The sequence below is a fragment of the Lontra canadensis genome, unplaced genomic scaffold, assembly GCF_010015895.1.
Source record: "Lontra canadensis isolate GAN:19392208 unplaced genomic scaffold, GSC_riverotter_1.0 scaffold136, whole genome shotgun sequence".
Taxonomy (NCBI): Eukaryota; Metazoa; Chordata; class Mammalia; order Carnivora; family Mustelidae; genus Lontra; species Lontra canadensis.
In genome coordinates, this window is record NW_022631130.1 from 92,726 (window position 1) to 153,673 (window position 60,948).

The following is a 60,948-nucleotide window of genomic DNA, read 5'->3' on the forward strand; positions in this document are numbered from 1 at the left end:
GTTTCCTCACCTGCAAAATGAGATAAATGACATATATTGCACATGGTATTTATCATTATTAAATGGGATAAGGTACATAAAAGGTATCGCTCTTGTTCACTGTAGGTGTTAAATTAACAGCTGTTGTGTGATTGTGATGATTAGATTTGTCACTTTATCTCCTAAGAGTCCTGCCTGGTGTAAATGGGAACCCGAGGTCCACTTCAAGCATTCTCCCGAAGGAATTAGTTTATTTGAGCCTTATGCCCAAGGGATATTAGAAATTAAGCCAGATCAAAGCTAAGGAGAATCCGCTGTCACTAGCTTTCCTCTGCCACCATCCCCTGGCCTGTCTCAACACCAAGGAGCAGCTGGACTGGTGGACTTCAGAGAGTGGGCAGTCTGGGCACTGCAAGGAAGTAGGCATTCAGACCCCTCCATTACAGAATGAGTAAGGTATGCCAGGGACCAGGATCTTACAAGAGTTAGTTCAAGCCTTAAGCATACTCTCCAGAGAATTCTACACAGAACACACAGGAAGTCCTGTAGGCCCTCAAAGAGTCCATATCCAAGATCAGGGTGGATAGGAGCCCACTCAATCAGGAGACATCCTTACCCTACAAGAAAAGTTCCTTTTCCTTTGTGTCTTTCATTAGTTTCACCTTCTGTTCCTCTTTGGTGGGAAAAGCAGGATGGTGGGAGAGAATGTAAAGAGGGAGATGAGGAGGTAAAGAGAAGCCAAGGGAGTGTAAGGAGTCTGCCCACCTGGGGGCTAAGGTGGGGGGCGGGAGGCTCCTGAGACAGCCCTGAGCTCAGAATATACCCACGGGCGCCCTCTCTCATTCCTACTGTGAACTACATGTTGGAAACATGGTTCTAAATGACTAGCCACTAATACCAATTGCTAATATTTATGGAGTGTTAATCAAATGCCAGGATGCTGTCAAACTCATTTAATTTTATGAGATAAATATCATAATTATTCCTGTTTTGCTGGTGCTTTAACTGAACCTGTGCGAGAGAATCTGAAATAGTGTTGACCTCTAAGTTGTTAGGACATAAATACTTAAGTTGTTTGGACATAATTACTTAATAAATGGAACTATTACGTGCTTCCTTGGCCTAGGAGATGTGAAAAAATTTCTGAGAATCTGAAGGCACCAAGAATGAGAAAGTTTGGGAAGCTGTGCTCTAGTATAAATTCCTACAATTCATTTGCTGCCTCAAGTGGTATGCAGGATTGTTTTCTTCAATACATAACACCAAATTGCCTTCCAGAAAGTTCTTATTTATAATTTAACCAACAGACTATGAAAGTTAAAGACAGTTTAAAAGTAACATTGATGTAGAGATTCTCAATATCTTATTTCTTCCCTCTAGGAGACTGTCTTGGATAAAGAATCCAAAGACTTTCTTGGGCTTACCATTTATGCAACTTATGCCTTTTTATTTTTTAAGTGTGTGGAATTTGAGGATTTGTTAAAAAACGTTAGGAAGACTTGCACCAACATGACAGCAATTATTTATCTCTGGATGACAAATTTCCAATGATTATTACTTTCTTCTTTAGAACTTTCTGTATTATCTGATTTTTTACAATGATTATATACAACTATTTTAATTGAAAAAATAACTTTAAAAAAAGCTCTGAATATTTTGGATTAAATTTGTACCTTAATTCCATTAATAAGAACTAAGGACATGGTACTAAAATATCTACCGCCTGTCATCCTCCTTTTGAGAAATGAAACCCCTGGACATAAAAATAGCCTTTGCTTGCAATTGGAAGGGAAAGAATTTTAAAAGAAAAGAAGAGAAAAAGCAGAAGGAAAACTGTCTGTTAGCAAGTTTAAATTCAGACAAATGTCTGAGGGGCTGAAAAATGGAGATGGTCCAGTCCCAGCTCCCCCAGGTTCCCAAATCCTCCATGGGCAAGGAGGGAGCTGGTGATTTTGTGTGAGGTGCTGATTTTAGATGTAGCTGCAGATTAATTTTAGAAGGTCCTGACATTCAAACTGAGTCATCCTGGCCTGATTGGAACTAACACGGCAAGCCCATTTCAAGCTTGGCTGTCTCCTCAAGTGTCCCAGACCTCTGGGGTTCTGCCAGCTCCTGGAATTGGGAGGCCTTGTTCCCATCAGCAAGTGGCATGTCACCAAAAAGGAGGACCTAGATCATTAGCTGAAAGTAGCAGGACCACCTCAAAACACATCAGGGGAGTCCTGGCAGCTCTATTCCCACGGGCAATTCAAAGACAGGTAGTATGATCACATCTGGAAAACTGACCCCAAGCTTTTCCAGTATACCAGCAGCCATAAATTACCTACTGTATACAAACATGGTGGAGCAATGATACCCAAACCCAAACATCCCTATTCACTAGGAAGCTTATTAAAAATACAGATGCCCAGGAAAAAAAAAAAAAAGACGATGATGATAGATAGATAGATAGATGATAGATGCATGCCAAGGACCAACCCCACATTATAGATTCTTTACATTTGGGAAGGAGTCCCTAAGTGTTTGTGAGGTCATCCAGGTCTGGGAACCACTGCTGTGGAAGACCCAGCACTGAGTGACACACAGTTCCAGCCCCGAAGACTCTCATAAGAACCATCAAGGGTAGCTGGCCATAGGGCTTGTTCTATGCTAACTGACCAGTCCAGGTTATGGATCGCACTCCTCACTGGGCTGGAGTCCCATATCAACACATTGGCTGGAAATAGGAGTAGAGTAGTTGCTCAGAGGAAACTGCAGTGGTTGTTATGGAAAGGTGAATGAGTACGTGTAGACAAAAAATAATAAGTATCATTCTTGGCCTGCTATACCAGGAGTTTATCAACCTGACCAGTTTCAACATCAAAGAATCCAGTCAGCATCATGTAACAGAGGTCTATTGTCTTTCTGCCTCTCATGCTCCCGTTCCTCTAAAAACAGGAGGATTTTTTCCTTGAAGGATTTTTCCCTCCCCATATCAGTGTAGTCTGACCCACCTTCCAGCCATAGTTAATAGGCTCACAGGTGAGCACCTGACTCAGACTGAGCTAATCCGAGCCCTTCCCAGGGATTTTCTGAACTAGGAGTCAGCAGGACTCCTAGAGTCAGAAGGACTGTCCACTCCTCTCAAGTGGCAAATACATGAGGAGGCAATCCTGGAAGTTTCTAGGGCCATGCTCTAGAAGAAAGACAGTGTGCCATAGAAGAGAGCGAAGGCAATGCTAAAAGAGAGCAGAAGCCACAAAAGAAAAGATGTCATTGTAGCACCGCATCCCTGGATCCATCTGCCCAGCTACTACTCAAGTTTGGGTTGGGTTTTTGTCACTTGCAACCAGAGAGTTATAACTAATATTCATGTCATATATTATTTTATCCAAAAAAGGGATAACTAGGTTAAAGAAATGTTGGGGCCAGCGTCCTCCCTCATATAGCCTAGCAGACCTAGTTTACAAGCAGCACTGGCTTATTCATCAGCCAAATTCAGGTTTCTTCATTCCAGAAATTCAATTAGAAGGCTGTGGTGAAATCAAGATATGATTCCTGGAGGACAGGAATTTAAGGTTGTGTTCTGAAGAGAGAGACCACTCAGAGCAGTACTGCAGGCTGAGGATCTTTTTATCCCAGGAAAGCTTGTAAATATTCATGACTCCATGGGAAGATCTTCAGAGGCATATATACTGTACTTTCACTATTCTTAGCAGCATGCTATGGTTCAGGAAGGGATCAGGATCCCCGTGGCTGCACGTCCTGGGGGAAAGATGAGCTGGTCCTTCAGCTGTGCTACCCTGCTTAGCTCATGAGCTTAGCAGAATGAACTTGACTCACATTGCAGCTGGGGATTAAAGCTTAGGGGCTCCAGGAGGCCTTTCTTGAGCATGCCTGAGTTGGATGTGTGTCCTATTGGCATACCTCTTAAAACCTGAAAGATGGAGCTGATGCATCCTGACAACTTGGAAAGAACACTGCTCCCATAGTCTATACAACATTAGCAAGTGAATCTTCATCACAGTAACTTTGCCTCAGATCCTGGACTCACCTCCCCTTATCAGTGTAGTCTGGGTTACAACATGGGTTACAAGATTACTTGCCCACTTTTAATTGGGTTATTAGTCTTTTTATTATTGAGTTGTATTCTTTTTATATTGTAGATACAAGTTTCTTGTTACATATATGACTTACAAATATTTCTTCTCATTGTGTGGGTTGGCTTTTACTTTTTTTTTTTTTTTAAGTTGTCTCTACACTCAACATGGGGCTCAAACTCCCACAACCCTGAGATCAAGAGTCACATGCTCTACCAACTGAGCCAGCCAGGGGCCCCAGCTTTTACTTTCTCCATGGTGCTCTTTGAAGCACAGGAATGTTTAATTTTGATGAAGTTTAATTTATTTACTTTTTATTTTGTTTTCTGTGCTTTTGATGTCATATTTAAGAAACCATTACCAAATCCAAAGTTATAAAAGTTACGCTTTCACCTAAAATTTTTATAGCTTTCACATTTACGTTAGGTCTTTACTCCACTTTGAGTTAACTTGTACATGTGGTATGAGGTAGAGGTCCAATTTCTTTCATTTGCATGTAAATATCCAGTTGTCTTAGCACATTTGTGGAAAGGACTGGTTTTTGCTCATTGAATTAGTTTGATCCTTTTGTATCAATAATTATTGTTTTTGTTTGTTTTGTTTTGTTTAGTTTGTTTTGTTTATATCAACTAATTAGTAATCAACTAATGTAAATGTGAGAGTTTATTTCCAGACTTTCATCTATTCCACTGATCTATATGTCTTTCCTTATGCCCACACCACACTGTCTTGATTTTTTTTTTAAAGATTTTATTTATTTATTTGACAGACAGAGATCACAAGTAGGCAGAGAGGCAGGCAGGGGGTGGGGGGAAGCAGGCTCCCCACTGAGCAGAGAGCCCAATGCCAGTCTTGATCCCAGGACCCTGGGATCATGACCTGAGCCGAAGGCAGAGGCTTTAACCCACTGAGCCACCCAGGCACCCCCCACACTGTCTTGATTAATGCAGCTTTGTAGTAAGTTTTGAAATTGGGAAATATGAGTTGTCTGATACTGTTTTTCCTTTAAAGATTATTTTGGCTATTCTGGGTCCCTTGGGCTTCCACATGAGTTTTAAGATCAACTTGTTAATTTCCATGAAAAATCCAGCTCAAACTCTGGGAAGGACGGTGTTGAATTTGTAAATCTATTTGAGGAGTATTGTCTTCTGATCCATGAATATGGAATGTGTTTCCATTTAAGTTTTATGTAATTCCTTTCAATGATATTTTGTGGTTTTCCATGTGCAAGGCTTATACTCTTTTTGTTAAATTTATTCCAGAGTATTTTATTCCTCTTAATACTGTTTTCTTAATTTTGTTTTTGTATTTTTCACTCCAATGTATGGAAATACCCTTGGTTTGGTTTGGTTTTGATTTTTGTATATTGTGCTGGTATCCTGCAACCTTGATGAACTCATACATCAGTTCTAACAATTTTTTTGTGGATTCCTTAGAATTTGCTTTTTATAAGATTATGTCAGCTATAAACTGAGAAACTTTTATTTATTCCTTTCCAATCTGGATTCCATTTATTTCTTTTTCTTGCCTAATTTCCCTGGCTAGAATCTGCATTACAATATTGAATAGAAATAGTGAAAGCAGACATCCATGTCTTGTTCCTGATCCTAGGGAAAATGTATCCAATCTTTCACTATTAAGTATGATGTTAGCTGTAGATTTAGGTTTGTTTGTTTTGTAACTGCCTTTACTAAGTTGAGGAAGTTCCCTTCTACTCCTAGTTTGTTAAATGCCTTATAATGAAAGGGGGTTGGATTTTATTAAATGGTTTTCCTGCTGTCTAATCTATTAACAGTTGATAAATAAACATGTGGTTGTTGTTTTCAGTGTATTGATATGATGTATTACATTAATTATTTTTTGGATGTTAAAACAATCTTGCATTCTGGGGACAAATCTCACTTGGTCTAAGTATATAAATATTTTCATGTGTTGCTCAATTTGGTTTGCTAGTATTTTGTTGAGGAATTTTGCATTTATAATCATAAGAAATATTGTCTGTAGTTTTCTTTTTTTGTGATGTCCATGTCTTATTTTAATATCCGAATAATACTAACTTTATTGGAGCACCTGGGTGGCTCAGTCAGTTAAGCATCTGACTCTTGATTTCAGCTCAGGTCATGATCTCAAGGTTAGGAGACCAAGCCCTGCATGGGGCTCCACATTGGCATGGAGTCTCCTTATGATTCTCTCTCTCCTTCTCCCTCTGTCCTCTCCCTGACCCGCTTCCCCTCTCTAAAAATATATATATATATATTGACTTTACAAAGGTTTTGTTCCTTTCCATTCCATTTTTTGGAAGGGTTTGTAAAGAATTGATATTAATTCTTCTTTAAATGTTTGGTGGGATTAAACCATTAAAACCATCTGGGCCTGAGTTTTCTGGGTGTATGGTTTGGGGTTTTTATTATGAATTCAGTCTCTTTTCTTGTTTTAAATCTATTTAGATTTTCTATTTCTTTTTTAGTCAGTTTTGGTGGTTGGTATCTTTGCAAAAATTTATCCATTTCATCTGTTATCTAATTTATTAACATACAATTGTTTATAATATTCCTTTAACATCTTTTTTTTATTTCTGTCAGTAATAATATCCCCTATTTCTTTTATGATTTTAGTTATTTGAATTTTTTCTCTTTTTTCTTGACCAAAGTAGGAAGATTTGTCCATTTTGATGATCTTTCTAAAGGACTAACTTTTGGTTGTATTGATTTTTCTCTATTATTTTTCTGTTCCCTGCATCATTTATAGTCACTCTGTTCTTTGTTAATCACCGTCCTTTGCTCGGTTTAGGTTTGGCTTGTTCTTTTTCTATTGTCTTAAAGTGGAAGATTAGGTTATTTGGTTTTAGGTCTTGTTTTTTTAACATCGGTCTTTACAGCTATAAATTTCCCCCTAAGCTCTGTTTTAGCTGCATCTTATAAATTCGGTATGTTATATCTTCATTTATCTCAAAGTATTTTCTAATTTTACTTGTGATTTCTTCTTAGATCCATTGGGTATTTAGAAGTGTATTGTTAATTTCTACATATTTGTGAGTTTCTCAAATTTCTTTCAGTTATTGATTTGCAATTGCATACCATTGTGGTGAGAAGATATATTTTGTAGTATTTCAATCTTTAAAAATTTATTTCAGTTTGTTTTATGGCCTAGCATATGATCTATTCTTCAGAATGTTGCATGTGCAGCTGAAAAGATTGTACATTTTACTGTTGTTGGGTGGGAAGTTCTATAGATGTCTGTTAGTTCTACTTGGTTTATAATAATATTCAGGTGTTTTATTTATTGATTTATGGCATCGTCCTATCTATTACTGAGTATGACATATGAAGTCTCCCAATTATTACTGTTGAATTGCCTATTCCTTCCTTCAATTATGTCTTGCTTCATGTATTTTGTGGCTTTGCTGTCAGCTGCTTATATGTTTACAATTGTTACACCTTACTGATGATTTGACTCTTTATCATTATAAAATCACCCTCCTTATCTCTAGTAAAATTTTTAAAGTATGTTTTGTCCAGTGACTAACCACTTCATCGTTCTTATCTTTGCAGATGTTTTCATCACATATCTTTTTTCCTATTCTTTTTTTTTTTTTTGAGCAGTTTTACAACCTTTTTTTTTTAAATTTTATTTTTTATAAACATATAATGTATTATTAGCCCCAGGGGTACAGGTCTGTGAATCACCAGGTTTATACACTTCACAGCACTCACCATAGCACATACCCTCCCCAATGTCTATAACCCCACCACCCTCTCCCTACCCCCCTCCCACCAGCAACCCTCAGTTTGTTTTGTGAGATTAAGAATCTCTTATGGTTTGTCTCCCTCCCGATCCCATCTTGTTTCATTTATTCTTTTCCTACCCCCCAACCCCCCCCCACGTTGCATCTCCACTTCCTCACATCAGGGAGATCATATGATGGTTGTCTTTCTCTGATTGACTTATTTCGCTAAGCATAATACCCTCTAGTTCCATCCACGTCGTCACAAATGGCAAGATTTCATTTCTTTTGATGGCTGCATAGTATTCCATTGTGTATATATACCACATCTTCTTTATCCATTCATCTGTTGATGGAAATCTAGGTTCTTTCCATAGTTTGGCTATTGTGGACATTACTGCTATAAACATTCAGGTGCACGTGCCCCTTTGAATCACTACGTTTGTATCTTTAGGTCTTTTACTCTTTTCTTTAAAGATTTATTTATACATTTGAGAGAGAGAGAGAGCATGAATGAGGCAAACAGAGAGTGAGAGAAAGAGAATCTCAAGCAGACTCCACCCTGAGCACAGAGCCCTACACAGGGTTTAATCTCACAACCCTGAAGTCATGACCTGAGCCAGTATCAAGAGTCAGATGCTTGAACAGTCACCCCATCCATTCTTTTACTTTTAATCAATTTATATCTTTGGATCTAAAGTATGTCTCCTGTAGTAAGCATATAGTTGAATTTTTTTTTAAGATATTATTTATTTCAATCTCAAGTAGGTGGAGAGGCAGGCAGAGAGAGAGAGAGAGAGAGAGAGGAGGAAGCAGGCTCCCTACTGAGCAGAGAGCCCGATGCGGGGCTCGATCCCAGGACCCTGAGATCATGACCTGAGCCAAAGGCAGAGGTTTAACCCACTGAGCCATCCAGGTGCCCCAAAAGCATATAGTTGAATCTTGTGTTTTGTTTTGTTTTGTTTTGTTGATCCAGTGTGAAAATCTATTCTTTTTGATTGGATTGCTTAATTCATTTACATTTAATGTGATCACTGATATGGTTGGAATTATGTCTGCCCTTTTCTTTTTTGCTTTCTATATTTTTTATATGTTTTTGTTCCTCTATTCCTCTGATACTACCTTCTTTTGTATTAAATAGATATTTCCTAATGTATCATTTCTATTTTCTTAGTGTTTCTTTTACTATATACTTTTCAAGTTCTTTCTTAGTGGTTACTCAGGGGATTACAATTAGCATATTAATTTATATCAATCTAATTTGGATTAATACCAAGTTAGTTTCAATAGTATATAAAACTTTGTTCCTGTAAAGCCCCATTCTCTTCCCTCTGCTTTGTGGCTTTATTGTCATTTATTGTCACAAAATGTATAAAGATATAATTTGTATTTGTATTGTATATGACAATAATTTGTATTGTCATACAAATTATATCTTTATACATTTTGTGACCATTGACACAGATTTCTAATTAGTGCTTTATGCAGTTGTCTTTTAGGTCAGATTAAATAAAGACATTTATAATCTTTTTTATATGTACCTATTAGTTACCTTACCAGTGATTTTTATTTCTTCATACAGATTCAAGTTGCTGTCTGATTTTTTTTTTTCTATTTCAGCCTAAAGGACCCTCATTAGCATATCTTGTAAGGCAGATCTCCTAGTGATGAATTCTTTCAGTGTTTGTTTATATGAAAATATCTAAATTTCATCTTCAAAGGACAGCTTTGCTGGATATGAAATCTTTGACATTTTTTTTTCTTTCACAACTTTGAATATATCATCCCAGTTTCCTGGCCTCCATTATCTCTAATGAGAAATCAGTTTGAATCTTATTGGGGATCACTTGTACATGATGAGTCACTTCTCTCTTACTGCTTTCAAGATTTTCTTTTTTGCCTTTGTCTTTTGACAGTTTAATTATGATGTTTATAGGTATGGGTCTCTCTCTCTTTGAATTCACCATACTTGAAGTTTGTTGACCACTTGGAAGTTCGTTGAGCACTCATAAACCTAGATTTATATTATATATATATATATTTCGTGTAAAATATGAAATGATTTTTTTCACCAAATTTTGGATTGTTCATCCAATATATCTTCAAGTATTTTTTTCTGCCCCTTTTTCTCTCTCCTCTCCTGCTGAGATTCCCATTATGCATATGCTGGTTTGTTTGATGGTGCCCACAGGACTCTGAGAATCTGTTAATGTTTCTTCATTCTTTTTTCTTTCTGTTTCTCAGACTGAATAACCTCAGTTGAGTTATCTTCAAATTCATTGGCTTTTACTTCTGTCTGCTCAAATGTGTTGAGCACTTCTGGTGAAGTTTTCATTTTAGTTATTGCACTTTTCAACTGCAGAATTTATAATACATATACATGGCTGTGTCATATTAAAAGAAAATAAGAGAATGCTGATGGCACAACGAGTATAGAACACCAATAAAGTGGTGGAAATGAAGTATATGTTTTCTTTTAGTATAACATGTTTTCTAATTCTTTGAGCATATTTAAAATAACTAATTCAAAGTCTTTGACTAGTAAGTCCAACCTCTGGACTTCCTCAGGGACAGTTTTATTGATTACTTTTCTTTTTCCTGTGACTAGGTCGTGCTTTCTTATTTCTTTCCATGTCTCACAATTTTTTTTTTTGTCAAAAACTGAATATATCAAATAATATGCTATGGCAATTCTGAAAATCAGATTCTCCCTCTCCCCAGAGTTTGTTGTTTTTGCTGTTTGTTGTAGTTGGTTTTTTGTTTTGTTTTAATGCCTTTTTTTTTTTTTTAACTAATCCTTCATACAAGGTATTCTTTGTCATATATGGACACTGAAGTTTCTGTTCAGTTAGTCTGGCGGTCTGGAGAGAAAGTTCCTTAAAGACTTGGAACCAATAAGTTCCCCAGACTTTGTTGAGGGGCTCTGTATTTGTTCAGCATGCCTTCAATACTCAGCCAGACAATTTACAACTAAGCCAGGAAATTGTACAACTCAGTTCTTAAAGCTTTTACTTCCTGCTTGCAGAGCCTCAAGATCAGCCAGAGGTGAGAGCTTAAAGCCTTTTCAAGTCTTTCTTGAGTATGCATACAGCCTTTAATATGCTCACAGCCCTATACATAAGCATGGCCTTCTAGATTCCCAAGAATATTTTAGAGCTTTTCAGTATCCCATGGACATTGGACTCTCCATAATTTCCTCTTAAACCTCTACTATTTGACCCAAATGTAATCAACTGCCTGTAATTGTTTTCTTTTAAGATTTATTTATTTATTTGAGACAGAGCAGGTGTAAGTGGGGGGAGGGGCAAGAGGAAATAGAAAGAAAGCATCCCAAGCAGACTTCCCACTGATGCAGGGGTCAATCCCACAACCCATGAGATCATGACCTAAGCCAAAATAATGAGTCTGGTGCTTAACCCACTGAGCCACCCAGATGCTCTGCCGGTAATTGTATTTTAAAAATGCTCCCTAGGAAAAGGCTTTTCACACTGTGTGTGCTTAGAGGTCAAATACAGACAGCCTAGTAAATGAGGTCTTCCAAGGAACCATCAGCATATCAAATTATGACAGTTTTCTGGTGATGGGGCTTTGGAAGTGTTCCAGGTCAGTTCCGCTCTGTTAGATGGCTGCCAGCCTGCTGATTTTCACTGCAAATGTGGGCTGTTATTTTTCAAGGCTATCCAGAGGGTGGGATTAGGGCATAATAAAATGCCACAAAGCTTACCATTCTTACCAAGATTCAGGCATTTGTCTTAAACAGATGCTCCCCAAATTTCTGCAAGCTTGTAGTTAATTCCCAGAGTTCTAAAAAAGCTGATTCTGATCATTTTTACTGTATTTCTCATTGCTTTTATAGAAAGAAATGTCAGAGGTCTTTATTTCACCATTTTTGCCAACATCCACTTCATATTTTACATTCAACTCCACAGTATAGCTGAGTGGTTTTTTCCAAGTGTCTTAATATAACATTATCGGATTTTAAATTATTTAAAATGGAATGAAATCAGCTTTCTAGAAAGATACACTGAGTAGTCTATTCTGGGACTTCACACCCACCAGCATACTGTTAAGAAGTATAATGCATTATAACGTTCTAATTATGCGTTGTCTGCTGTACCCAACTGTAACCTTCCTGTGTGCAGAACCAAGTAGCCTTCATTTCTATCAACGATACTTGGCACAATAACTTGAAATAAGGTGATTAGACAAGGAGCACCTGGGTGGCTCAGTTGGTTAAGCATCCAACTCTTGATTTTGGCTGAGGTCATGATCTCAGTGTTGTGAAATCAATCCCCACATAAGGCTTCATGCTTAGCATGAAGTCTGCTTAGGATTCTCTCTCTCCCTCTCCCTTTGCCCCTCCTCTTACTTGCTCATGTGCTCTCTCTCTCTCTCTCATTCTCTCTCTCAAATAAATAAAATCTTTAAAAAAAAAGAATATAAATAAAAATGAAAATAAATGTGGAGCCAAAACTAATAGTCCATGTTCTTATTTATCTGGCGATACCAACATTGGGCAAGATAGCCCAATAACCTCTGGGGGAAATGCCCTGTTAACCCCAAAAGACTGAGTTCAATACTTACTTCAAGCTCTGACATAAAAGTGGTCATTCCCAAACTGTATGTCCTCTGCCACAGGTTCCAAAATGTTTCCTGGTGGAAATTACCATCTTGAAGTTTTAGGTTAGAAGCCTCTGATGCCATTAAAAGAGAGACATTTCTTTCAAAATAAATAAAATCAAGTAGTATATATGATGTTATATTTGATATATGTAATTATAATATATAGTATATATAATATTATATATACATATAATATTCAACAACATATACATGTATATATACGCAATTCTTTTACTAGTCATTTCAACTGCGTAACTAAATAACCACAATCTCTTGGCCATTGTGCTGGACATTTGATATTTAGGGATACTCAGCCAGAAGAGCGATCTTCTTATCTGTCTGGTGGAAGCCAGGTTTGCCACCCACTGTGTGGCTGGAAGAGGCCAAGCCCTCCCCTCCACACTCTCTGGTAGCCAGGAAAGGTTACACAACTCAGGCTCAGCTGACTGGATGCTTCTGCCAGGGTCACGGAGCCAGCGAGGTCATGTATTCTAGCAGAGGAGCTGGGGGTCCAGGGAGGGTGGCACCATCTCCAGATGGCTTCTGGGATGAAGCTTGGGTAGTGATCAGGCCATCCATTGTTCCTGCCCACGCTGCCACTGCCTCCCCTGTCTGCCTCCACAATCCTCAGTACTCTCCAAACACTCAGTGCTCTCCCTGCTCTACTTCAGCAGCCAGTGCACTACATTCCCCTCTTGGACCTTTGGCCAGTCCCCATTTTTATTATTAACAGTCTTGTACATTTCCTTAACAATCAAGAATCAAGAATCCACTGCATAGGATTTGTGATCCTGAGTCTAGGCAGTAGCATTTCGAATCTTAGAAAAGGTGGGCTCGTGACTAGTTTCTGTTTATGAACTCCAGAGCACACACGTATCCTCTGGATCCCAAAAGCTTTTTGAGGACCCCCGATGCTGGAATAACCAGTCCCTGCATATGGGGATTCTTCCCAATCCTCCATCAGAACTCAGGTCTTAAAGTCAGCCTCATGGAGGCCTTACAGACACAACTATACTCATGCACACCTGACATTCTTTGTGCTGCTAAGATACTAGGACCTTGGGGGACCCTCAGGGGAACCACACTGCTTTCTTGCATACATGAAGAAGCGCCTCCCTCTGGGCTGGCCAGGGGATTCCCCAGAGGGGAAAAGGAGCTGATGATGGAAAAAATGAGCTCCTTCATGGTCCTGCCCCCACTGCCCACTGGGGTCTAGGTCGAGGGCAGGTCAGCCCATCAAGGACTAGGAAGGGTGGTCCAGGAGTGGAGCCCCTCGAGGCCTTGCTAGGAACTTGGAGGAGTTCTCAGGAGCTTCTCCTGTGGGTGGAAGTCCGAAGGGCTTGGTCCCTGGAGAGGGAGGGAAGGAGCAGAGGCCAGGAGAGCCTCGGTGACCAAGATCCCAGGTAAAGGGTACTGCTTCTGCATGGCTAGCTACTGGGTTTCCATATAGTGGCTCTTCTATTTCGTTCTCAGCTTTTGCCTTAATGCAAAGTCCAAGCCACAGTCCCTCCCACCCACCGTGCCACCATGCCTGATTATGCAGATCACTAATGAAAACACTCACCACCAAGAAATTGTGTAACAGCTTCTCCAGCCCCTACTGTGACTGATTCCAAACACACAAGGAGCTCTGCCAAGAAGACCTAGCACTGCAACACAAGCCTCCAGCCCTCGTGAGAGCTGGATTAACACAAGCATGTTGAGGCTGCAGGGCTGGTGTGAGGAGCCCTCGGGAAGACGGGGAACACGGTTACACTGACACATTCTAGAAATCGTAGGCAAAACCCCAAAATAGAAGAGCAGGAAAGAACCACAAGGCCCTCAAACATATTTCATGAGTTAGGAAAAGTTTTCAATTAGCAATAATGGCACCTCAGGTAAACGTCTTTGGCTACAAATGTCTTTGGCTCTGGGGCCCTCGGTGGGAGGCCTGGAATAGGGCTGTCAGGGAACCCAGCTCGGCAAGGCCCAGACTCCTGACCACAGGCATTGGGGGATAATCAAGGTGTGTTGTTCTCCTATTAAGTTGGACTTAATTTGTAATGCAGCAATGGATAACTAAGACGGAGATCCTCTCTACTTATGCAAAAAAAAGAAAAAAATTCTTTTTAATTCTTTCCATTGTCAAATTGAATATACTCTTTAAGAACATATTAAGAGGAAAGACAAATTAAAATCACCACATTTGTCACCATGCAACTGTCATCATATTAATCATTTGATTCTATATCTTTTTTTTTTTCTACTTAGAAGGTATTTTGCCTAGTTATCAACATTCAGTATATATTACTTACCACTTTGGGGTTATTAACATTCATCTTTATTAATTTTATTTTAAATGAATATATGAGGTGTTCTGAATCTGAGACAGATTTCTCACTAATGATCTTACAGTAAATAACAAGCCGGTGGCCTCTCCCTGCTCCAGCCAGGTGACACGAGGAGAGCCATATGGAAGATCTCCAGGGAGCAGATGACATCCTTTGGCTGATGGGTGGAGAGTGATGCATCATCTATAGGCCCTCTTCTCCTACGAGGAGGGAAAACACCCTTGCCCCTTAGAGATTATATGGCAGGTAACCTGGAGTGTAAATATAGCTGACCTTTGCACAACACCAGTGTTAGGGGCACTAACTCAGACAAACAGTTAACAATCACCATATAATTTTTGACTCCCCCAGAATTTAACTACTAACAGACTACTGTTGGTTGGAAGTATATTTTATGTACTATATTCTTAAAGGATATAGTAAATACACAGTAAATAATCCATGTACAGTATATTATAAACAAAGTAAGTTAGAGAAGAGAAAATGTTACTAAGAAAATCATAAGGAAGAGAAAATACATTTATAGAACTGTACTGCATTTCTCAGAAGAAAACGCACACATTAATGGACCCATGCAGTTCACACCTATTTTGTTCAAGGGCCAGCTGTTTACCCCTCCAGTTATCTAACCTGGAGTCAGTTGTCTCCAAGCCCAGGCTTCATTCCTGGCTGAAATGTAAACACATACCCTCCAGCTTAGTGAGGTAAGCCTCTCTAAAGTCTTCTCACTACCTTCACAATTGTAAATTAACTTCTAAGGCTTGTCTTATAGAGAGACTGCTTGCCTACCCTCCAAATTCCTGTGTTAAAGTTCTAACTCACAATGCAATATTTGGAGATTGGGAAGCTGCTTAGGGCCAGATCAGCTTGCTCCGATATGGCCCCAAGATAGCATTAGCACCTGTATAAGGAGACACCAGCAGGCTTCCTCATTCGCTCTGCCCTGGGAGGACACAACAAGATGGCAAGCCGTCTGCAAGGAGGAAGGGAACCCTGGCCAGAGACCAAATCAGCCACCACCTGGATCTCTGATTCCCAGACTCCAGAACTGTAAGAAATACATTCCTGTTGTTTAAAACCACCCAGCCTGTGGTAGTCTGTTACAACAGCCTGAGCCCACTAAGACAACCAATTCCAGGTTTCAGCAAAATTTGTTCAGAAAGCCTACAGAAACACAAAAATGTTTTCTCTACACGCCACAACATTATAAAATAATGCTAGTTATCTTACAAGCCCATTCTGCTATCGAGAAACTTGGTCCTCAAGATTTCATATACTTCTTTGGCATTGATCACAGAAAGACAAACATAATCAATGAAATTGTTAACCAAATTTTAACTACAGTTCTGGCTTACTGATCTATATAGGTAAACTGCATAGAAACACACTTGTTTGTTTTGTTTTACTGCATAACTACATGTGGGGTACATATCTCTGGTTTCCACCTGGATCTCAAAATAGCTTCCCTAGTCTTCCTACTGAATAATCAACATTGAAGAATGAACAAACAAACACACAAAACCGGGGTCTCCCCCTGGCTACGCATTAGAACCTGGGAAGGTTTTTAGACATACAGCCCAGAGTTGCTCTCTGAAGGGCACAAGACACTTGCAAAAAAAGAAATTATAAGCATCACCACGAACAAAAATAGCCTCTTCACAGCCACAGAAATGCGCTCAGGAGGGAGGCTCAGAGATGTATTGTGGAGCCTGTAGGGCTCCAGGCCTGTGCTTGGACAAAGAGTGCCCAGGGCTAGAGAGAAGCGATGCTGCCCTGACATGGGACTAGGACACAGAATTAGAATCACTCCCACTTGGGTGACTTGCTAAGAGTCCCTTGGGAAGAAGTAAGGCCAAAGAGATGGTTCTTGGACTTTTGGGGAGAACTTTCTCAGAATGAGAAGAGCAGACAGACCCTCAGCGGCGGACTAGGGGCAGAGCTGCATAAACAACACCTTGCCCGGTGTGGTTCCAAAATCTGTGGCAGAGCCAAGACATCTGCCCTGGGGCCCCATCTGCTCCTGGTACAAGATTCCATCCGCCTATGATTCCAATAGCACCCGGAGGAGCCAGCACCCCAGTACTTCCAGGGCCTCTGAGAGCCCAGCTCCCTCCCTCTTACCTCTCTCCACCCATTCTGCAGGAAGGCCCTGAAGTCACCTGACAATGTCCAAGACTGCATGGTCCAAGGTCAAGATGCTCCGTCTTGATTGTGTTAAGCAGAAGCAAAGGAAGGGAAGAGATGCCTATGGGTTTCCATCCCTTCCTTATAGTTAGGTTGCCTTTCTGCTCTTGGCCTGACAGTCCTGGAGTTAGTTCTCTTGTTGCAGGATTTTTCAGTGTTTTAAATATTTTAAAAATACCAGTGCCTGGGGTGCCTGGGTGGCTCAGTGGATTAAACCTCTGCCTTCAGCTCAGGTCATGATCTCAGGGTCCTGGGATCGAGCCCTGCATCGCATCGCGGGCTCTCTGCTCAGAGGGGTGCCTGCTTCCTCCTCTCTCTCTGTGCCTGCCTCTCTGCCTGTGGAGGCTGAGAAAATTAAGGCCATCCCACCTCAAGTTTAGCTGATGTGGGAAACAGAGGCAGAAGAAAATCATTAAAATTCCTCACCTATCAACAAGCCCTTGAAACAGACAGAGTGGCTCTCCCCTGGAGACTTAACTGCCCTCACCTTGAGATTTTGCTAAGGACAATCCTAGCCTGAACGACCCCCTACCCCGACCGGTCCGACCAGAATCCTGTAAGTCTACTTTAACAATTCCTTTAGGAAACTTTATCTCTAAACCTCCAAGATAGTGTCAAGAATCATTCCCAAGTATATGACCCACCGATATACATCTAAAGGGTCTCACAAGAAGATTTTTATTATTGGTAGTGAATAACCTTTTCCTCAGACAACAGCTAGCCCCTCAAGGTCCTAGAGACCTCGCTTCCAGAATTCCTTAGAGACTTAAATCATCCATAACCCCCTTTGTCCTCACCCACCGCCAAGTCCACCCCTGCTCTGCCTTTAAAAACTCTGACTGTAATCTGGCTCGGGGTCCAAGTCCCTACTCCGCTGTGTCGGGTATACTTGGGCCCAAGCTTAAGCTTGTCAAATAAACCCTCGTGCGATTGCATCGGTGCTTGGCTCCTAGGTGGTCTCTCGGACACGAAAACTCGGGCATAACACTGCCTACTTGTGATCTCTGTCAAATAAGTAAATAAAATCTTTAAAAATATATATATATCAATGCCTAGGCACTGTCCCAAACCAACCAGTCTCCAGAGAGACTATCTCAGGCTCTGGGCATGAATGACATGTACCCCCATAACAAGTACCTTTATCCAGACTCTATTCCCTAACCTTGCATCACAGAAATGCCAGACATTCAGCCAGCAAGCATTAGTGGAACTTCTGCTGGGTGCCCAGGCCACGGGGACTTGGAACCAGGGTTAAGAGAGATGGAGAGAACATACCCATCACTGGCATGAAGATGATTCCATCTACAGGTGTTCAAAGTATAGTCCAGGCAGGCTGGAAAGCCCATGAGACCTTTATGAGAGTGCAAGAGGTCAAGATTATTTTATCAGCATTTGCGTTGATGATCACAAACACTGGTGGCTAAAGCTGCAGGGCCTTAGCATGACTCAACCAGTGGTTCCAAACTATAGTCATTTCCTTCTCCACCACTCACACTCACAAATTTTTAGAAGTGCCCATTCTCCTTAAGATTGTCCTTCATAAAGCAGTAAAATATATCAGTTGTATTAGATTCAGTTTGGCACAGAACACTTGTGGCACACACACAAGGGTGATGGTTGTCCTGAGGAAAGCACCTGTGGGTTTGTGTGCCTTGCAAGTCTATTCAGCCTCTTTTTTTCCATAGAATACCATTTTTACTTGAGAGAATGAAATCTCATTTTACTTGAAAGAATGACAAACAAACAATGGTTATTCAGAGTTGAGCATTTGACAGACATTTCTTGGAAAATGAACAAAGTAAGCCTGTCATTTCCAGGGAAACAATGACAGTATTTGTTGCCAATGATAAAATTTGAGCATTCAAGCAAAAATTAGAATTTTGCAAAACTGTAACTGTCATCCTAAGCTTGTCAGCCTCCAAATATAGGAAGACTTTTCTGATGTGATCAGTGGCCGTGTTATCCATTTTGATTTTTTGATATTGCATGACGGTAAAAAAGGTCAACAGTGGGGAAGCACTGTGTAGCTCCATGAATGTTGCCAAGGACTCATGCTTGACGGTGCACGCCTGGGTAAGAGATCCTTTCACAGATCCAGTTAGACCAGTGGGTTAAAAGCAAACAGAGGATAAATGGTTTCAGATTCCACGTAGAAATTAACCTTTAAGAAACCACTACATGGGCACCTGGGTGGCTCAGTGGGTTAAAGCCTCTGCCTTCGGCTCAGGTCATGATCCCAGGCTCTCTGCTCAGCAGGGAGACTGCTTCCTCCTCTCTCCGCCTGCCTCTCTGCCTACTTGTGATCTCTGTCTGTCAAATAAATAAATGAAATCTTTAAAAAAGAAAAAGAAAAAAAGAAACCACTATGTGTCACGTTTTGGCGCAGTAGCAAGGAAGCAGATCTATAACTACCTGGAAAGTTTATGAAAGAAAATCCACCCCCGACTCCAGTGGCACATTTTTCTTGACACCTTCAACCAGAACAACCTACCACACCGTATTGTCTGCAGAGGCTGCTGGGAGAACCCAGCTGTTTCCCATTAAGCCAGATATTAAAGAGACTTGGCAAAACTATTTTTAAAAATGCCACTAAATGTATTTTTGAGACGTGTAGTTATTTTTCACAAAAATGTGTTTTTTATGTTTATATGCAATGGCTTTATTTTTTTATGGATTAATAAGTAAATATTTGAAACTTGTTCAGGTTCAAATGGGAAAAATACAGATATTGCCCACACTTAAAAGCTCATTGGAGTCTTGAATCATTTTGAAGATTAAAAAGGAACCTAGGACCAAAAAGTGTGAGCCCTGCAGCTTTAATGCAAACTGAAACCCATGAGGCAAGAGGTGAAGCCCAGCTGTGCCCTCCTGGGTGTCCTGACTTTCGACAGGCACTTGGTTTGTCAGCTCCCTGGCTTAGGTGTTGGTATGGTGCCGACGGCAGCACGTCCATTCATGACTAGACACACTGGGGGCTCCAGGCCCCACTGGGGAAAATCGTTTTAAAAGGGCTTCAAGTGGAAAAGTAGAAGCAGCAGAAAGGGTCTAGGAAAGTGGAGTCTGAAGACGCCCACAGAGTTGGGTAGAATGTTCATTCCATTGTCCTGTTGCTGGAAGAGCCAAAGAAGGAGAGAATTATTTGTATTAACCTGACCCATTTTCTGATCAGGTTCTTCCTAGAAGGTCTGGGGGCCGGCGGTCACGTACACCTTCATAAGACTTACTGAGGAAAACCGTAGCTTTCCGACCTTGAGACCAGCCGCACTGGCCAAGGGAGCCTTTTGCGGCAGGCGGAGAAGGGGCGGATCGTCCCACAGCCTTCAGCCTTGGACCAGGGAGTCAAAGTACCGAGCGCCAGAGAATAATAGCACTCGATGGAGGGATTCATATTTCTAAACGTTCTCTTTTAATTTCTAATATGCTAAATACTATAAATACGATCAACAGGAGCTGACGCTCTTCGGGCCTTTTATAACTTTTAAGAGTTGAATGAGCTCCTGAGGCCAAACAGCTGGAGCACCGCTCACTTACGGGGAGGCCAGGCACCCCTAGGTCTCACTTTGGTGCCATGACCAGCTCGCTCATCAGTTTCCAGGTGAGCATCTGAGGGGGAAGACTACCCTTCCCAGCAGTCAGTCCTCCACCAGCCTCGAATCCATCACGGCCAGGCTCACCAACACACGGATGCAGGAAAGCTTGTTCGTGAGCTCCCTGCTGGTCGGCCCATCCCACGTGGAGGGCAAGAGGGAACTGCGGTGTGTTTCCAAAGAAGTTAGGGCAAGTCTGCAAAGAAAAGGGGAGACACCAGCTGCTCTATGTTCCCGGGGCTATTTCTTAGATAAAGGACCCTGGAAACAACCCTGCGTCCAGAGCACAGGGGGACTCTGCTCAAATGGCACATACCAAGAGACTCAGGCCTGTGTCCTTACAGGGCGTCCCCCAGGAGAATACCAGGGTGGAGAGGAGACCAGCGAAGGCAGGCTGGGGCACTGAGGCAGGAGGACCAGGTACCCCAGGGAACTGAGAGTCTAGTAAGGCCCATGAGCTGGGCACACAGGCCCCTTGGTGCTGCGCACTCTGGAGCTGAGACACCTCCTAGGCCCCTCCCCACCTCTGAGGTGTGGGATCTTTGCCAAATATCTATGCTCTATTAGTCTGGAATAATTCTTGACAGTTTTATAATACCTGGGTGCTGGGCTGAGAGTATCTATATGTTCTTTTCTTTATTTTGAGAACAGTTTGAGTGTGTGTGTCTTCCTTCTCGGTGTGGCAGGGCCAGAAGGAGCATGGTATGCGTTCAGATGTCAAGACAGCTGAAAACCAAGCTTGGCCTCATGGTGTGCAGTCAAGCACTGCCCAAGATAGCTTGAGGGGTATGGACAGAAACTCAGAGATCCTTCCAAAGGCCACTGAACATGCAAGCAGCAACCTAGAGAGGGTTCCTGACCTCCCCAAGTTCTGCCTGTCCTCCAACAAGGACCAGCTTTTTGTAATAGTCTTCTTGGCAGGGCTTAGGGCAGTGACCCCTAAAAGCTTCCACACAAGCTGGGGTCTACGTGTTCTAAATGGAAGTTTTCCTTCCGAACAATCAAACAGCAGCTCTTCCCTGCCCCTCATGTGCAGGCCAACAAGAGCTGGGTCTGGAACAATGGGCCCTCAGCCCAGCTCTGCACCCTGCCTTCTCCCCCATCCTCTCTACAGAGAAATGTGGTGACAAGCTGCCTCTCCAGGGCTCCCACTCCCTTTAAGGAGAAGTAGTGCTTGGCATGCCATGACCCCAGTTCTCTGCTTTGGAAAAAGACGTTTCCTCAGTGCTCTGCCCCAGCCACCACTTCTCTGAGAATCACCCTTCCAGGTGCTTTTTCTGGAATCCTGGGACAGCTGAGCTGCTTCCTGCTCCTGGAACTCTCAGTGGTCTGTGCCTCTGCATTCAGACCTCCTGAGCCCTGGCCATGTGGTAAGCCAAGGTTGGGCGGCTGCCATATCCACCATGCACAGAGCTCCCACTTGCAAGGCCCCAGTAGCTCTGTCTTTTGTAAATCCACCTTTTGGTTTGGGTGGGGGGTGGCCAGGCACAAGTCTGTCCTCGGGAACACCCAGTCTAATCCATAGCCAAGCCTAAAAATTTCTCTCAAAGCACATGAGGGAAGGCTGAATCTTTAAACTGGCTTCCTAATGTACTCATTCTTGGCAACCAGATCTCACTGGGGATTATTCAAGTTCTTAAGCCAAGTACATTTTCCCTTCTTAAAAAGTAATACCACCAAGAACAGCATCAGGGTCATGTCAGAGAATGTCCTTGTCTTTGCGGTAGGCAGGTTGAAATGTTCAGAGTAGAAGTCCCATTTTGGCAACTGACTGTTGCGTGGTACACATACACACACACACACACACACAGTATGAGAAAGAGACCAGCCAGGCGTGGCCACATGTTACCAAGTAGTGAATCTTGATGAGACAGAAATGGGTGTTCACTGTACTACTCTTTCAACTTTTTCTATGGCTTGAAATTTTTCAAAATTAAGTTTGCAGGGAAAAAAAAAAAAAAACTAAAAAAGTAATCCCACGGTTCCAGGGTCATCTCTGTTGACCTCCTGTCAGTAGAAGTGTAGCTCAGGGTCTATCCTCCAGCATCTTCTTGGGCTCACCCACCTTCTGGAGTCTTCTGGAAACTTCTAGAGCTGCAATTTATGAGAAATCAAAATGCATGTCCTGAGACAGGGGACTCCAAGTCCCCTCAGCCTCCAGCTTTCCAGATGCAGTAACTCTCTTGGTGACTTCCTGGCCGCTTGAAAGTGCTCTCCTGGCATGACTGGAGTGTCCCTGCTTCCAAGAACAAGGAGGGCCTAGGGAGGGGTTGAGCATGGATCGCAGTTTATCCATCCTTAGCCTCGGCCGGTTGGGCCAGCAGCTCCACCTAGTGGTGAGACCGGGCCAGCGCCTCCTTGAGGGCGGGGTTCCCACCCCAGGCCTCCTTTCCCCAAGGGTCCATCAGCAGCACACTGCAGACAAAGAACGTGGACTTTGGAAGCAGCCTGCATAGGTGCTCAATAAATATCTGTTGACTAGACCCTTGACTTACCGTCCGTATAATTTTTGAGCAAGCTATTTAATTACCCTGAGCTTCTGTTTTCTTATCTGAAGAGTGGGGATAATAAACACATTCCAGGTGACAGTGGTGAAGACTAAGAGAAAGATGGAAGCCCTGGAAAAGGCAGTCATTTTTCAGCCATGATTGTCCATACGAATAACAGCCAGAGAAGCCCCCAGACAGTGAAGGAGAAAGCTTTGTGCAGCGTTCCTGGGAACAGAGGCAGGGGAGACATGACCCCGGTGTCTGTGCACCATCTGCAAAGGCTCAGGGTGAGGGGCCAAGACAGGCTCTGAGTGGGGGAGAGGAGCCTTCTCCCCAAGTCCACACTAATCCTGGTAGAGCTCTGCACAAAGGGACAGCTAGAATGCAGGGTGGGGGCTCAAAGCTCAGGCAGCCAAGGGAGAGGACATTTGAGGCAGATGGGGCTCGCTGTGCAGGCCAGCAGCCCCCTGCACCTGGAAGCATCCAGAGGTCAGGGAACCTAAACCGAGGTTGGAGAGAGCAGTAACCCCAAAGAACTGGAGACAGAGGAGAGGTGCAGACGCTCACGGGGTCTCCAAGCGGTGAAGTGTGGAGAGTCATGCACTAGAGCCAATTCCCACCCAGAGGCTGAGGATGTCTACAACAAGCAGTTCCATGTGTTTTTGTCAGTGACTTGCACAAACACAGGGTTTGTGGTTGCCAAGATTGTGACCCACACAATGCCAGCCGAGCCATTAAACATTTCAGTTAACAAAACCGGGATATAGGGACGCCTGGGTGGCTCAGTTGGTTAAGCAGCTGCCTTCGGCTCAGGTCGTGATCCCAGCATCCTGGGATCGAGTCCCACATCGGGCTCCTTGCTCGGCGGGGAGCCTGCTTCTCCCTCTGCCTCTGCCTGCCATTCTGTCTGCCTGTGCTCGCTCTCTCTCCCTCTCTCTCTGACAAATAAATAAAAAAAATTCTAAAAAAAAAAAAAAAAAACCGGGATATAAAAGTGATCCAATGAGCTAAACAGATTAAAACCAACAAAGATCAAATCTGGCAGGGACAGAATAGTAAGGGGCCAGGGGAGGACCCCTGGTGAAGGGTGGTTCCTGTAGGAGGACAAACTGAGCTACATCTTTCTCAGGCTCCCAGAGGGTTGACAGGGACAGGGTATGGAGGAGGCTAACCACATTCTGGCTGGATCAGTGGGTGTACCGTACTCCAAACAAGGTAGGTATTGGCCATCCTGATCTTGGAGTTGGCCACATCCCAGGCTTCCCCTGGGTCCCGGACCCAGCTCTGAAAACCACGCTTTATGAAGGACAGGCACACATCAGATGGAACATATATGAAGGAAGAAGGAAGGGGCCATGGTGGCAAAGGGGCTGAAAGCCACAGCATGTGTCATGGACAAGAAAATACCTGGAGAGGAAAAGACTTCTCAGAGACAGAAGTGACAGCATCCACACATGTTGAAAAATAGGTAGAAGACATGAACAGACATTTCTCTGAAGAAAACATACAGATGGCTAACAGATACATGAAAAGATGTTCAACATCTCTCATTATCAGGGAAATGCAAATCAAAACTTCAATAAGATATCACCTTACATCTGTCAAAATGGCTAAAATCAGAATTTCAAGAAATAAGCTATGTTGGCAAGGACGTGGAGAAAAAGGAATCTTCTTGCACTCTTGGTGGGAATGCAAGCTAGTGCAGCCACTGTGGAAAACAGTATGGAGATTCCTCAAAAAATTAAAAATAGAACTACCTATGATCCAATAATTGCAACTACTGGGTATTTACCCCCAAAATATAAGAACACTAATTCAAAGGGATACATGTGCCCCTGTGTTTATTGCAGCATTATCTATAATAACAAAACTATTGAAGCAGCCCAAGTGTCTGTCAACTGATAAGTATATAAATATATAAAATGTATAAAGAAGATGTGGGATATATATATTACTCAGCCATAAAGAAGAATGAAATCTTGCCATTTGCAATAATGTGGATGGAGCTAGAGAGTATAATGTTAAGCAAAATAAGTCAGTCAGAGAAAGACAAATATCATATGATTTCACTCATATGTGGATTAAAAAAAAAAAAAACAAATGGACAGAGGAAAAAAGAAAGAGAGAGACAAACGAAGAAACGGACTTTTTTTTCCCCCAGGGGGTGTAGGGCAGAAGGGGAGGGAGAGAGAAAATCTTAAGCAGGCTTCACACTCAGCATGGAGCCCAACTCTGGGCTCGATCTCATGACCCTGAGATCATGACCTGAGATGGAATCAAAAGTCAGATGCTTACCAGACTGAGTCATCCAGGTGCCCCAAAGCAGATTCTTAACTATAGAGAACACACTGATGGTTACCAGAGGAAAGGTAGAGCGGGGGTATGTAGAGTAGGTAATGGGGATTAAGGAGTGCACTTGTCATGATTCAAAAAAAAAAAAAAAAAAAAACCCAAGTTCCCAGGAATGCTGGTGCTGCTGGTCTGTGGAACCCTACCTTGAGTAAACATGGCTCCATTGTGGAGTGCTAAATAAATATTTAATGAATAACGTAAGAAATAAAGTAAAAAAAAAAAATGTGGAGAAACAGAAACTCTCAGACATTACTGATGAGAGTACAAAATGGTTCAGCCACTCTGGAAACAGTTTGGTAGTTTCTTATAAAGTTAAAATTACAATTACCATATGACCTTGGAATCCCACTTTTAAGCAGTCACCTAAGAGGAATTAAACTTCTGTTAACATACTCACACTATACATATAGACATTATATATACGTGGGTGTGGCAGGAAGCCTAGAAAGGTGTTTCCCATCTCTCCTTTAGATGTTCTGTAAAAAAGATTACATGGTCAAGTACATTTGGACATATCCAACTTTTAGAGATTCATTAAGCCTAATATGCTTACATATTAAGGTCCTGAGAAGTCCTGCAGTAAAGAAACCTGATTGTTCCCCAAATATATTTGATCACCGATAATTCTGATACATTAACAAGCTTATACAGACAGTCCATGAAGTGAGCTAACTTCATGAGAGCTAACACACTAGGAAGCCTTAGCCCATACAACAGACACTGTCTTTGTCGGCTGGATACAAACTTATGATTTCCTCACTAGAATTCTGGTCAAGCCGGGTCAGGAGCCAACTTACCATCTTCATCTGTATCACTGCTTCAGGTCTCTGAGAACAGAGAATAAGCTATTTATTAATCACCTGCTCCATGCCATGTAGAATCTCATTTACCCCTCCCAACCACTCTGTGTAGGAATTTTATCTATGTGCCACTAAGGAAGAAACAGTAGTTCTGGAAGACTGGTAACTTGCCAGGAACAGTGGGGCATATACACACATGTACAATTTATGAAATATAAACACATTAAATATATTAGGACATGTAATATATTATATATTTATAATATATATAATACTTATTATATATAATATATATTTTATATATATATATATATATATAAAATAAACATGTAGTTGTGTTTCTAGTATGGCAGCCACCGACCACAGGAGGTTGAGCATTTGAATTGGGGCTAGTCCACACTGATAGAAACATTATTAATGTGGTATTTCACAATTTTTTTCAACAAAAAATTTTTTTCAGTAAAAATTGTAAAATATGGGTGCCTCGGGTGGCTCAGTCAGGTAAGTGTCAGCTCAGATCATGATCTCAGGGTCCTGGGATCGAGCCCCATGTCAGGATCCCTGCTCAGTGGGAAGACTGCTTCTCTCTCTGCCCTCGCCACCCCCCACCCACTGCTCTCCTTCAAAAAAATCGATCAATCAATAAAATCTTTAAAAAATTATAAAATACCAGATTAGTAATGTTTATATCAATGACATGTTAAAAAGACAATATTTGGGAATTAGTATGTTCATATCAATGTTCTTATCAATGACATGTTGAAAAGATAATATTTTGGGTATAGTGGGTTAAATAAAACACATTATTAAAATTAATTTTGCCTATATCTTTGTAATTTTTTAGCATAGTTGTAGAAAATTTTAAATTGCTCGTAAGTTTTACCAAAACATCTACTTAACTTCTTTCATTTGTACCATTCCTTCAAATGTAAATGGTGCCAAACAAAAAAATCCAAAATTGCACACATGGTTCACACGTTCTTTCTCTCAAACAGCACCATTCTGGAGTTTTATACACCTCTTCCTCCGTATGACCTGCTGCATAGCAGGTAGTTCATAATATTTGCCATTTTTGAGACCAATGTTGATTGATGTCTTGATTTCTGAAAATACACTTGGTCCAGTCTCCTTGGCCTGGGCCTCAGAAGTAGGAAGTAGGCCTCAAGTAGGAAGTAGGAAGGAGGCAAGTAGGAAGGAGGCCTCACAGACTGGGCTGTGTGCAGTGTGCCACAGACTGGGAACACTCATGAAGAAATTTTTAAAAGGACATGTGTACACACTCACACACACACACATGCAGGATCAGCCTCCCCTGGGAGAAGAGTGTGATGTCAGAGCCCTTTAAGAAGCCAAAATGAAAACCACCCCCACCTGATCCCTTATCTGACATTTCTTCCCTAAAGCAGCAAATACAGCAATCAGGGAGCCCTAGTGATGGGGAACAAGCCATTCCGTAGCTGGAGCTGAAGACAAGGGCCAGGTGGTCACGGTTTATACCCTATGACAGTCTTCCCCTCTCCCCCACCTCGCCCCCCTGATTAAACCAGTGACACCTGATCGGAGGCTTGCTGCCAACTTGAGACATTGCCTGGTGGGAAAAGAAGAGTCTGGTCCATCCAGTGCTTGCTCTTAGAAACACAGGTGAAGAACCACAGAAAGGGGCAGTGGTTGGAGGGACAGGGGGCACTAACTGGGAGTGTATTATATGTAATAAAGAAATGGGCTGGCCTTTGCCTCCAGTCCCCAAGAGGCAGCCCCTAAACACTTGGAATTTCCCAAGCATTATTCATGGCGGATCCCTTGGACTACACCTGATGGTTTATGCTAAACAAGGTGGCTCAGGAAGGAGGCTGGTCACCTCGGAAAGACCAAGCACATGGTTATAGGATTGGGACTTTGAGCAATGTGATATCAACCTCGCCTTGGGGCTAAAGGAGTAGGAGACAGAGTCACATGGGCCCCAGTTCAATCAGTCATGACTACATAATAAAATCCCAATAAAAACTCTGACACCAGAGCTCAGGCGAGCTTCCTCAGTTGGCAGAGCTCTGCATATGGTCACACTTCTGATTAGCATCCCTGTGTCCTAATAAAACTGTAACAGGAATACAGCACTTTCCTGGGTTCTGTGAGTCTTCTAGTAAATTACTAACATGCCGGGGTTGGTGAGCGACCCCAAATCTGTAGCCAGCTAATCAGAAGTGAGGGTGGCCTGGGGACCTTTGAACTTGGGGCTGGTGTCTGAAGGAAGGGCAGTCTTGTGAAGGACAGTGCCCTTAACCTGTGAAGTCTGGCCCATCTCCGGGTGGCCGGATGAGACTCAAGGACAGAAGCCATGAAGAGCATCAGGGTCATGCGGGAAAGCCAAGGTGCTGTGTCGTCAGGAGCTGCAGGTCAGCCGAGGCTCTGGTAGGGACAGGACGTGCAAGGAGGGGAAGGGAGGAGAGAAGCAGACTCTGAGAGAGTCTTGATAATACAAACCTTCTTCCTATGGCCAGGCAGCCGCAGAGGAAGCTCCTAGGGGTCAACACTGTCACCAGAGGGGAGCCGACAGGGAGCCGGGGCACAGGGCAGTGGGGGGAGATGAGGTCACTTCACAAGCTCTGCGGCGTCAGCAGGGAGCCCCGGACTCAAGCCCAGGCAGCCCACTCTCCATGCTGTGCACTTCAATGCTACCGGGCCTTCACCTCAGCCATTGTGCCCTTTTCCATCTGGGCCATGACTTTGTAATGGCTCAGTCCCCAAGGACCAACCGTAATGGGACACATGGTTCCTGTCCTCAGAGCCAGCTTGCTAACCTGCGGCTCAGAACTCAGACTGAATCCCACTCCCCACAGCAGGCAGTGCTGAGTGGTTGCCCCAGGAGGCCTGCTTCCCGAAACTCCATGGAAGAAACCACGCCGTCACCCTTTCCTGAGTCCCAGCTATGTGCCAGGGGCTTCATGTACATGACCTAACGAATCCTCACCCAGCAAAATAGCCATGACATTCCTCATGTCTCTGTGAAGGCCTCAAGATCCCTGAGTGCTTGCCAAGGTCAAGTGCCAGACAGACCTGAGGTCTAGACAGACCCTACCTGCCGTGTGTCTACATCAAAGCTCAGAGGTGTTTCCAGCGTCCAGCTACTCATCTCAGAAGCTTCAGGGAGGGGTGAGGATGGCAAGCATTTGGGGAAGCCTCCCCTGGCAGTGGTGTTCACGACAAGAGCAAGGAGACAGAACTCTGGGACCGAGCAGAGGTCTACCTGCCAAGATGGATCAAATTCACGGCACTCTGTCCCCTGGCCTCCTTTGAAGCAGAGCTCACCAAAAGTCATTTGTTCAGGGAGCCCCATGCTGCTTTTCCAGAAGAATCTATTTATGGAAACTGTTTCCACACCCTGGAGGAGGGTGTTACTTATCTCTTTCTGTCTCTACCAAAAGCCAAAATGCTTTGTTTTCATTTTAAAAACTTAGTTTTAAGAGAAATATGTTCTGGACCTATTTTCTGTCATACAGAAGGCACTTTCACACATTCCTGGGGGTCCCTGAGAGCTGTCTTAACATTCTGTTCCAGGAGCAGCCCACTCGTTCTGGCCCCTCTGATCCCACTCGGGCTCTGCGGGATCCAGGAGGGCCTCTGCAAAGAATGCAGTAATCCTGTTTTCACTGAGACTGTAATTTAAAACCCATATGGGTGGTAATATTAACACAACCACCTACCACATGTCTGACATTTAAAAGCCCACGCTGGGCATCCAGGGAGCACTCATGGTTTTACCACGCCCACAAACGCAGACCTACTGTGGCAGCCAGCACTCACTCAAAACAACAGGCTCGCTCTCTGGGGGGGCCTTCCACTCCTGCTGCCCAGCCCATCCAATGGCCAAAGCAGGACCAGCTCCTCGGCAAACAGCCAAAGGATGAAACAAGCCAACAAAGTTCTAGAGAAGGTTTTTTATTATCCAAAAGCTAAATTTGAGCCTTTAGAGAAAACAAAGCATTTGTCAGTGGCTAAAATCTGCCTCTTCTATAGAAGAGAGATGTGCATGATGGAACCCATCAAGACCATTCTTATTCAAGGCCTCACTTCCTATATTTGGCGTTTGTTCCAAAATGTGCCCTGTATGGAGAACTGAGCCATCCTTCTTGCTCTTATGGTCCAGGAGCATAAACAAGACACACCAGATTGAGAAGGAGGAGTACAAGGAAGGGAGTCCTCCTGCGGTGAAGGCAGAACTATGTCCTGAGCACAGAGTTAGAACTGAGCCCCCAACCCCCAAAGCCAGGGGCCCTGAAGGGCTATGCTTTCAGAAATAAATAAAAATCCTCCCAGTGGCAAAATGACACAGAAGATTGTCCAGACTGTCTCATAATGTTCCCATGAGAATAACACAGCCATGGGGCTGCACTCATGCATTGTTCAGGAACCACACAGCTAAGAAATAATAGCTGTGCCAAGCTGTTAATACCCTGGATGTGTCTGGCGAACACAAATATAAAGCTCCTTTGGAGGAACACGCCCTCATCTGGGCCGCATGTGCTCTACAGATGAGACACAATCAACGGGAAAGCATGATCCAAAGCCAAGAAGCAAGTGAGGAAACTAGCCATGGTGAGCAACGGTCAAAGGAAACAGGGAGCCACTGAACTGGACTCCTAAGAACTCCAGATAATAGAACAAGCTGATCTGATTATAAAATAATTATCTTGGTATTTATTTAAGAATTATAGAAGGAATCAAAGCATAACAACGAGCAACATATTATTAAAATATGTTATGAGGGGGCACCTGGGTGGCTTGGTCAGTACATCTGCCTTCAGCTCAGGTCATGATCTCACGGCCCTGGGATCAAGCCTTCGGGCTCCCTGCTCAGCAGGGAGTCTGCCTCTTCCTCTCCTGCTGCCCCCTCCTCCTGTTTGTGCGCGCTCTCTCTCTCTCTCTCTCTCTCTCTCGTGCAAATAAATCAATAAAATCTTAAAAAAATAATGTTACCAGGCATGCAAGAAAATGAACTAAACAGTGTTTACAGAATGGTTTTTGAACTGGAATACTCCATGGGTGTGTTCAGTAGCAGGTAAAACAGCTAAAGGAACAATGGTAAGCTGAAAAAATAAGTCTGAAGAGATCCCCAAGAATGCTGCTCAGGAGAGACAGAGACGTAAATCCTGAAAGAAAAGATAAGAGATGTGGAAGGCAGCATGAGAAAAGCCAACTTACATTTAATAGAAACTCCTGAAAGAGAGTACAGAGAGAATGGGAAAAAGAAAATTTTCTAAAAAAAATAATCGCTGAGAATTTTCCAGATTTGATGAGTGACACAAACCTTCTAGTTCAGGGACTATAATGAGCTGTAAGATCAATAAAAATAATGAAATTGGAGGACTCAAAGGCCAAGGCCAGCTGGACAGAAGAGATAAACTGCCTACAAAGTAGGAAGAGACTGACCGCAGACTCCTCAACAGCAATAACCAAAGCCTGAGGACACCACGATAATGTCTTCCAGAGTGTCAAGAAAGAACAATCCCCAGTGCAGAGTTTCATATGCAGCTGAGTTCTCCAAGGAGGAGGGTGGCTCTAGATCTAACCACAAATACATAGGAATAGGAGAGGACAGAAGAACATGCTAAATGATACCAAAAGGATGAGATCAGCCACAGTCACATCGGGGTCAGGGGGGACAGCGAATTTCACAGGACAAACCACTTGGTTACTTCAACACACAAATCATAAGGAAATTTAAGGAAGAAAGAAAAAGAGGAAGAAGAGAACCCTAAAAAGATGGAAGAGACAAATCACCCAATCTCAATGAATGGATCTTATTCGAACTGATTCAACATCATCATTAATAATGTTAAACATTATATTCATGAGACAATTGGAAGCTTGAACACTGAGTGGATATGTCATAATAATAACAAATCATTGTGAACATTTTAGGTGTTATTATGGTATTATGGCTATTTTTTTTAAAGATTTTATTCATTTATTTGACAGAGAGAGATCACAAGCAGGCAGAGAGGCAGGCAGAGAGAGAGGAGGAAGCAGGCTCCCTGCCGAGCAGAGAGCCCGATGCGGGGCTCGATCCCAGGACCCTGAGATCATGACCTGAGCCGAAGGCAGCGGCTTAACCCACTGAGCCACCCAGGCGCCCCAATGGCTATCTATTTTAAATAATCTTTATGTTTGAGAGATGTACATTCAATTATTAACACATGTAATGATATTAAATGTAGTGTTTGCTCCAAAATAACTTAGTAAGTGGAGATACACATAAAACCAGACTGGCTGTGAGTTGATGATTGTTGAGGCTGATACAAGGGGACTCATTACTCTATATGTGTGGCTGCTTGAAATTTTTCATAATAAAAGTATAATAGTAATAGTGGTAACAAATCGTTAGTTGAAAAAGCATCTTTCAAGTATATGGATAAACACATTACACTATATTAATATAATGAAATATTATGGAGAGTTAAAATTAAAGAAACAGAGACATGTAACAATATGAGTACATAACATAATGTTGAGAGTCTAAAACAGACTGTGGAGTATGATACTATTTACATAAAATTTGAAAACATAAAACAAGTGAGCATGAAACCAAGACCTCTCCAGACAAAACTGAGTTTACTACCAATAGATTTGTTTTGTTTTGTTTTATGTGGGGTTTTCTTGGATTTTTTTCCAGTTTTTATTGAGATATAATTGAAAGACAACATTGTATGAGTTTAGATGTACAGAATAACAATTTGACTTACATATATAGTGAAATGATTTCCACAATAAGTTAACTTAACATCCTCATCTCTTATACATACAAAAAAAAAGGAAAAGGAAAAGAAAAAAAAGATGTTTTCTCCTTGTGATGAGGACTCTTGGGATCTACTCTCTAACAATTTTTGAATATACCAGATGGCAGTGTTAACGGCAGTCATCATCCTGACTGACATCCCTACGTTATCACTAACGGATTTTTCTGGCTACAACTTCTAAATGATGTACTTCAGGAAGAAAGGAATTAAAACCAGAGGAAGATCTGAGATGCAAGGAATAAACACATGGCAGAGAGGTAAATATGTGGGTAAATCTAAATGATTGTTTATGCTATAAAACTATAATTACAATAGTAGTAATATGGAGGGTAGAAAAGGTGAACCTCAAAGACAGGGCAGGAGAGATACGTAAGACAGAGCAGGGGGGCAGGGGCGTCTGGATGACTTAGTCTGTTAAGCCTCTGTCTTTGGCCCAGATTGTGATCCGAGGGTCCTGAGACCTAGCCCCAGTCAGGCTCCCTGCTCAGTGGGGAGCCTGCTTCACATTTCCCTCTGCCTGCCACTCCCCCTGCTTGTGTACACATTCTATAAATAAAGAAACAAATAAATAAATAAAATCTTTAAAAATTTAAATTAAATTTTTAAAAATGACAGAGTAGGAAAAGAATGCATCATTGCCAAGCCAGTGGGCTGGGGAAGGGGAAACTCAATTGAATCAGAGAGAAGTCAGGAAAGGAGAATCGAAGAAGACAGAGGGAGAGAAGTTAAAAACAAAATGCGTAATAAAATGTAAGACAAATTCAAATGTATCAGCAGTCACAATAAAGTAAATGACAGAGATCACCAGATGAGATTTTTTTTCAATCCAGCTATGTTCTGTTTACAAGAGATACATCTGGGACATAAGAACACAGCAAGATTGAAAATAAACTGGGGCAGGGGGGGATAAAATGTGAATAGAAATGCCAGGGAAATAAAATAAAGCTGCAGGAGCTAAAGAAATGGCAGATGAAAACGGACTTTGAGGCATAGGCACCTGCAGGGGATCAATGATAATGACAATGGTAATGACAAATGGGATAGCTCCCCAGGACGATAAAGCAACACTTTACTTGGATGCACCTAATAACACAAACTAAGAATATAGTAAGCAAAAACTGATAAATCCGTAATTACAGGGGGAATTTTTAACATGGCACTTTCAATAATTGGCAGGCAAACATTAGTAAGCAGACAGATGTTCCCGACAACACAACACCAAGCCTGGCCTAATAAGACATATGTTGAGCCCTGCACTCAACAGCACACATGCAACATTTTTAAAAAATTAACCCTGTGTGAGACCACAAAGCAAGTCTCAACAAAGCCATGCAGATCACAATACAATCAAATTAGCAATTTAAATCAAAAGAAGGTCGTAGGGGGCAGCAGGCTAGCTCAGTCAGGGGAACGTGTGACTCTTGATCTCGGGGTTATGAGTTCAAGCCCCATGTTGGATGTAGAGATGACTTAAAAACAAAATCTTTAAGAAGAAAAAGAAGGTTGTAGAATTAGCAGACATGACAACAGGTGGGGCTCTAATGGCCCCCTTTCCACCCTGAGCAGAATCATATGGCCCATTCCAGGCAACAGCTCTGACCCTTGTCTAAAAAAGTAAGAAAGCCCTAGTGCAGACTTCCATGCCTACATTTTGTCCAGTGTGGGCCTGTCCTGTCCCTGGGGTCAACTAGGACCAGGCCTTCTGGCTTCCTGGAGGCCAGAAGGAGGAGCCTCCCAAGGTGTCCCCGCACAGCAGCCAAGGCGGAGGCAATGGGACTCTGTTTCTCCCAGCTGAGGCAGCATGTGGTGCGTACCCCTCATTCACACTCAGGCAACCCAGCCTGGGGTTACTTCCTCAGCCCAGGCTGAGTGAGCCACTCAGAGGGAGCCTGACCCTCTTTGCCTGCAGGCTGTGGGGCACAGACACTGGTGCCCAGCTCACACCTGAAAGAGGCCCCGCACAAGCCTGGGCCCACAGGGAGGCAACTAGAATCACTAAGAGTGGGGACAACGTAGTCAGGCAGGGGTTTAGAGTCTGCCCAAGGGGAGAGCTTGGATGGGCCATGGGACCCAGACAGAAGTGGACCCTGGGTGCCCCATGGCTGGGCGACAGTCATAAGAAACCACTTGGAGGAAAGGCACTGCCTGTTTCTTGGAGGTACGGCTGGAGGTTTCTCATTTAGAAAAACTCCAAAGGAGGGAGAGTCAGCTTTGCATGTCTGCTCTGGCCAAAGAGCCTGAAGCCAGATCTCCTGAGGCCATCAGAAGCCACCCTTCCCCTTCCTGCCACGGCCTCTTTCTCTGCCAGCTCCAAACCCAGGGAGGGCGGGGGAGGGCAGAAAAGGGATACCAACCTGTCCCTCCCTCCATGGGCTTCCCTGAACTGCCCAGAGCTGAGGGGGCTGAGGAGCTTGTCTGGGAGTGAGGCTCAGGGAGGTTTTATTTATAGAACACTGGATATCTTCACCATTAAATGAGAGGGTTACGATGGCTAAGGGTAACTGGAGACTTTTCCAGCAGTGACCGTGGATCAGGATGCCTGTTACAAGCCAAGCCTGTCAAACACCTGATGGAAGAGGAACCCAGGGCTAGGAGGGAGTCCCCTACAGATCCTGCAGCCCAGGGCCCTGGCCTTTCTGGTGTCTGGCAGTCCAGCTGTTGCTCACCATAGAGGACGGCCAGAGTCCCCCCCAGTTGTCTGCACCGTTGGCCCTGCTACCTTGGCGGAGGAGCCTCGAGTTGATTCTCACCACACTTCCGGCACCTCTGTCCACTCTCAGACCTGCCAGATGTGGACCCCTTTCTCTGGACTGGCACATTTTTAGAAATGGAGTTTGGGGGCACCTGGGTGGCTCAGTTGGTTAAGCATCTGCCTTCAGTTCAGGGTACTGGGATCGAGACCCATGTCAGGCTCCCTGATCAGTGGGGAGCCTGCTTTTCCCGCTCCCTCTGCTACTCCCCCTTTTTGTGTTCTCTATCTCTCTCTCTCTGTGTGTGTGTCAAATAAATAAATAAAATCGAAGGAAAGAAAGAATTAGGAAGGAAGGAAGGAAGGAAGGAAGGAAGGGAGGAAGGAAGGAGAAAGAAAAGAGAATGGAGTTGGGAGTTTGAGAACCCTGAGGCAGGGAACAGACTGTGCAGGTCCCACGGCTCTGCTGTCCCACACCCAGGGCTCTGTCCCAGTTCCAGCTTGCCTGCAGTGCCCGCCTGGCTCCTCCCTTCCTCACTCCTGTCTCCGGATCTGTCCTCAGCTCTGAAGGCTGGCTGAACAAGTTGGCAGGTCCCCGCATCCAGGTACCCCACATCCTCCGAAGCTGTCCCATAGTCAAATTGATCATTGCTAACAATTACTGAAAGAAAAGGTGTAGCTCCCAAAAGAACCTAATTTATAGTCAGTTTGGCTCTTTAATGACTAGTAATGAAAAAGGAAATGAATAATGCGGTTATTAATCAACCCTGTCTTTGGCTTTTGAAGACACGTTTTATTATGGAAATGCACACACGCACACACAAAGCAGAGAGAAGGCACGAATCCTCCCTGCGCCCTCCACCCAGCTCCAGCAGTTCTCAGCCCTGGGCCAGTCTCGGTTCACCTCATCCTCCCCACACCCTCCAGCACCCACACATCACCCACCCTCCACAGCAACACTATTTTAAGGCAAATCCAATATGTTTAAAGCAAATCCAAGATGCCCCAGCAGCTCATCAGCAAACATGGCTCACTGGTATCTCTAAGAGCTGTCTCCAAGAGATAAGATCTCTCCCTTTTTAATTTAATAACTACCACTAGCACACACACACAAAAACCAATAATACCTTAATGCCATTCAAATACACAGTGTCCAAATTTCCCTAATTACCTCTTAAATGTCTTTTTACAAGTGGTTTATTTAAATCTGGATTCAAACCAAGTCCAGCATTACGAGCAGTAAATATGTCTCCTTCCTCTTTTTCTTTTCCCTTGTCACTTACTCACTGAAAAAAAGGGAGTTATTTGTCATGTAGACTTCACTATATTCTGGATTCTACTGACGGCTTCTGCATGGAGTTGTTTTGCTTTTGTTTCTGTTTTGGTTCTTTTTTTTGGGGGGGGGGTTTGAAAGCTGTTGTGTATTTTGTGATTTTTCCATTTAGGGGCACCTGGTGGGGCTCAGATGGTTAAGCGTCTGCCTTCAGCTCGGGTCATGATCCCAGGGTCCTGGGATGGAGCCCCGCATCGGGCTCCCTGCTCAGCTGGATGTCTGATTCTTGGTCTCTCTCTGCCTCTCCCCTGCTTGTGCTCTGTCTTGGTCTTTCTCAAATGAATAAATAATATCTATAAAAATAATAATAATTTTGGGGCGCCTGGGTGGCTCAGTGATTAAAGCCTCTGCCTCCCGCTCAGGTCATGATCCCAGGGGTCCTCCCTGCTCAGCAGGGAGCCTGCCTCCTCCTCCTTGCTCTCTCTGCCTGCCTCTCTGCCTACTTGTGATCTGTCTGTCAAATTAAAAAAAAAAAAAAATCTTAAAAAAAATAATAACAATAATTTTTCCATTTAAAGACCATTTTATTTTTTTTTTTATTTCAAAACCATGTTTTTTTATTTGAGTATAGTTGACACAATATTACCTTGGATTGGACAACTTGACACATTATGTTACACTCAGCACACATGTAGCTACCCTCACTATGCCTTGCACTACAATACCACTGACTGTATTCCCTGTGCTGTGCCTTTCATTCCCACAACTTATTCATCCCAGAACTGGAAGCCTGTGCCTCCCATGCCCCTTCACCCATTTTGCCCAACCCCCCCTTCCCTTAGTCATCCATCAGTTTTTTCTCTGTATTTATAGTTCTGGTTCTGCTTTTTGTTTAGTCATTTGTTTTTTTGTTTTTAAATTCCACTTATGAGAGAGATCATATGGTATCTGTCTTGGAGTTTTAACAAGTCCCTCTATCACCTGTGTTTCCTACAAACCGGTAGTAGATCTACAGACTTATCCGATACAATTTCTATTTCTTCCGTAAGAACAACCTAGTTGGTGCCACATGCTTCCTGTTGCATCACATCAGGAGGCTCCTAAGGTCAGTCTGTCCCTCTGTCCAGTGAGACAGAACAGCAGGCTCAGGTGTTACCACCGTCTTCACCGCAGACCCATCACCAGGCAGGGACACGCTGCCCGAGAGGGTTGCGGCGTTGTAGAGCAAGAGGTCGCTTCAAGTCGCTTCATTCGTCTCAGTACTTTTTAATTTCAGTTACAAACAGAAGAAAATTGTAGCGAGCTTATAAAAGTTTATAGATCTCAAAGTAATCCAACATCTTGTCACTTATTATGACATAATTTCATATTTAACTATACATGTTTCCATAGCGCTCAGACTAGAATTGTGCTGTCTTCACACACAGATTTAACGTTGTTACATACTTTAACAAAGACGGGATGTGAAATGGCTATTATTTCTATTTTGTTTAAAGGTTATTTTGCGACATGACTAACTAAAGTGCAGGGGGAGCTGTGTGGTATGTATTAGTAGGAAAGTGATTTGGGGGAAGGAATGTGTGAAAAGATATGTGGGATTGAGAAGAAGCCATTTCAAGCATGATTATGCAGAGAGAATGTTACAAAATGGAGCTTTTTCTTATTAACGATCAGCAAGTAGCATGAAAGGCAACAGAGCTTGGCATGAGCGAACAATCCTGAGGCCCTAAGCATCCGGTTGGAGCCTTACATAAGCACTAACAGCTGGATCACATTTCCAGTTCAGATATTTAAAACAACACCATGAAGATCAAAATATTATTTTATCTATAGCATGTCCACTTATATATTTATTTTTCCTTAAAATAAAAATGTTCTAAAGTTATACAGTTCTCCACTCTGCTTATCTAATTCATTTTTCTCAACTGAGGCAATAAAATTCCACAGTCAGATTTTCTTATACATCTTTTTAGTGTTTATACTTGGTCATAAAACCCAATTATTCTGGATTCCACCAGGAGTTCTATTTTTTATTGATTATTTCTTTCAAACAAAAGCGAATCTTCAACTTCTTCAGGAGCTCTTACTGGAAAAGAAAGCACCAGTTTGGAGAGAAAAATAAGAATATGGTCCCATTAATTTTGAGCTCTTCTGCAGGATCTAAAACTGGTACTCAGGATAAAATGTTGACTCTGGTGCTTTCCTCTCATACTTACAGTATTACAGAGACACTCGCATGTTCCCTCTTCAAATTAGAAACAGTTAGTTGCATTGGCCTCCTGACATAGAATCCCGGTGCAGTATAACAGGACATATGTTCAAGCACAGAATTTGTAAGTAAACCAACACTTCCTTGCACAAATGCATAGGAGACTATAATTAATTGAATATCAAGTATAGCACAAGGGTAAGACCACGGAGGAGACACCAGGATTCAGTGCCCTTCATTTTTAAACAGTCGTTTCTCCAAAGAAAAAGCTACACTGGTTTGCCAAAGTCCAATAATCTTTTCAAATTACTTTGCATAAAGATGTACAAGTCTCCCAGAACCTGGGGAGAGGGGGGCAATTTATCACGAAGACAGCCTGTAAAAGTGATGGTTTCCCTCCACTGCTGTCATCAGTGACACTGGAACACCGGTTTGTGTCGGGCAGCTGGCTGGGTTTAAAAATCCAGGCTCACTTTCTGTTAACAAAACGCACATGGATGGGCACCCCTGGCATCAGCAGCCCATGGGTTTTTGCAGGAACAGCTTTAGTCCAAGAGGATGTTTTGATCTCAAAATGTTGAAGCAACTAAGAAGAGAAAGAGAGAGGGGGGATTCAAAATGGGGTCAGCAGAGGACTCATAGTGCTCTGAATGAGAGCCCCTCCTCTTCCTGCGGGGGCCACAGGCTGCAAGGAGCCCAGGAAGGGGGCATGGCCATGGTGCGGACACACCAATCACCGGTCAGGGGATGCAGGGGCTGCTGCGGGTCTGAGAGCAGCACTAGGTCCTACATGGGAGCCCACTCTGTCCACTGAGCAACTGGGAAGCTCACATGACAAAGATATGCAGACTTCCATTTTCTCAGCCATTTCAAAACTCCAACTCCTCTGCTTCCTCTTTAGGTCAAGGTAAAGAAGAAATCAACGGAGGAAGGAGGACAGAGGGACAAGGTGAAAGTTCCAGGTTTCCCACCGGCTGGGAACCCAAGGTGATAGAGGCCCGGGGGAGTGCACTGCTGTTGGCAAGTCAATCATCCAAAGAGGTTTCAGTGATGTCTTCAGTTTAAATATTCTCAATCTGTACCTTTGATTGCATCTCTCATTTCTGCGGCTCAAAAAGAGAACCAGCTCTACCATTCAGGGTCAGCCTGTAAAGTACCTCAACAATGAGTTTTAGAGAGCACCAAAGTATCCATCAGCTTAAAGCAATAACATTCTCCATCTACCGGCCCTGGCCTAATGTTCAAGGTCATGTTGGCTTAGGGAACTCAAGGCAACCTGCTCTAAAGGCCTGAGTCAGAGCACACATGGGTTCCTGGAGAGGAGGAAGGGCCGTGCTCACCAGCACACTAGCTACTGCCCCTTACCCTGCTTCCCACTAGGTCCAGAATAAAGTCCAGCCCAACAAAGTGTCAGTTTGGGAGAACATAAAATGTCACATGGGATCCAGGCTGCCCACCCCTACCCAGCCCTGACTCCCTCTCCAGCCTCGTCTCCCAAGCAAAGAACCAGGACCCCTTGACAGGTCCTCAGGTGGGCTGGAGCCCCAGGGGAGGTCTGGCAGGGGGAAGGGGCAGGGCTGACTGGGAACATATGTTGGACCTCCTCCATTGTCACATTTCTTTCTTTTTTTTTTTTTTTAAAGATTTTATTTATTTATTTGACAGAGAGATATCACAGTAGACAGAGGCAGGCAGAGAGAGAGAGAGAGAGAGGGAAGCAGGCTCCCTGCTGCGCAGAGAGCCCCATGCGGGACTCGATCCCAGAACCCTGAGATCATGACCTGAGCCGAAGGCAGCGGCTTAACCCACTGAGCCACCCAGGCGCCCCCATTGTCACATTTCAAGAGCCAAGCTGAATGACCGTATTTAGGCAGCTCCAACATGTTATGGCATCGAGATAGCTTCAGCAAAACACCTAACCTCTGACCTTTGGTTCTGACTTTGCAGAACTGCTTGCACATCCCACATAGCAAAAGAACTCATGTGTAGGTCTCCTCCACGTTCAGGCTAACGTGCCACATGGCCTTCTTCCCTTTCTGAGTGGGCAACACTATGCTCACTAAAAGAAAATCCAAACTACACAGGAAATGTACAAGCAAAAAACAAAGCCTCTCTTGCAGCTCAAGTCCCAAGGAGCTAAAGTGTATCTTCTCAAAGTTCTCTGAATGATACAAAGATCTTGCTCCCATTTGACAGTGCACCACTAAAGTCCTTTCCCTTCCTGAAGCCACAGGCATGTTCCCCGTCCTACTGGGGGACACGCCATTTATCTTGTTAAGGAAAGCCCTTCTGTTACTGTTAAGAGACTTTCTTCATGAATGTGTGTGGCACGTTAGCATTCTTTTGGGGGGAAGGGTCATTTAATTTTTCTCCTTCAATTAGCTACTGTGGCAAGTGATATCAACAGATGTCCTTAAGGTGGGCCATCCTTGCATTTCTGAATAAACCTGATGTGCTGGGGATGCATCTCTGTTGCCTACACAGCAGGGTTCCATTTGCCAAGTTTTCACTTAGGATATCTTCCCTCTTTGTTAATAAATCCAACTGGCTGGTGGTTTTCCTTTCTCATATTACCCTCTCCAGGTTTTGACTATTGGGGCTATGCAAGTCTCATAAAAATGAGACTTCCTTTTCCTAGTCTCTGTTTGTATAAGATGATGATTACCCATTCACTGAAGGTTTGATAACACTTGCAATGAAACCGTCTAGGTCTGGAACATTTAGGGGGGCAAATCTTCTTACCGCTAACTCCATGCATTCGGTATCTGAGGTCTATTCTCTTTCGAGTCAATTTGGGCAACTTACATTTTCTAGTACGTTGTACATTTTATCCAAGTCTTCAAATCTATTAGCAAAAAAAGTCATTTGTGGTATTTTCTTGATTTAAAAAAATTAGCAACTTCATTTTTAGCTATATCTCTTTTCTCATTCCTAGCATGGCTTATTTGTGCCTCCTCTCTCACTTTTTTTTTTTTTTACCCCCTTGACAATTACAGATAATGACACTCCCTTTCTCTATTTGCACAAGTAGAAATGAGGACTCTAAGGAAAACCCCAGCAGGTACAGTTGTATGTTAATAGCACCAAGAAACAAAACCCCATCGCGGCCACCAAACACCCTGTTCCTGACCCTCTTCCAAGGAAGCGCCAGGCAGGGCTAGAAAGCACCATGGCCGACTCAGTAGGAAGCCTCTGCCTGTCCCGGATGTGGCTGTAGAATCTATGGCAGCACTTATCGCGTGAGACATTCCCAAAAACCCAAGGGCAGACACTCAGAGCAGGTGCATGGCCAACAGCAGCTTCCACTTCTCCAGCACAGACTGTGTCCTCACACACGCAAGAAGTAGGTATTTGGCCCATTTCATGAATAAGGAAATAGGCTCCTCATGGCTGAGAAACCCGCCCAGAGTGTCAGAACCAGCAAACAGCAGAGCTGGGATTTGAGTCCACTTGCCCCAGAACTCCCATCTCCACCACACTGAGCTGCTTCTCACCCCAGATGCCCCAAGATGGGTCAATGTCCGCAGGGCCGACTGTCCCCAGGAATGGCTGCACTGGTGACAACCCCACTGAGCCTGGCCAGCAGTCACCGCATCCCGACCAAGTTGGGGATGACTGTTTGACACACCGGTCACCAGGCTTTCTCCACCTGAGCCGCCCAGCTCGAGAGGTGCTCTACTCCCACACCTCCGACTGCCCACTCCCCAGCTGAGCAGAAGCCCCTCAAGTTCTCCAGCTCTCAGAGCTGTCCCCAAGTGCTGACCATCCAGAATCCCTCTCCACCCTCCCAGGCTGGCCTGGCTTCCAAAGCGCCTTGTACTCACTCATGCCACTCATGAAAGGACATGAAAGGACTCTTTCAAGGTCCTAACCTCTCAGTGTTCTGCTCTAAGCTCTGTGAGGCTGCAGGAAAGCACCTCCATGACATGGTGGAAATGTAGAAAGGAATCAAGACACCTGGATCATGCCATGTACCTGCCACTCTGTGACTGGGGCAAGTGGCTCCAACTCTCTGAGCCTCAGTGCCTCCTCAATAAAATGGGAAGCCTGGGTCACCAGGTAATCTCTACATTCTTCCAATGCAATGTCAATGGCAGTAGCTCCCAAACCTTGGGCCAAGGTCTTCCATGGCTAAGACATGTTAATAGTAGTCTTCCTAAATTTGCAGGGAAACCTAACAAGTAGAATTTTCTCTACTAAAGTCTCTTCTTCTTTTGCCTGCTGTTCCCCCTGTTTGTGCTCTCAAATAAATAAAATCCTTAAAAAAAATTTTTTTAAGTCATTCATTTTATAAAATTTCCTTCAAACACAAATTAGCTCATGCTATGGCACAAACTCAAAACAGTAGAAGCAGAAAAGCATCTATTTTAACAGTAAGAGATTAAATGTAAGGTATTCTCCAACAAAATCCAAGCCTTCCTGCTGTTTCACAACCTAAACAAGTATGAGAACCACTGCACTGTGTAAGTGGCTGGTTCACACGTCTCTCAGAGTGTGCCCAGTGACCACCAGCGTCAGAACCCCCCCCACTGAAGCCCCACCCCGGACCCACCAAATTACTATCTCTGTGGAGGCCCAGGAACCTGCATTTTAAGGAGCCTCCTAATGCCTTTGCTGCTCCAAAACCTTTTGACATGCGTGTCACCTTCCCATTCACTTCTGTTGAGAGCTCCTCATGTGATGAATAGCTGAGCTCTTGGGCCCCTGTACACCCAGCACAGCATGGCCACTTCCCCGTCCTTCAGGCCTCCAAGGGCCCAAACTGCTGCTCCATGGTTCCAAGGAGAAAAGAAGCTCAGTGGGTGGTCAGGGGACCCAAGGGGGTGGCATTTTAAAATGTAAAAAGGATTTAACATGAAGCTCTTACTTTTGAGTTTTCCAAATATTCCAAATGCATCTCCTTTCCTACTCAAGTCTTGGTCTGATGGAGCCCAGGAAACAAGGCCAAGGCAGAAGGCTGATGTCTGGCCCCCACCCGCCTACCTGGATCACGAGGAGATGAATCTCCAGCTCTGCGATTCTCTGCCCGATGCAGCTCCGAACCCCATACCCAAAGGGGATGGACCCAAAGTTGTCAACTCGGTCCAGCCTTCCCTTCCGCAGCCAGCGCTCTGGCCAGAACTCCTTGGCCCGAGGGAAGTTCTCATCCGCATAGGACGTGGCATAGTGGCAGAGGGCCAGCTGGGTCTGAGGGCACCATTTGCAACAGAAAAGGAATGAAGAATAGGATCACACAAAAGCAGGGCAGAGGCAAGAACCCTGTTGCCCGTCCTTCCCGAGATGCTTCTGGCTAGGAGGAGACACATAAGGGTCCTTGCTTCCAAAGCCCCATCTTCATCATAAAATACGTGCAGAAGGAAAGGAACCTAGTGATATTTGCTAGGGCGCAAGGACTTCCTAAACATACCAGCAGACTTCCTCCTCAGCCACATGGCAGAGCCCAAGTCCCCACACCCTGGCAACCATACTCACGCCTTTGGGAATCAGGTACCCGCCAATGACCAGGTCTTCCTGGGTCACTCGGCCATTCCCTGGCAACACTGGAAACAGCCTGGAAAAGAACCAACAGGAGCAGGATTGGGTAGTCACTTTTAAAGTATTTTACTTCACTTTCAAAAATCACTTTCAATGATCTTGTCATTTTCATTTTCCTGAAACGTAACACGAGGTCCAGTTTCACCTAAAAAATCTTGTGAGGACCTGCATGGTTCCTTAGCTTTGGCCGGCGAGTACCCTGAGGAATGGGAAAGCAGGTCCCCTGGTCAAAAATGTTCATGAAACACAAAGCAGAGCTTTGAACGTGCTATTGTGTTCCCAGGAAGGATAATCCCGAGTCTGGGAAACTTACATGCACATGGGACCCCCTTCCTCAAGGAACAAGCCACAGGGCTTAGGGACCCAGGAAACACATGTTGAGAAAAGCTCTATTTCAGCGTTTGGATTGTCTCTGAGAGGCAATCTGGAGAAAACTCTGAACAAAATTGCAATTGACAAATACCAGTAAACACACAGCTAGCTTTTTCCCCCTGAGCTTAAACAACATGCTATGGATTGAGGAGGTACAACTTGAAACACCATGATCAAGTCAAGTTTAAAAGAATTACTGTAGGGCATACCATGAATCCATCTCAGCTCCTCTGCGTGGCGGTCCTCCACAGAGGAACGCGGGGTTCAGAATCTCTGAACCTCAAAGGAGGAAGAAATTTCATTGGCCGCCTGATCCTACCTCCCACCCAAACCCACTCAAGGCCACCCACGTCCCTCACGTCCAGCCTTTTCTGAGTGTCAGTAAAGCCCTGTCATGGAGTGAGTGAGTCCACTCGGTGTTGCCAGTTCGACTAGCATATCCACACTAGAACAACAGTAAGCAGGTTTGGCAATCAGCCAAACAGCCGAAAATATTTTCCTGATCAATCCCTCTTGCTCTGCTTTACATTCAGAAGAACGGGAACCCCGTAGTACTGTTCCAGGAGCACGCTGGGGAACTTGGTGAAAATGACTAAAGCAGGTACGATGTCGTGGGGTGATGGCTCCAAAGAGCTTTATGAAGAACAATTAACAGTTCAGACCATAAAACAGAGCAGTCTTTCTGTTATTCTGACAAGAGCAGAGAGAAAACAAAGATAGTTAAAACTATCTCCTTCGGCCACTGCAGGTTGTTGGTGCATTTGTTTTGGACCCAATTAAATCATGATGATAAAGCATCAGAGACTTACAAGACAGTTTTTTACATGAATTTTGGTGAGCCTTTTACCTCAGTGTTTCCTTCAGCAGAGCTCTGACCAGTGGGACTTTGGGGACGTCGGCTGCCGTTGGGACATGCCTATCCCCCAAATTCTTAAGGATCTCCTGGTACACCGCCTGCTGCACTTCTGGGTGCCTCGCCAGGAGATACACTGCCCAGGATAACGTGAAGGATGTCTAATAAAGAAACCAGCAGACACAGGCACATGGGTAAAACCAAGGATTTAAGCAACAGGCAACATCGGCCAGGAAGTCAAGTGAGCATAAGCACATGTGCAAAGTCGTGTTCATTCATAGGCCTTACCAAAGCAAAAGCTGATTTTCCCTAAATCATGCCAGGAAAAAAAAAAAAAATTTTTTTGGAAAGTAACATCAACTGTGTGATTCAGATGCTCTTTCAATGAAGGACTGCAGAAGACATTATTTTGGAACTTTTTTGGATCACATAAGAGCAGTCCCCTTCAATGGCATCTGAGAGGACCTAAGGATGCTGGTCAAGCCTGGAAGTTGTGCCTGGAACTTTCTGTGACCTTCTTTGCAAATGTCATCTGGTTTTTGCTAGCAAGGGCCAGAGCCTGCTGGTCAGCCTGGGAATTGTTCAGTCTGGCAATGCCAGGGCCACAATGACCGGGCAGGACTTGCTCATAGGGGGCAGGGGGTAATTTGTTCACTGTTTCCATGACCTTCTCAAGTAAAGCAACCTACAAAGATTTAATAGATCATTTATTCAAAACAGTAGCATTTTTTTAAATACCATGTCTCAGACTGAAGAATTACATTTCTGGTCATTGAAAATAATTCTGTCTTATTCTCCGAGGTTCCAAGACTTTCACTACATTTTCCCTATTATCTATATGACTGTATTTCACTCTCATAAACAAGTCCACAATATAAATGCCTTTACTTTTACCTAAAAAAATAAAATCTGAAGTCAGTAGGCCATACTGATATCATTTCCCTGTGATAGATATCATATGTTTTTAGAGGGCAAGCTCACCTATAATATATATAATGTGCAAGTTCTTCCTTATAAATGATAAGGAAAAAATTTAGAAATTTCTATTACAATCACATTTCTGTGGAAAGACCAAATTTGGTATATGCATACAATGGAATACTACAGGCATACCCTGGAGATAATCTGGGTTGGATTCCAGACTACCACAATAAAATGAGTATCACAATAAAGTGAGTCAAATGAATTGTCTGCTTTCCTAGTGCAAATAAAAGCCATGCTTATACTTTACTGTAATCTCTTAAGTATGCAATAGCATTATATCTAAAACAACAACTTACCCACCTTAACTTAAAAATACTTTATTGGTAAAAACTGCAAACAATCACCTGAGCTTTCAGCAAGTCCTACTCACCCACTGAGCACAGACCAGTGATTCTACTATTATATATTATCATGTATAATATATATTTATATTATATATAACAATATCTAATACAAATTATGTATATAATATTGTGTTGTGTATTGTTATGATTAATATAATAATAATGAAAATGGAATATCATGAGAATTAACAAAATATGACTTGGAGACAAAAAATGAGCAGATGCTGTTGGAAAAATGCTGTTGCTCAATGCAGGGTGGCCACAAACATTTAATTTGCAAAAAAAAAAAAATCTATCTGTGAAGTGCAATAAAACGATGAATAAACTACTTTCATATGCAACTATCAGTGAATCCTGAAATCATTCGCTGACTGAATGAAGCTGGATGCAAAATACACACTGTATGATTCTATTTCTAAACATTTCTGGAAAAGTAAGAACTGATGTTGAGCATCATAAAGCAAATCAGCGGTTACCTGGGCAGGCGGGTCAGGAGAGATGGACTGAAATGGGAGTAAGGAAATTTCAGGGGTGGTAGAAATATTCAGGATCTTGATTAGGGTGGTGGTTTCATAAATGATCACATTTGTGTTTATCTTGTATCTGCCAACAAGTTATAATAAATTGTACAGTTTAAAAGGGTGCCATTTCTTTTGCATAAGTTATACTGCAATAAAGTTTTTTTAAGTAATATTTTAGAAAATGAATATGAATTGTAAGAACGCGTCTGCTGATGTTCCTTTCAGGGGCCTCTGGTAGGAATGGTCCTGTCTGTGCTCCACCTCCTGTGATGCTCTTAATTACCACCAGGGGGCAGGAGGGACAACATGCCCGAATCCTCTCCGAGGCAAGGCCAAGCATTCACTCCGCTCATCCCCTCCCCATTCAAGCAAACCCACACCACTCATCACATTCACGTGGCTGATTAGCATCTTCATTGATCACATTGATTTCATTGGTTAGTTTTATACATGTCTTTGTTTTATTGTTGTAGAAGATCCATAGAAATAAGGAATTTATACTAAGTTTTTTGCTTTTACATGTTTATGTGACATTATAATAAAAACAATGTCAACCCTGGGGTGGGGCGGTTCTCCCTTGAAACAGGAGGTCTGTGCCTTATGCAAGTTCTAGAAGCACTCCTGTAAAGGAAAAGCTTAGTTGTTTAGTTTTGAAGGGCTTTGGAAATAGTGAAGCATCAGGCAAATCTTAATTATTTCACTCAACTAACTTTTCCTCCACCAAATACTAAAAACCTAGCCCTGCTTTTTCCTGTTCCACTACTTCTTTTTAGCAAATTTTAAAATTTCTCTGTATATATACCCACATGTATATCATTTTTCATACATGAATAAATGTATCCCATTACACATATGTTTCGGAGGGAAACTTAGCTCCCATTTCCCCAGGCAGGTAACCCATATTGAAAACCCAGTGTGCTCCCTCCATACCTTCCTCCACACTCTTAAAATCGTGTACAGATATGGACACGCACAAGACAAGCAGGGGCCGGGCCACTGTTTGTTTTACCAATAGGAGCACAACGTACACAGTTTTCTGCGTCTTCATTTCTCACTTAACAACATGGGATGCAATTCCCACCCAGTCTCTTGGCTGTGCTTTGTTCATTCTGATAGTCACCCTTCCTTGGTCATAGTAGATTATTCATCTGCCACAATACATCTATTCATCAGCATCTTACTTAAGACCAATAGACACACATATTCATAAGTCAAACTGTTTATTAAACTTTTCTTTATGCTCTCCTTAGCACATTTGGGTTTAAAAGGGATGGTGGCTTTATAAAATGAATTGGGGAGTTCTCCGTGACCTGTAATACTTTAAATGATAAATAATAATATTTCTAATGTCTGTGGCTTCTTCATTTTTTGTATTATGAAGCAATAACCAAGGTTTGTCAATCGGGAATGATTTTTAAGCTTTAAAACATATTGTCACTTTGAGTGCGTGATAACTTACATTTTTTGCAGAATTATGGTTTTATGTTTTAAAATACACATATATTATTTAAAAGGTAGAGTTTTCTCCTGGAAACTTTCAGCAGTGAAGCAGAAGTTGTTAGCACCAACATGTTATGCACATATGAGATTACTCAGGAAGGCTCCTAGCTTTAGCTGTGCTTTGCTTATCGAGAAGAGACAAAGGCCAAGACACTCACCGTGTCCACGCCAGCCAGCAGCATCTCCGTCATGTTGGCGTAGATCTCCTCCAGCGTCAGCTCCTGACTGAGGAAAAGGCATGTGAGCAGCCCCCCTCTCACGGTCTCCCCACTGTCCATGTGGGACTGTATGTCCTTCAGCTTGTTGTCAATGTGGATTTGGCCTGTTTGAAGAGAGTTATTTCTTTTGAAAGAAGTTTTGTTGAGAATAACCTCTTCATCTTCCCAGTAACTTAAATCTGTGGCAGATTCCAAAGCTAAACGAAACCCAGGTCGATTTGCTGTCAACCTGGGAAGCTCATCCACATGCTTCTTTGTATAAATGAATGAAAAGTTAAAAACAGGGGACGCCTGCACGGCTCAGTCAATTACCTTCTGCTCGGATCACGATCCCAGAGTCCTGGGATAGGGTCCAGAGTCAGGCTCCCTGCTCAGCAGGGAGTCTGCTTGTCCCTCTCCCCCACCTCATGCTCATTATCTCGCTCTCAAATAAATAAAACCTTTAAAAAAAAATTAAAGACAAGCTAAATATCTCTTCCACTCTGAAAATAATGCAGAAGATACTTGCAAATGTTTGCTTTACTCATCAAAGAGCCAAGAAACCTTTGGAGTAATAAGACTACAGATCCTTTCTTTTTTCGTTTTTTTTTTTTTTCCTACCATGTTTCCAGAAGGGAGAATGGAGTGAGAGTAAAGGCTATGTTACCCGAAAAAGATAGTGCCACATTCAATCCATCAGAACTTACATATTCAAATGAATGTTTGTCTTCAAAAGACACTATGGGACACTTCTTTCAACGTTAGCGTTGTTCTAAAAACATCGTTCTAACAAACAATTTGCAAATCTTTTCTTTTTGGAAATCCTTGGTTAGCTATGTAGGAAAACTAATCTCACTTTGCTGGGTTTGAACGAAGTATAGTTTCCTAGTTTATTTCACCAGGTAAGAAACAGAGGAATTTGTCTCTTTCCAAAGAGCTGCAAGTGAGAATGTTCGAGTAAAAGTGCACAGGCCCGCACCCGAATGTTTATAGCAGCAATGTCCACAATAGCCAAACTATGGAAAGAACAGATGAATGGATAAAGAAGAGGTGGTATATATATACACTGGAATACTCTGCAGCCATCAAAAAAAACAAAATCTTGCCATTTGCAACGATGTAGATGGAACTAGAGGGTATTATGCTGAGCTAAGTAAGTCAATCAGAGAAAGACAATTATCATATGATCCCCCTGATATGAGGAATTTGAGAGGTGGTGAGGGGGCTTGGGGGGGTAGGGAAAGAAAAAATGAAACAAGATGGGATTGGGAGGGAGACAAACCATAAGAGACTCTTAATCTCAGGAAACAAACTGAGGGTTCTTGGGGGATGGATGGAGAGAGATAGGGTGGCGGGGTTATGGACATTGGGGAGGGTATGGGCTATGGTGAGTGCTGTGAAATGTGTAAGCCTGATAATTCACAGACCTGTACCCCTGGGGCAAATAATACATTATATGTTAGCAAAAATAATTTTTAAAAAAAGAAAGAAAGAAAGAATGTGCACAGGCCTAAAACGCTGTCTGCACTTCAAGCACTGACAGAATCATTGGACCAAAGACATCATCTCCCTTAGACGACATTTACTTGCATATATCACCGCTAGCAGGTTTGTCACAATGAAAAGAATTCAAAAATGGGAAATAGGTCGCATTGCTGTTAGTAGCAACCCACATGCGTCTTGTCATCTGAGAAGCCGAGCCAGATAACAGGTCCAAGTAACAGCACACAACCACGCCAGGCCACCCTCCACAGCGTCACCCCTCCAGCGGCAGAAGCCTCAGATACGCCGAAAGCCGCGCACTTGGGTCAACCGGTAAGACAACAGGGGCCCCTCGATTCTTCTCTTACTGAATCTGAAGAGTCTGTCCCAGGACCTGCAGAACTCCCGCCAGGGTTTCGGGATGAACGGGCGGAGCCACCTGGGGATGGCGCCCGTGTACATGGAGGTCTTGAATATGCTGAACATGAGCCCCAGGGCCTCGATGTAGTCCACGGTGGCCTGCGGGATGCTGTCCTCCAGGCAGCCCAGGCGGCTCTCATAAAGGATGGTGGCCACTCCTGCACAGGAAAGTGAGTTGAAAGACCCTCTCCTTTTTCGTTACGCACAGTATCAACAGGCAACATCTAGCCATAAAAGTTGCAAAAGCAATCAAGGGGCCTTCCTCCAGCGAGGTTCTGCTGTGTCACCAGAGGTTTTCTCTAGCAGGTCCTGAGCTCCATGGCTTGAGTATTCAGGGCTGATAGGAAGCAGGTTGGCCGGTCATTCCTTTTGTCTGGCAGGGCTCAGCCGTATAGCAGCCCCCACCGCCCCCTCCCCCGACCCTCCTGAGGGTTTGTTCAAGACCCAGGATGCAAAGGCCCCAACCTTTTGGCCACTTGCCCAACGCGAAGAAATTGAAAGGTGGCTCTTCTGGGCCATGAAGGGGGGAGCCGCAGGCCCAGAGAGTCACAGGAGCAGAGGAAACAGTCTCAATGAATCAGGAAAAAGCAAGGTTTTCCACTGTGTTTACAACTCTCTGTTGATTTTGTTACTCTGTTCAGGGAGCATTAACAGAACTTTAAAAAGTTAACTTAAAAATTAAATTTGAACTAAGGTAAACTCGCTTTTAAAAAAGGAGAATGCTGATAAGAGTACAAAAGTACAAAACAAGAAGTTTGGTTCGCTACTATTATGTTTTTTGTTTTATTTTGTTTTGTTTTGTTTAAGTGAAAATTAGGGACATCTGGGTGATTCAGTGTGTTAAGCATCTGCCTTCAGCTCAGGTCATGATTCCAGAGTCCTGGAATAGAGTCCTGCATCCAGCTCCTTGCTCAGCAGGGAGCCTGCTTCTCCCTCTGCCTTCCCCTCCCCGTCCTTGGCTTTCTCTCTCCCTCTGACAAAAAAAAAAAAAAAAAAAAAAAAGAGTATTCACATGTATCCTTTAAAGAAACTGGTGACCTCCCCAGGTCAGGAGAGAGAGGAAGGGGAATTTTCAATGACTACATTTGGGGTTTGATTTTTGATTTTAGGACATGGATGGGAATACCCTACCCATCCCACATGAATTTTAAAAGCTAGAAAGACTGCAGTAGACGCCCTCTAAACTTCTACTGTTTTCTACAAACTGTGCTAAAGCAAAACATGCAGGAATTAGGAGCATGATTCTTGAGTTAAAAAGACCTGGATTCGAAATTAAGTTTCTGCCACTAAAAATGGGGGCGGGTTTTCAATTTCCCCACTTGCAAACCAGCGGTAACAGTACCCCTGGCTAAGTCAGCACCATGAGGGATATGGGTGTGTATGTGCGGGGCTCAGCCCAGTGCCTGCCAGGGAAATAGGGCATGCCCAGTGGATGAGAACTACCATTTCTGCCATCTACCCTCTGACTTTGCCTCACCTTCCATTGAATATTTGAAGAAAAGGTCATTGACATTGGTCACCGTTTCTCCATCTTCTGCCTGGCTCTTGAGGACGTAGATTCTTTTAATTAAATCAGCAATAACTTGGTTGATTTCGCTTGAAAAAATGGCCACATCTCTTGGTTTCAGAATTCTTTGTCTCAGTACACGTCTCATCTTGAGCCACTGTTCACCCTCCCTAGAAGAGTAAAGTGAGTTTCAACTAATCTTACTTCCATTGACATCCTGGAAAAGAACTCAGGGAACCTCTGAGAGTTTCCCCAGCAATAAAATGCCAACAAGATCTGCCGATCCAAATAGAATTAAGATACTGCGCAAGAGGAGGGGAGAACTTCAGCCTTGCAGTCTGTTTCCCTAGAAGCAAACTTGGAAGGGGAAAAAATCCCACTGGGAATCATCTTTATGAAAGTGAGATGAGGGGCGCCTGGGTGGCTCAGTGAGTTAAAGCCTCTGCCTTCGCCTCAGCTCATGATCCCAGGGTCCTGGGATCGAGCCCTACATCGGGCTCTTTGTTTAGCAGGGAGCCTGCTTCCCCATCTCTCTCTCTCTGCCTGCCTCTCTGCCTACTTGTGATCTCTGTCAAATATATAAATAAAATCTTAAAAAAAAAAAGAGAGATCTAAAAGTTAAATAAATAAAAAATTAAAAAAGAAAGTGAGATGATTTCCTTTGAAAAAAACCCTGCAGAAATATTATAATAATGAGTCACGAGGCTGTTGGGATTAGCAAAAGAGAAAAAGGTTTATGTGTAGGAACTCCTGAACCCGGAACTGAGCTCCTGGGTGGCAATGGGTAGTGGATGCCTCAAGGAGTGGCACAGAGAGCAAGAGCTTTTGCAGCATTTGGCCACTCCCCTCTGGGGCTTGACCAGTGGGGAGAAGGTGTTTGATTATTTCCCTCAGAGCCAAAGTTGAGGGGCTCTGGCGATACCCAGTCCCAGCTTTTATTTACCTCATTTGAGAAACCTATGGTTGTACTTCTCTTTAATTCATGTATAGGGCATATATATGAAAAAAGAATCACAAATGGAAGTTCTAAACCAAAGGGATTTGGACCAGGGGATCCACAGGTGCTCTGTGTTCTCCTTCCTGCCTGGAATCGTGCTGATTAGCTCTTAGGGGCACAGAGGTGTTGGTAAGCCTTGTTTACAAACAATAATCATAGCCTGTTACAAGATGGGAACAGCATCACATAGTGATCCACACAGGAAGGCTCTTAACCCCTCTTCGGTGTCTCCTAAAGCAGCTGCTCCTTCCCCCTCTGCCCACAGATCTGCTCTGTGAACCTCCCTCCCTTCGTTGTCACAGAGAAGACACTGACAGCCTTGGAGCACTGCTTGAGAAACAGTTCTTGCCTTCTCCCAGGCTAGTGCAACCCAACCTTGTCCCTGCCATCAAACCTCTTCCCAGAGGAGAAGGGACGGGCCCTCTGGCACCAGTATTTAGGAGATCACGCAAAGAGGCCGTTTTGCCACTACGCCACTGGGAGGTGTGCAATTTATTAAAGACTGGTTTTCAAAGCCAAGTATCCAAGCAGGGGCCTCCCAACCATGGCCCACCGGGGCCACATACTCACGCCGAGATGAGCCCGGTGGATCTCCCTCGCAAGTGTCGGTACTCCTGCCAGGACCCCATGTTGGCTCTCTGGGGCGCGGCCCCCTCTGCCCGGAGCACCTGAGCCACCATGTCTCGGTCTGCAATAGATACTACAAACTGAGGACCAAAGTGAGACTTGAAGATTTTTCCATATTCCCGTGTGTGCTTCTGCTGTAATACCATGGAGAAACCAAAAAAGGAAAAAACACAGATATGATATACCTTTGATATAAACATTTCTGGGTGTTAAGGGAGTAGAAAATTGGGGCAGAGGGAAGCTCTACGTTATACAGAGCTGAATCAGAGTTGTAAATTTACATATTCCTAAGATAATGTACTTTCACGTCATTAACCAGATTCACATAAGTTTTCTTATTCTTTAGAGCATGATTTTAACAATACTTAGCTATGTGGAACAACAAGAGAGAAATGTCATTATGGATGGAGATGAACTGCAGAGCCTTCAATGGCCTAAGCCAAAAAGACTGTGCTAGCCTGTCCCAGACCCTCAGCAGCTCTGTCACCCTGTTCTGCAGAGAGAGAGCCCTCTGCAGGCAACCTGTAATGAACCTATAAAAATGGCCCCCATCAAGAAAATGAAAGAAAGGGCATCTAGATTAGAAAGAGAGAACTAAAGCTACATTTAATCACAAATAACATGATCTCCCATACAAAAATTCTAAAGAATCCACTAAAGAGCTATCAGAACTAATAAACAAGTTCAGCAAGCTTGCAGGATATAAGATCAATATACAAAAGTCAGTTGCAAAAAAAAAAAAAAAAAGTCACTTGCAATGAACAATCCAAAAAGAAAATTAAGAAAACAATTCCATTTACAACAGCATCAAAAACAATAAAATGCTTAGACAACAAAAGAAGTACAAAACTTATACTTTGAAAGCCATTGAAAGAAATTAAAGAAGACTTAAATAAATAGAAAGCTTTCCCATGTTCCTGGATTGGAAGACTTAATATTAAGACGGGAATACTCCCCATTTTGACCCAAAGTTTCAACACAATCTCTATCAGAATTTCTTTTGACTTCTTTGTAGAAAATTGACAAGCTTAAAATTCATACGGAAATGCAAGGGACCAATATAAAAAACAACCCTGAAAAAAAGAGCAAAGTTAAAGGCTTCCCTTTTCTCTATTTCAAAACTTGCTACAAAAGCAACAGTAATCAAGACAGCGTAGTACTGGCATGAGGATAAACATCTAAACCTCTGGAGTAGAATTGAGAATTCAGAAATAAACCCACACATCTCTGGCCAACTGATTTTCCACAAGGGTGCCAGTGCCAAGACAATTAATTTGGGGAAGAATAGTCTCTTCAACAAATGGGGGTGCAGGGACAAGTGGATATCTAAGGCAAAGAATGAATATATACCCTTCTTTCATACCAGATATAGAAATTTCCTCAAAAGCGTTCAAGTCCTAAATATAAGAGCCAAAACCATAAAATTCTTATAGGAAAAGATAGGGGTGAATCTTCATGACCTTGAATTTGGCAATGGCATCTTAAGATATAAAACCAGAACCATGAACAACAAAAGAAAAAGTAGATAATTGGACTTCATCATGATTTAAAACTTTGGGTTTCAAAGGACACTATAAAGAAAGTAAAAGATAATCCCCAGAATTGAGAAAATATTTGCAAAGCACATATCTGATAAGGGACTTGTATGTAAAACATATAAAGAACTATTACAACTCAATAAAACAATGAACCAATTAAAGAATGGGCAATTATTTGAATGGACGTTTCTCCAAAGAAGATATACAAATGGATAATAAGCAGATGAAAAGAAGCTCAACATCATTAGTCATCAGGGAAATGCAAATCCTAATCACCATGAGATGCCACTTCACACCTACTACAGTAGTTATAATCAAAAGAATAGGTAAGAACAAGCCCTGGCAAGGATACGGAGAAATCACAACCACTTACACTTGCTGGTTGGAATGTACATAGTGCAGCCACTTTGAGAAACAGTCTGGCAGTTCCTCAAAAGTTTCAACTAGAGTTGCTATTTGACCCTGCAATTCCATTCCTAGATATATATCCAAAGAAATGAAAACATATATCTATACAAAAATAAACTTATACTGAATTTTCATAGCTGCATTTTTCACAATTAGCAAAAAGGTAGAGATGATCCACGTGTCTGTCAACCGATGAATAGACAAGCAAAATGTAGTATGCCCCTACACTGGAGTATTATTTGTCCATAAAAAGAAATGATGTACTGGTACACACCACAACATAGATGAACCTTGAAAACGTGATGCTAAGTGAAAGAAGCCAGACACAAAAGACCACATGTTATGATTCCAGTTATATGAAATGTCCAGAATAGGCCAGTCTACAAAGACAGAAAGTAAGTTAATGGTTGCTTATGGCTGGAGGGATAGAGAGTTGGGAAGTGATAGCTAAAAGAAACAATATGGGGTTTCTTTTAAAGATTTTGAACATGTTCTAAGATTGACTGTGGTGACTGTTGTGTGGTATATGAATTATATCTCAATAGCGCTAGTACCAAAAGACAAAGAGAAATCACAATAAATGTAAATGGTTTAAATAAATAAATAAAAGAGAGAGAGAGAGAGCCTCTATTCTTAGGTCAGCATGGCAGAGCCAGGGCTGAGCATATGGAGAAAATGAATAAGTCTATCTTTCGCATCTGCCAACATTTCTTATCACCCCCTTCTTTTTTTTTTTTTTTAATGATTTTTTTTTTTTAAGATTTTATTTATTTATTTGAAACAGAGAGAGATCACAAGTAGGCAGAGAGGCAGGCATAGAGAGAGAGAGGAGGAAGCAGGCTCCCCGCTGAGCAGAGAGCCCGATGCGGGCCTCGATCCCAGGACCCTGAGATCATGACCTGAGCCGAAGGCAGAGGCTTTAACCCACTGAGCCACCCAGGCGCCCCTTATCACCCCCTTCTTAACCTCAGAAATAGCAGGCCAGAGGGGCTGTTGTCTCTCCATTCTTCTACTCTTCAGATAGAAGATATTCACTTCCTTATCAACCTGGGTGAAGTCCTCCCACCCAGATATGAAGAAACTCAGACTCAGTTGAAAGGTGTTCCGCTGGGTCTCTGAATGGGAACCATGGATGAGATGACTGTACTACTGGGAAATGGGATTGAAACTACTGGGAAATGGGTCACTCCCCAAACAAATTCAGCTATTGAATGGGCACCCTCAGCCCAAGGAAGCAATCGACCAGGCACAAGAAAGAACAAGATGAATGACCCAGATACTGTACAGCACTTTTTTGCTAACGGACCACAGAACCATACAGTCAGTACCAGTACTTAGAATTTGTCTGGATATTAGAAGCACAGACACTGGAGTTTGAATCTTAGCTCAATGTGCATTAGCTAGGCAACCTTACCCACTGTACTTCAGTTTCCTCACCTGAGAAATGGACAAATAATAGAACTTGCCTCATGTGTAGGACTTTGAAAAGAGTTCTAGAAATGTTCATTATTAGTATTTACATGTTATGATTATAGCATACAAAGCCCTTCCACAGTCCTAATCTCATTTGACCTGACCATAACTTGTGAGATGGATGAGGACTGTCAGACTCCTGTACAGACAAGGAAACTAAGGTCCAGAAAGAATAAATAATTGGTCAAGACTCCACAGGTGCCTGTGGAGGGCTAACATTTGAACACAGGGCCCTCCTGCTCCGTCACATCTGAAACCAGTCTTTGGCAACACAGGCTGGGATGTCTGCTCTGCCACTAACAAGCTGTGTGACCTCCAGCAAGTCACTCAACCAACACCTGGGTCTTTTCCACCTGTGCAGGAAAGACTTGGACCATACAGATGACTCGTGAGCTAACACTGTGTTATCACAAGTGTGATCACAAGTGGAATAAAGTATACTGCAGGTAATGGTAGCAGAGTAACTATCTTCCTCCTACAAGTGCCTCAGGAGCAAGCTGAAGAACAGGGCAGATGGGCTTGGTAAAACCTTATTCAGTCTAGAGCAATCTGAGCACTCCAGCAGTGGGGCAACCCAAGGAAATCAAGCACTCCCTGGGGTCCTCAGAGGGGTTTCAGGAGGATTCCAGCTCTTGAAAATGAGTGCTATTTGGAGAATAAAGGAAAAGGGGAGCCCAGAAGGACAACAGAGCTGGGAATAGTTGGGGCCTGTCTACCCTGTTTCAGGAAAGCTCAGATGAGTTAGTTCCATGACTGTCCTCTGGCAAGTGGTGCCACCACTCAGGACTGATTACGGGTCTGAGCCTTGGGCAGGAGGGCTGCCTATAGAGTGATGGCAGGAAGCAGGCCAGATGCAGAGAAAACGCCCCTCTGAACACTTTGTAGTTGTGGAGAGGTGGCTCCCTAGGTGGCTCCTGCTAGAGAAGCAGGTTTTAAACATGGTCAGCTTCTCGAAGAAACCTGTGCTGAGGAACCAACTGTGGGCTTATACTGTGAGGACAAAACCAGATGGCACCAGAGGCAGGTAAAAGGAAAAAAAAAAAAAAAAAAAACCACAGAAACAAAAAAACCCAGCTGCAATGACTTGCCCACAATCAATAGCAAAACATGTTTTATCCCATTTGAAAACTACCATCCTGATAGCTTATGTTCAAATTCCACACGGAAAAGAGAGAAAATCATTTCTGACCCCTAGAAGCATGTCAGGCAGAACACTGTGTAGGGTTGGTGTGGGGGATGGAGAGGAGGGGCTGGAATTTCAATCAAATTAAACTTGCTCCTGAGTTCTACTGTTGTTTCTTCCCAATGAAGTTTCTGCTTCTCCAGCCCAATCAAGGCCTCTGTACCACCACGTATGCTTCTCGGTTGAGGGAACGAATGAATGACCAGGACGGCAGGCCAGGTGGGTGGTCACAGATTTCCCAGAGAAGTGGTTTGAAGGATGACAGAAGGAAGTCGGGCTGTGGGGAGTGGGAGTGGGGGTGGGGGGAGGGTGTTCTTGGAACCGGTCATAAGGGTCCCAGAAATAAGTGTGTGCTGGGGTGGGAGCCCTGAGAAAATGAAGAAGTCCAGCGAGGAAGCAGCTGCCAGAGCGAACGAGAGGAAGGTGGAGGGTCGCCTTGCAATGAAGGGCGCAATGTGCCATGAGGGAAGAAAGGCAAAACTCAGGGTCAAGATAAGAAACTGTAGACTGAGCCCGTCCCAAAACTCCTACAGGTTGTTGGAACGACTGGGTTCTTCCTAGGTCCCTGCCTGAGTCCTGGCTTGCAGCCAAGGTTCATTTACGTTCGTGTGGCCGACCTCATCATTTAGAGGCTAACCGACCTGTGGCCTCCGGACCTCGGCTCTTTGGGGGAGAGGGAGCGTGTTTGTTTTCCATTTACAAAACACAAGCAAAAGGGACCAGAAACGGACTCAACATGACTTCGACCGCGTAGACGCGGTGCTCTGAGAGCTCAGAGCTGCTCGCAGCCCTCCGGGGCTGGGCCCCGACACCCCCGCGGGAGAAGGAGCTCTTCTGGGCCCCCCTCGGGGCCATCCCGGGGCGGGACGGCGACTCCTTCAGCTGGGCTCCACACGTCCCAACCCCGCGCGAGGTCTCCTACCCGGGGACTGCTCCCCGGCACCCCTCCTCACGCTCACTCCCCAGAGCTCTCTCCCGCGCGCGCCCAGCCTGGAGACCCCTCCCTGGCGCCCTTCCTTGAAGCCACTTTTCTTGCCCCACCCCCACCCGGCGTCCCCCTCCCCCGCAGCATCCGCTGCCTGGTGCCTCCTCCTTGGGGTCCCTCCCGGACGACCCTCCTTGACGTCCCCCTCCCGGCAGGGCCTGGCACACACCCCTCCCCGCGTCCCCCGCCCGGTGCCCCCTCCCTGGAGTCCCTTCGGGCACCCTCCGAGGTGCCCCCTCCCAGACGCCCTCCGGCGCGCGCGAGCTCTCCGAGCTCAGAGGAACAGTGCCCTGGCCCGCTCCCCTCCCGGCCCCGCGCGCGCCGCTACCTGGATCTCGTGGATGCGGCTGAAGCCGTCCTTCCAGAAGAACTCCACCAGGTTGGCGAGGGTGCGAGGCCCCGGCATGGCGGCGAGGCTGCGGGGTCCCTCGGCCTGGCCCCCGGCCCGCGGCGCTCCCCGCCGCCTGGCTGGTTTGTCTTCGGCCCGCGCCCCCGCCAGCAGACGGGCGCCCTCGGGCCGGGACGGCCGCGGGGTCCCGCCGCCCATGAACCCGCCCCGCCCGGACGCCGGGCTCACACGGGCTTTCAGGATTCGCGCCAGCGGAGCCATTGCAGCCGTTTGGATGGGTTGGTTGTTCGAAGCAATTTTTTTGTTTGGAAAGCTGTTGTCCTTGGGGGTTGCTCTTTGCTCCGATTCAACGTGTTCGAGCAGCGCTTCTTCGAACTCATACTTTGAACTTCGAACTCTATCAGTTTACACAGACCATTATTGAAGGCTCCCTCCCCTAAGGCTGGAAAAAAAAGGGGTGGTTTGTGATTAGACTGCAAGAGAATGAGGCGGTTAGCTTTCCTTCACATCACATTAATTCACCACTTAAGCGTTCTTCGAAACCACAAAATTTTACATTCA

At 43.7% G+C, this 60,948-nt stretch overlaps 1 protein-coding gene across 3 annotated transcripts; it reads right to left on the bottom strand.

Annotated features, from left to right (window-relative positions):
* Positions 1–38,372: 38,372 nt before the first annotated feature.
* Positions 38,373–60,648, bottom strand: LOC116858401 (cytochrome P450 27C1). 3 transcript variants are annotated; one of them, XM_032843169.1, is made up of 9 exons: positions 60,367–60,648; positions 54,395–54,585; positions 52,798–52,997; positions 51,269–51,478; positions 49,380–49,543; positions 45,867–46,033; positions 44,585–44,663; positions 44,096–44,299; positions 38,373–39,698 (listed from the first exon to the last, which is right to left on the bottom strand). In XM_032843169.1, the coding sequence occupies exons 1-9, from the start codon at positions 60,646–60,648 to the stop codon at positions 39,582–39,584; spliced, it is 1,614 nt and encodes a 537-aa protein (XP_032699060.1). In that variant the 3' UTR covers positions 38,373–39,581. The 3 variants fall into 3 exon arrangements, with proteins under 3 accessions (XP_032699060.1, XP_032699061.1, XP_032699062.1); XM_032843170.1 differs by having other exon boundaries at positions 54,391–54,512; positions 60,367–60,491; XM_032843171.1 differs by having other exon boundaries at positions 54,395–54,512; positions 60,367–60,454.
* Between the last annotated feature and the right edge of the window lie 300 nt (positions 60,649–60,948).

Coding starts and splice junctions, on each gene's coding strand:
- LOC116858401 (XM_032843169.1), bottom strand. CDS start 60,648: ATGGCTCCGCTGGCGCGAATCCTGAAAGCCCGTGTGAGCCCGGCGTCC. Junction 54,586..60,366: donor GCCGCATCCACGAGATCCAG/GTAGCGGCGCGC, acceptor ATGGTATTACAG/CAGAAGCACACACGGGAATA. Junction 46,034..49,379: donor TGCTGGCTGGCGTGGACACG/GTGAGTGTCTTG, acceptor TTTCTTTATTAG/ACATCCTTCACGTTATCCTG.